Below are 72,089 nucleotides of genomic sequence, written 5' to 3' on the forward strand. Positions count from 1 at the left end.
ACAAGAGTTAGGCCCTGGTGGCCCAGGTTCAAATCCGGCCTGTGGCTTCTTTCCTGCATGTCATTTCTCACTCTTTCTCACAAATTTACACTGTCCTGTCTAAAATACATCTAAAAATAAATGTGTTTTGCTTAAGCAGCACTGAAGAGATGTAGTATGCAGTAGATGTAAGTATGTGTCGTCCTCTAAACATGAAACTGCTAAATTTTAACGTTTTGAAAAGAGTTATACAAAAAAAACATACAAGTGAAATGCATAAGTCCTCCATGTAAATAATATAAACACTAATAAAACAAACAAGTCCATACTATTAAAAGCAAAAAAATATTGTTGTATCTCCAGTGCTAGTGGTAGGAACTGATTTGGTATTCACTATGCAAATCTTGAGATCATATCAACTTATTAATGTAACTTTCTAGGCACACACTTAAAGGAGACAGAGAGAAGGAGTAAAGAGTGTGTGTAACAAAGAGTGATAGAATTAAAAAGAAATGAGAGAGCGTAGAGAGAGATAGAAAGAGAGAGCAGAGACAGCACTGCAGAGCTTATTGGGATTGACTACCCCACACTGCAGACACTTTAATAACTGTTCTTTATGTTATAATAACACAGGGCTGCCCTGCCGTGGACAGTTTCAATTTCTCCGCCAGTGTCCATCATATCTTAGGCAGACTAAGGGCTCTGTGTGGCCTAATCGCAGATAGAGTCAGATTGCCCTCAGTGTGGCTTCGTTGGCTGTTAATGAGGCCATTTTCCTGGAGTGAGCACCACTCAGGGGGAACTAATCTTTGAGTGGTGTGAAGTTCAGGGTGGAGAGGGGGCAGAGAAAGGCGTTGAGCTTGAAAATAGCTGCAAGACCACTTTTTTAAGCATTCTCATTGGTTGTTTTTAAGGAGATCTGAGAAAGGTAGATAACACAGAATCTTGAATGTGTCATTCATGCAGCTTGAAGACACAGGATGGTGTCATCATTTACTTGTCTGAGTAAGATGTTCTTAACAGCAAATGGCTAGTTAAGGACTTCATTTAAGTATACGGAAACCCAGGTTTTTAAAGTGAAAATTCCCTAATATGTTGTCCTCATGGTGCCTCATCCAGAAATGATATTGATCATCATCTATTCAGCCCCCCACTACCCCCATTGTTCCCTTTGCGTGTTGTATCTTTCCCTTTTTTTTTTTTGTCTCTCCCAGAGCCCTTTCATTGGAGAGCTGGTTACTTTATTCCATTAGACCCTTTTACAGCAATTTTGGAACATGAAGCCTCAACAACAACAATATTTAGCAGTAACTGCTAGTTACACTGTAGAATTATATTAGACATTATATACAATTCACTTTTACAGGTGTTTAAAGAAAAAGGCTTGATATAATCAGCACATAGTTCATTAAGGAAATAAACTATTAAAGATTATCCCCTACTCAATCAGTGAATATGCCCTTGCCCCCATGTGGGAGGTGTGTGGAGCAATGTCCAGACTTTACTTTAACTTTAACTTTCTTAAACATGAACGCCTACAAAAAAATGTCTTCTTAAACAAACAGTACATTTCTTAACATTGTACTGCAGAGCAAATGGCAACTAATCATTGACAGGTTTTATTACATTTTACTTAAATAATGTTTTTTTTTGGGTCCATTCAACTATTGTGTTTTTTGGCCATTGCAAAATAATTCCTTCTCTTTTCCTTTCTCGTTTAAGTAGTCTGACTGTCTACATGGATTATCTTTCCTAGCCTTAACTACATTGTAATGACATGCACACAGACAGACACAAATATTTTATTTGCATTCTTTAGCTTCTATTTCTAATGTCTACCTTCACGACTACACTACATGCCTATCACAGGCTTTTACCTTGACTCAGACTTTTACCCAATTCAAACCTTAACCCTGAAAAAAAAACTGAAAATAGTGCTTTGGAAATAGAGGACCAAGCAAAAAAGTCCTCATTGCCAAGGTCTAGATCTCATATTGGTCCCTAAAAAGAAAGTAACACACATTTAGTCAGCGTATAAATATGTGAGACTCTTAGCATTTTCCCTCTTCTCTCTGTCAATAGACATATTGGCAAAAGAGTCTAATTTATTGGTTTCACTAATGATCTGAAATAATTTGGCTGTCTGCTGATGATTAATAGGAGCTTTAATGCATTTAGATTCCCTTTATTAAATTTATTCCACATTCATCTCCAGCAGCCTGAGCCCAGAGTGGCTTTGTCAAATAATGTATTGACTGCAATATATAATGCAAAACACAAGTCTGAATATTAAAGAACTACAACTAGAAAAACAGCAATTCTGTGTTTGCACATTCGGACTCCACAGAAAACTCAGACATAAATGATTGTAATTTAAAATAATAAAAGACAGAAACAATAAAATACAATAAAATTAATAATGGAGCAATCATCAAAACCAGGAGACATCCTCAGCCTAAACTGAAATGCCAGTGAAAAAGGCAAGTCTCTAATTGGACTAAAAATGTGCGATGGTGGATCATGGCTAAATGTGGGACAGACGTGCATTCCAGAGCAGGGAGGCAGCAAGAGAAAGGGCCCTGTCACCTTTGGATTTAAGGTGTGATTAAAGGACTCTGAGAAGTTATTGTGAGGATGACCCTATGGGCCTGGGGGCAGAACAAGGAATAAGCAGATCTGTAATCAATCAATCAATCAATCAATCAATCAATCAATCTTTATTTGTATAGCGTCAACTCATAAAAAGTGCTATCTCGAGACAATTTACAAAAAGCAGGTAAAAGACCTTACTCTTTGTCTGTTAACATTAAAAAAGAGCAGGTAAAAAGACCATACTCATTGTTATGTTACAAAGAGCAGGTAAAAGACCTTACTTATTGCTATATTACAAAGACTCAGCTTAATCCTTTATGAGCACTTTAGCAAAGCAGCAAAAGTTACATTGGTAAGAAAAAAAACTGCCTTATCAACAGGCAGAAATCTTCGACCGGATCATCTCATGATGAAACAGCCTTCACAGGCCTAGACTGCGCCAGTAGTATTGAGGTGCTTATCCATTAAGAGCTTTGTAAAAAAAATAGAGACATCTTAAACTTGATTCTGTATTTAACAGGCAACCAATGCAGCTGATCCAAGGCAGGAGTGATGTGTTGTATTTTCTTTGTTCCAGTTAAAATTCTAGCAGCTGCAAGCTGAATCATCTGTAATTGCTTCAGATTGGCGTGGGTCAACCCCGAATACAGGGAATTAAAATAGCCGAAAGGTAAAAAAAAACTGCTTCCAAGTCCTTTTGGTCTAAAAATGGTTCTATTTGGCTATTGTTCTCAACTGATTTGTCTATTGAAATTCAGAGAAGAGTCTAAAAACACCCCAAGGTTTTTAACCACATTGTGTGTTTGTCGATAGGGGACCAAGTTAATTCTTCAGGCTGTTTACAGAGTTCAGGGAGCCACAAATGATGACTTCAGTTTTATCTTCGTATTTTATCTTTTTTTTTTAAATCTTTTTTCTTTTTATCTTTCTTTTCTTTTAATCTTTTTTTTTAATCTTCAGTTTTATCTTCATATGAGTAAGTTCCTTGCCATCTAACATTTCACCTCCTCTAAACAGGGAAAGAGGCTCTGTAATGGGCATGTGCTGCCAGGTGGAAATGGTAGAACAAATTGGATGTCATCCTCATAATAGTGATAAAAGATGTTATGTTTTCTGAAGGATGGTTTTATGGGCATTTTTATACATTCTCAGTTTCCTGTCATTTCCTGATGAACTGAGTATTTATGGATTTAATGCTGTTCATGGTGTATGTTGTTTCTATTGCCCGAGTGTGCCTACATTTCTATATGTTTATTGTTTTCATCTGGCTGAAAACCAAATTCAGTCAATAAAGTTGAAGTTGAAGAAGTTGAAGTTCTAAAGATCAAACAAGGGGGAGCATGTACAATGAAAACACTAGGGGTCCCAAAATTGAACCCTTGGGGGGAAGAATCAATCCCCTAATGACTGAGGTGGTTCTATTTTTAAGATAAGAGTTAAAACTATTTCAGGACTGGGCCCTTTAGGCCAACTTAATCCTTTAGACATATTAACAAAATGTAGTAGTCGACAGTGTCCTAAGCTGCTCTTGGGTTGAACAGGAAAACTAGTGTAACTGCAACATTCCACCAGATGTGTGTTTGGTCCGTCACTGCTCCGCCACAGCATCGGAGCTGAGAAGTTTTTACTTTAGTCAATGTGTGTTTTTCCACTGGATAAACTGCACTGCGTCTCAGCTCCGTCCCACCCCGGCAGTCCAGAGTCCTCTGCAGCTGATATGAAAGGCTTCTATTTTTGCTGGATGCCGGAGCATGGGGCATCAATTTATCAAAGAGCCGATCAAGTGGGACGAGAAGTCAGACATCGAAACAACATCAAAACATCTTGTGTATTTTCAGAATAAAACCCTTCGTTTTGAGGGCTGGTAACAATGACCTTAAGTGTGTTTGTTGTTGTGTTTATAACGGTTTTATACGATTTTCTACCACCCACATCGTATTATCTCGGCCTGTCGCCCATGATACTATAATTACCGCAGGAACTTCTTGGTCTCGGGACTCCAGCTGTCCGGCGGTGCTGCTCTGTGCTCTGCTCTGAGAACGCAGCCTGTGGGTGTTGATGGACGAAGGAGCAGAGAGCAGTGCCGGCGCTGAGCTGACATGCATGCGCACGTATCTGGAATGAGTTCTGGGTAAGAGAGTAGACAGAGAGTAAGATGTTATTGTAAAATGAGTAGGGTGGATTCTGTACTGATGAGTTCTAAATCCAGACTGAAATGTTTGTAGGATATTGAAAGTGTAAAGTTAGGCCGAGACCTGATATCAAACAACTTAATCCAGAGATGGGCCTGTAGTTGCTGTGGTCACTGGATTCAATGCATGTTTTCTTGACTAATGGATTGATAATTTCAAGTTTGAAAAAAGGGACAATGATATTAGGATAAAGTATGGCAAAAACTTCTACTACAAAGGTGAAGCTGTATGTTGTCTGAGGTGCAACATGTAGGGTTCATGACTGAAACCACCATGGACAGGATGATAGGTTGAAAACTGCTGGAAGGACTGAAAGTTATTGGGCTGATACTGGGATGTGAGATCTAATTTTCTAAGTTTTATTGATGAAAGAGTTTTAAAAAGTCCTCAAAAATGTCGGTAGATGGTGTAGGGAAAGGAGCAGCAAAGAGCAGATGATTAAACTAAACAACATTATGGGTCTAGAGAGTTGGTTTTTAAGTCTGCATGGTATTACATCTTAGCAGACTTCACAGCACATTGATATGACTTTAAGCGGTCTCTGAAAATGTTCATAGGATCATACCTGAAGCTTGTCTTGCTCCCATCTTCGACAGAAAGAAAGGAGAATTTTGATTGAGCCAAGAGAATATGTGATGTTATCCTCAATTTCAGCCTGCTAATAAAGCTGCTGATATAAGCAAAAGTTGAGTGTGCAAAAAAGGATATATATTTACTAAAAAAAAATAACCAAAAGTCAACATAGTTTGGTGGCATGAACACTCACGTGTACGGAACAGATGGGAAGAATTCAGTGGATGCTTTGTTTCGTCTCAAGGTGCATCATTTTTATCCAACCGTAATTTGGACAGGAACAATCCCTCTAACAGCAAGGAAAAGTGGTTCACAAGTTTCAATCACAATGTCCTTCAAGCACTTCAACTGAGACCCAGTCCTTCCCGTTGTAAGTTTAAATTGCTTCAAAAACACTGTCCTTGTGTGCTCTCTGTCCCTCAGTTTCTTTGCTGAGATCAGCTCCTCCTGCACACACATCCCTCCCCACCTGTTGCTGCATGGCATTTTGTACTGCTAATAGTTTAGTGGTGAGGTGAGTGGGGTTAGGGGGATGGTCTGCAACATAAATCCAAGCGCAATAAGCGTGCTCTTTTTTTTTTTTCATTATAGTTTAAGAAAACTCACACATCTACCCTAACTGCATTGTCCTGACACGTTGCCTGCCTGGTACACTAGAGTGCCAGTCCAGCCAAATTGCCAACTGATTTGTTGAATGTCATTGCATGCTGCCACCCCTCTAGTTATGAAACTAGCTAAACAAAATATGTAGTACATCTGATTCAAACATTTTAAAACATTCATTGATACAATGTATACCTTCTTAAGCCCTTAGTCAGTTACCCCTTCCCCTGAAAAAACTATCTCACAAACACACACACACAAACACACACATGTAAACACATAGTGACCCTAACATTACATCTTGACCTCTTACACTGAGGGGACATGGGAAAGTCTCATTACAGCCACAATATTCATGGGCACTACAAGGAAAGGAGGAGAAGGGAACACAAGACTAAAGAGGATTGAAGAGAATGAAAGCAGAAGCAGATAAGGGGGTAGAGAAGTGGGCACAGTATGACTGAGCTCACATATTCCTCAATATGTGCAAATTAAAAACGAAAGCTGGACACATCTGTAAATTTGAAGGCAATTTTTACTCAATCCCCTAACCGAAAAAAATTCTGACAAAGGTACACAGGTAGAAAGAAAGAGAAAAAGAGAGCGCACATACAGACTCTGCACAAAGAAAAAGAGAACATTAACAGTGAGGCAGGGTGATATACCGTCGACTTAGACCTTGGACAGGACAGGATGTGTCTTTGTGTGACGGATGACAGTTTGGACACTTAACAACTGGCCACTTGCTGCCACTGACCTGCTTCTGTGGGGTATTTTGGGAAATCTAATTTCCTGCTGCTTCCAAAAGGTTATCATCTACATTTAGAAAATGTGATTTTGATGAGGCCTTTATTAGTGACAGTAAAGACAGGCTGTGGGGAGGATAGAGGTTGAGAGCTGAGAGACGGCTGAAGAGCTTATGACTTGATGGCTTATCTCACTAGAGGCTGAATGAGGAGTGAAAGGCAGATAGACCTAAACTCAACTGATGTTGAAGTTTAAGGCAGTGGTTCTGAACTGGTTGAGCCTACTACAAAAATAGCGTCCCAAATTTCTTAGACTTTTCAATCATTCAGATTTATTTAAATAAGAATTGTGCAGTTTGGACCTCAGATGGTACAAAGCGTAATAGAACAAAGAAACTGAATGAAACAAACTTGTTTAAAACCCACCAGTTGAGAACCACTGGTTTAAGGCATCTTCATGTGTGTGCATCATAGTCTCCAACCCATGGGTGATCTCAAAATTAAGTTGAAAATATTGCAGTTTCGACTAATTATTCCCACTAAACCCATACTTAAAAAAAAAAAAAAAAACATCAGCTTTGTGGAAGTAGCAAGGAAAGTTGTTTATTCTGGTGTTCCGAGCTGACTTATCTCAACAATTAGGTGACGACTATATATAAAATATGACACAACCATGTGTGTGCCCTGGAGGATGATACCCGATTCTTAAAATGATCCATTGACTGTTCTTGGGAACAATGTTGTTGAGTGATATTAATTGGCGGCCATGAGATGTATTACCATTAGGTGTTTTAGATAGCCAAGGAGCTCAGAGAATGAATTGTCTGGACTTTTGTTGTGTCATGATATATCCTCTATGTCTCTCCTCACAGTGCTAACAGATCAAATCATATCCCATGATTTTCACAGGGCTTTGGTGACCAAATACCTGCTAAACTAATACTATCACAGTCAGCTGAATTTTGGATTTATTGTGATTAGCAAATGTTAGTATACTTATGTAATTATCTTCCGGCATTATTCCATCTGCAAACGTTCAAGGGAAATGAGTTGTACAAATATTTTACACTTTTGACGTAAATGTTAAGATGAGATGCATACACCTTCAGTTTTACCTTTCAACCTATAGTTTAAAATGCACCTCTCTGATACCACAAATGTTAATATAAACACAACTCATATATCAATGTATCACAAACTCTCTATGACACCTGTATGATTCTGAAACATTCTTTTTGGTTTTGTATGCACTCACAAACCCAATTCCGTTTCCCCGCCACACACTTAGCTCATTGTTTCACCCTGTAGGTGAGTGAAGGACAGTGTGCACCGGAGTGAACTCGCAGTTGATGAGAAAATCTGCTCTGGTGGTGGAGACCTGTCCCAAATGAGCCTGTGCAAGAGCAGGTGTGAACGAGTCAATTAAGAGTTTTTAATGAGAGGGAGTCCAAGTTGAAGGAAGGAGAGGAGAAGATGGAGTGGTGGGGGGGAGGGGGGGGGCTGTGGAGGGGAAGTGGGAGTGGATCTGCGTACCTTAGTGAAGGCAGGATTCTGATCTGACGAGGCTCTCATGTGGATCAGATCTCTGCCAAGCTTTTACTCTCAGTAGTCTGAATGTCTGTCTGTCGGCTTCTGCCTCTTTGTGTTCGCCCTGTCTGTCGAGTCTCCATTAAAACTCACTTGAAGAGAGGATGAAGATAGACAGACTACTCTGGTCTGAAACTTTGCTGATGCACGAGTTATCAAATGTTCTTTTCATCATCGTCTGAGACAAATCCCAAAAATGGGGTGCGCCGGCTACACTGCTTTTTCACACACTGAAGTAGTTGTTACTTTGAATGTGTTTATTTTCAAGACCATCGTTTGTTAGTCATTAAAATAATCTACTGTCTTTCTTAAGTTTTTAATGAACATCATCCAAGAAAGTAACTAATTTTCAATTATAGCCACCACCGAATTAACATATTAGTATGAGTCCAAGTCTTGTTTGTAGAACTGACAAGTGAAATTAATGATTTACAGCACTTTTATAAAGGCTCAAACTCTCCAGTTACCACTTTAGATCTATTATATTCACTTTCACCATTCATTATTTCAGTCTGAGACAGTAGTGTGGCAAGATCTGTACATCAAAAAACAACTCCTTTATCTTTGTCAGTAAAAACCCCAATTCTGCCTCTGCCTGAAACAGTCCATTACAGCTGCTGTCTCTTTCAGATCCCGCCTTTGCCCACACTCCTCTGATTGACCAGCTCTGAAGGCAAAATTTGAGTGAGCTTCCAGGTGGGCGTGTCCTACAACTTTCCTTCAGGTTTTGCTCTAAAACATCAACAGAACCTAATTCACATCCAGGTTTTAAGGAAACAACTGTGTAATTTGCATTTCAAAAATGTTGCCTAGGTTTATTACGGACATCCAAAATCAAACATTATATGTATATATTTAAACATGGATCAGCAAAATAGATCTCCTGTAAGCCAAACGTAGGTGCCTGTATGCCGTTATGCTACAGAGTCATTTACTCAGGTTTAGCACAAAAAAGTAGGTCTTTCAATTCCCACAAAATTGCATGGCAGTTGCAGTTGCCGTTTCCAAACCGTCTGGGTCAGTCGGTTTCAGAAGTAATTTTGTCACTCTCCCAAAAATGGAGGGAGCCATAGAAACAAGTGACCCAGTTCTAAAGAACTGTGTATTCATGATTTTTCATCCTTGTCGTCTTTCTCTGCAGATCTGCTGTTTTTTTGTCCGTCCCATTTTCGTCTGTGACCAGCTTCTTTCTCTTGCTCATTGAGTGGGCTCCATCCCCAGGCCAGTAGGGATAATTAGATTTGGGAATGCAGAGAGTAAGTCAATGCACATTGCAATACACATGCGCACACACACACACACACACACACGCGCGCACGCCTGCAGTACATTCTGGATTATGCAAATCAGTGGCTCATGCTTCCTTTGAAATGTACAGAATTAGGATGGAGGAGGGTTGCTGCAGAGATAAACACAGGGTTCAGATGGAGGACGCTGAGAACGTGTTGAACTTCATTTGGAAAGCTCCTTGAGTTCTTTTTTTTTTCTATCACACTTTCCTAGCAATATCTGCCAATAACAACTGATTACAATTACAATGAGATTAATAAAAAGGGAATTCTATTGGGATTGTAAGTGTGAGAAATGCTTACAGTTATTACAAAATGGGTTGGCTTTATGTATTTAACTGAATTCTAAATATTTAGACCAGAATAAAAGAAAAATAAAGATTAAAAAGGATGATGCCTTTCCCTTTTCTAATATAGATAATTACACATACACAACTAATACATATATATATACACACATTTATATAATTCATTGAATTCTGTGCTCATTACCTTAATTGTCTCTTGAAATGAGATCCATCTCTGAGTGCCAGTTTCTACTCTAAACCATGTTGTTTATCATACAGGCAGGGATAATATAATTCAAGTGTTGAATTCCAATTATAAAATGAATGCAACATGACAAAGTTATAGTTGAATTACTGGTGGCATAATACAAGCAGTCAACACTGCTTTCAAAAAATGTTGTGTCTATGCCATAGACTGTGAATATTAATGGACCAAGCTTGATTCACGTTAGCCATCTTTACAGCAGGGGGATCCGGAGGCTCATCGGCAGCATCCGCCATGCTGGAAATGCTGTCTCAGCCTTACGTTCAGTCAGCCTAACAACAAGATGAGAAATGGAGCTGAGGCGGGTTTTAAACCTCTTGACAAACCGTTACATCGTGCCTATGGATAACATGTATCCTCATGAATCAAAATCCACTCAGTGTGTGCCAGTGATGACAATAACTTATCAGGCATATTTTGTTTTTGTATCAGGCTGTAAAACTGGCTTTTTGGGTTGTGGTGTAAGGGACTTCTGGTGCTCCTGGGGGCCCTCAAGCAGACACTTGACATACTGGAGGATTTTGCACTTCCGCATTGGATTCATATTTCAAGACCGGAGGTTGCTGCTTGGTCTGTGCTAGATTTAATGATGTGGTTTCATTATTACCTGAATTAAAAATCACTTTGAACTCAATGATACTTTTTATGACACTTTTATCAAGAAAAAAAACTTGCTAACTTAAGATACTAATTCAAAAGTATCAACTAAGTGTTAAAACCTTTAGCATCATTCATTTAATTTTGTTTTGAGCAAGCCTTGATGTTTTGTTCTTTGTTAGAGCATTGACTTTACCCATATGCTTTTTCATTCTTTGGTTGGTGAAAAATGCATATATCTGCAAATGTGTGCGGATATGTTGCACTGAAATGAATCCACGGATCCTGCAGGCAATGAAACATCCAAGGCTACCAAAGAGGAACCAGGAACCTGGCAATGCAGAGCCTATTGTTGCCATGAAATGACCCATATCAGAATAATAGCAGTTTAAGTATGCATGAATTCCAAAGAATACTGGTAGAGAGAAACAATGAATTAGGACGGCGTGTAATTATTATTCATATGTTTGACAAATAGGAAAGGAAGCAGCTGAAATGCAGCCAAGCAAAAGAGAGAAGGAGAGAGCGTTATTAATCTGTGTGTCAGCACCTCTCTTCTTATACCTTCAGGGTGGAAATTCAGGGTTATCTAAGCTCCAGTTTCTCAGCCTCAAACAAGTTTAGCTGTCTACACTGGAGGATTAAGGAAGAAAAGGGAGAAATTGAAAGAAAGAGACAAAAGAAAGAGCAGACAACAAGACGACAACATGTAACCTGTCAATCACAAATTCTTTTTTATTTTTTTCAATTTGATGACAGCTTAGGTGGCTTAACCTGAATCAGACGTGTTCTAAGAATAAGCAATTGGAATATATGTTTTGTGCTAAGCTGCTACATCTTAACATGATAAAACTGATAGTCTTTTTGCTCACAACCAAAGCAGCCTGGAGGTTTTGTTAAAAAGAAGATTGCAATTTTGAATCCAAGGCCTTTGGGAAATGTCCTCAATGGGGACCACTCCTTCTTTCCTAAACAACCTGACAAGATAAATGGTAAACAGGAAATGGCTTTTCTAGTCTTCTGACTACTCAAAGCACTTTTACACCGCATGTCACCTCTACCCACTCACACACTGATGGCGGAGGTTGCTAAGTAAAGTGAACATCAGAAGTAACTTGTGCCATTCATACACATGTGCAATTTGGGGTCAATTTGGGGTCAATTTGGGACGACCAACTCTACCAACTGATCCGCCTCACAGATGTCATCTTGTGTTTGTGAGATTAAAGATTCAAAAAAACGTTGTTGTCTATCTCATAGTGACAGAAAATTACCTTTAGTTAGAGGCTTAATTAACACAAAGTATTTACACCCATTAGACTCACATAAAACCATACCAAGAGTTAAATCAATCAATCAACCAATCAACCAATCAACCAATCAACCAATCAATCAATCAACCAATCAACCAATCAACCAATCAATCAATCAACCAATCAATCAATCAATCAGTCAATCATTATTTGTATAGCACTTATTCATAACAAGTGTTATCTCCAGACACTTTACAAAAGTGCACATGGGATAATATGCAGGAAGGATTTCTCCTTTGTATTCCTCGCGTTCCTGTTGTCCACACTTCCTTGCAGGTGAGGTGGAGGCCGGAGCAGGCCGTGTATGAATAAGGATGGCGGTGGTTGTTGTGGGGATGACACAGTTCCACTGGGTGCCTGGGCATCGGGCGGTCATTAAATAGCTCAAGGCAATTTGCAAAGCACGTTAAAAAGTAGTGTTTATAGCCTTTTTTAAATGCGTATAGCAGTTGAGATTAAGGAGTTTCTGTAAGTTTTCTCAGTGATACAGGCTGTAGATTACATCTACATGCTGTGTGAAGGACAGGTGGTGGTCAAGCTCAGTGCCCAGGTACCAAAATACATGTTTTCCACCACCTGCCCCTCCAGCATCTGCCCACAGACAGGTTGTGGGATCTCAGATATCCGGCGCCCCCAGCAACACGGCTCCTTAGTCTAAGCAATGTTTAGCTCTAGTGAGCTGTTAATAAACCAGAATTCTTAAGTGTTCCAAAAAATGCTTAAAGTTTAAGCTTTAGTGGTATGATTTATTGCAAATATGTGGCAGAAAATGGCACCCAATTTCAAATGTTCTCAACTCTCTTTGAATAAATAAAGTTGGAACCCTGGAGATGAACCTTACCTCCTGCCCTTGGTCCTACAGGAGAGCAGCATTTTTGGCAAACTTTATGTTTTGATCCTTAATATCTTCTAATAACCTGGTCTCTGTCATCTATTAGGCAGTCCTATTAACCGAAACTCAAACATCATGCTTCATCATTAGGCCATTACAACTCCGATGTAATCTTGGCTTATGAATTAAATTACCTGTGTCCTACATGACTTTAATAGACTCTGAGCCGGGGTTTATGCCAGCAGTGGGGCTCACGTTGATGGGAAATGAGTAATTCCTCTGGGATTGCAAATGAAACAGCCTTAACGTTTAAAGTCATATAGCCAGCACGGCAGATCATTTTATCCTTTAATGAAAGGAAGGAATGATTTGATGACTAAGCAGGGCTGGCTTGATAGTAAGGTGTTTCTTTATTATGCCCCCCCCCCAAAAAAAAAAAAAAAAAACCTAATTGCCTTATGACTGAAGGTCAATCAGGACATTTAACACACCACATGGAAGTGTTTTAGAAAATAATAATAGCAAGTAGGAGTCAGGATTCATTTTTGTATTGTTTTCTTTTGGGAAAAGAAGATTTTTACCAAACATCAAAACATTTCACTGAGAGTCATGTGTCCCTTACGAGAATGGTGTTTGACACCGTTGACATTGAGCAACCATCCTACGTTGTACATGAAAAGAATCCGTCAACACACTGTGTTCTCCAGCTGACGTTACCAAGAGTTCACATGGAGGTCATGACAACACATCCAGGGGAATCAACATATCAAACTTTCAGAGAGCTGCAGCAGCGCTCAAGACATTTTGCTGCCAAACATAGAGAAGGTATAAACAGCCTAAGGCAGCAGATGAGCCTTTTTAGCTGGGTTAAATGAGGCTCTCTTCACAACATTTGTTTTTCACCTGCTGCTTTGTTCAGGAACCTGCAGACATCTGTCTTGGCAAGAATATTATGTTTTTAGGGTTTAAAAGATGCTAACAAGGGAAAAGACTCCGGAGCTTCTCTTTGATGAAAACGTTGGTCTCATAAAACATACTGTTGTTCACATATATGTAAAAAAGAAACAAGAGACAAAGAAAGGGACACATTTGATTGAAAAGCACATGATTTATTGACTTAATGTATGCACAATCAACCAAAAATATGGTATGCAGCTACGTTGTTAAAACAGACTGTACAGTAAGGAAAGTTGTATTTAAACATTTACAGACATCAGTGCTGAGTTATTTATCCCATCATGTTTTAGTTATGGGAAGTGTTATTTCGAAGAATACAATATAAGAAGCAAGAAATAAAAAAAAGAAAAACAGTGAAGCAGCATGGAATCTGTATTGCCAAAGACAGAGATGCATATTGTACTCAGTACCTATTTGCTTGTGTAGACAATTCACAGTTATTCGTATCTGCAGCTCTCTCTGCAAGGATATGAGTCTCAAACTCAAATGACAAGATATGTGTCTCACTGTTGACCTGAGGTTCATGAAACTGTGTTGGTTCACCAGTTGGTTCATCAGAAAAAGAGAAATGCATGAGGACAGATGGAGCGTGTAGCTCCTGGAGCTCCTCATCTAATCTTGGTTGTATTTAAAGTGTCAGAGTTTTATAGAAGCTACATTATCCCAAACAAATTTGTTACGCTCTTGTTTGTTCTGGTATAAAAACATGTATTTTTGGTTGAGGTTTCCTTTTTGCGAGCAGCTTGCTGTTGCCTCTTGATTTTCTAATGCACAGCAGAATAAAAGTGTAAGTAGCAAAAAGAACAGAGTGTGGAGTGCTTGGAGGGTTAAACAAAGGTGCTCTTTGGTGGGGAACAAAGAAATCAAAAAGGTGAAAAAACCAAGGGACTCTTCAGAAAAAAAGTAAAAACCCTGACCCATTTAACATTTCAATTGAAATAGCCAATTTAACAAATGCTTTTTACTCTTTTCAGAACAATGTTTTTAAAGGGGCAAGTACATCTGCCGCTACTAAACACAACTAAAAACAATAAGGAAATCTGAGTAGGGACTGTAGTCATAACTTTGGAGGTAATTTCCTCTTGAATTATGCTTCTGTGGGTGTACATGTAAACATGGATGATTCCAGACTTTATACTTTGCTTAAGTCAAAGCTACACAGAGTCTTTTTTTACCAATCGGAATCAATCAGAGATCATTGTTTTGCTCGAGGCCACTTGGCAGCCACATAAGAAGCTGGGAGATAAACTGCCAACTCCTCATTCAATAACCAACTCTCCCTGATTAGTCAAAGCTAGCAAATGTGACTAAATCCAATATTAATCAGAACTCAGATGCCTGAAGAGACCCAGCATCAGCTCCTCTCTAATCTTACCAATGTGTCATACAGACTTGAGCTTCAAGTATGGTGATATAGCCAGATCCAACTTCTGCTGGGAGGCACAGAAAAATGTTTTGTTGCATGGACATGTATTGAAGAAACAGCCATACTAACAACACTGTAGTGGTGTCTGGAGAAACGGGTATATTTAACATTTTTGCCCCAATTGTATTTTCTTTAAAGTGTTACGTCCAGCAAATGTGAAACACCCTGCGTTATAAACAGTGACACATAGGACTACTTTACTGATTTAGTTTACCTAAAAAATGTCTTAGTATTAACACATTGCCACATAACTTCTGCTGATTGACTTTAAAAGGTAGAGATCATGATCAAATGAAAATAAGCCACAGACGAGAAGCAGATTTTGCAATCTGGTATACAGACAACAGGGTGAGACAGTTACAAAATAATGTGTTAAGAGTGAAATATTCCTTATTCCTTAGCAGTAATAAGGTTAGTGCAGATGTGTTGTTTTGGCTGAGCAAACATGCAGAGTTATTGTGGTAATTGAAGACAGTGTTAATATTTATGACAGTGTTAGTGGTATTTTTTTATACTGCAATGTGTATACAAGCTCAACAGCTACATAGCAGGCAATGTATTTGCTGCCTCTGTGTCTCTGTTATGATTGTCAGACAGACATCTAGTTTCTTTGTTAACTGGGTGTTGAGTCCTTCTCCATCAAGTGTTTGGCTGCTTGCAGCGGTGTCACCAGCTCTCTTCCGAACTTTACAGGCTGAGGTGTTTTTCAGGAGTACACAAACACTCGGTCTGTGCTAAGTAAGTGCTCATTAAAAATCGCTGCAACGGTTTGTCACTTCATATCCACATGATGCTGACTACACTCTATTCCCATTTAGAAGAGCTTTGCAAAAAGCTAAACGGGAATACGTATGAAGCATGCCAGCTAACCCCGGCTAATGCCAGTGAGCTAACGTTGATCCATTCACCACCTAGCTAGAAGAACATTTACTTACCTGAAACAAACACCTCAGGATCACTGGTTGAGGATGCTGTTGATTTACTATTGGATGGAAGCTGATGTTTTACTGTCTTCACTTTAAAAATGTAATGTTCATTACATTAGTAGGCCACCACCACTGGACTGTGTCTTCCCCACAACCACCGCCTGATACCCAGTCACCACCATCAGACTGTCGTCCCAACCACCATCATTGGACTGTGTCGTCCCCACAATACCGCCATCCTCATTCATGCACGGCCTGCCCTGACCACTACCTCAGTGGCAAGAAAGTGTACCAACAGGAATGCGAGGAATACAGTACAAAGGAGAAATCCTTCCTGCATGTTATCCCATATTCTCTTTTGTAAAGCATCTCGAAATAATACTCATTAAGAATTGGCGGTATACAAATAATGATTGATTGATTGATTAGTCTATACGCTAATTAGCTAGATAGCCATTTGAGAATTTTGCCACATGAGAATGTTGGATGAAACTCATTCACTCACAAACAAGACTTCTTCTTATCCTCTGGTGGTTAGGACAGAACATCGGTTGACGACATTTCCCTATCTATAAAACGTCCTCCATGATTATCTGGTTCAGTCAGGAGGAGACTGATGGGGTATGGCATGAAGTTATTGTTGTAAATCAGAGGGGATTTAGACGTGTACATACGCAATGGATGCTTAAAGTAAGTGTTTATCCTGCACTTCACCACTAAATACAAACTCCCCAGAATCTCCAAAAATTAAATAAAAAAAGCAACCTGACAGGAACTTTTTCTTATTTTCCTTTTTTTCATTGGGTTCGTTCCACAGATCCTGTATGAGCATCAATAAGGTGACTTCCCAGACACTTGGCCAATACAGGACCAATTGTCAGGAAAGACATACATTGTCTTTTGGAGAGGCTATTTGTTAATCTATGGTTTTCAAACGGTGATAAAAAAAAAATGGAAATGCTTTGATGTGGCCTTGTGGGGGGGTTGCAGTTTAAAGTGCATTATATGTGCATATATCAGAGACAAAGGTGTACAGAGGGGGAGGTAGATTTTTCCACCCAAGTGATTTCAGAGGTGGAGATGGCGATGTGAAGGCCCATTGGCTGGTGCGTCTAACGGACTGGAAACAAGGCTTTATATTCAGCAATTTATGATCTCGACTCGGAGAAAGGAGTGTAAAGGGGAGGAGAGGAGGAGAGGGGAGGGAGTACCAGCAGAGACCTTGGGAGGTGAAATGAAGGACATTGTCCAAGACAAACTCTCATCAGCAGATGTCGATGAGAGACGCCCAGCTAACAGGGACAAATGGGATTGCTTCGATCTCAATTTGACATGTTGTTTTAGAAAGCGTTCCTCCGTTTTGCATTCACTCTTTCTTTCCCTCTCCCTGACATCCATTCCCCATGTACAATATTGAGCAAGCCCAGCAGCCTGTCTCAATGACAGGTAACAAGACAGATGGTAGATATATTGGGCTATAAAAAAACAATACCTTCACTGATACTTTTGGACTTTCTCATAATAAGATCAAAAACACATTTCCTGTAGACGTTGAAGTCTCAAAACTGTGACAAAGTTTTTTTTTTTTTAAAGTAATAGAAAAAAAATCTTCAATACATTTGATTAATAAAACACTATTTCTGCTTCTTGAAACCAGTAAAACATTATCCAAAAATGTTCTCTTCAATAGGTTAATGTGCAAAATAAAAGCCAAATAGCCTTTACTGGGACAAAAACCAAAAAAAAGAGTCATTAACATAGACATTGACAAACATTCAGAAAATGTATTGTTGTCATTAGAATAAATGTATGGAGCTAAATTTCCTCTCCAACACTCACTTTACACCTTCCCTTGCTGTTGGCACAGCCTCCCTATCTCTCTGAGATGATGATGTTGGCAGGTACTGTAGTTATGAGACCTGGTGATTAATCCCCCAGGGAGGGAGACAACATTAACCTGCCTCTCAGCATTTGCCAACACATCACCTTAGGAAAAACAGACCAGTCCAAGAGCCCACAGTTCATTATCCTATTAAGGTTACATCACAAGCACTGTTTCACTTTTCATGGTATATCCTTTATCAAAACTTTAACCCTCTACTTTGACCCAGCTGTGATGATAAATTTGTTAAACATCTTCCTTTACACTGTGGTAGTTTAATTTGAAATTAGTAGGTGACCGCAGTCTGTAAATATCAATGGACGAAGCCTGAGTGACGTCACTCGTCTGTTTCTACAGGAAGCTCCGGAGGCTAATTGGGGCCAGCTGCTATGCTGGAAATCTCAGCCTAACTTTCAGTCAACCTAACGACAGGCTGAAAGCTGAAGTTGAGCCGGGTTTTAAGCTTCTTGACAAACAGTTACATCATGCCAGCCTGTCAATGAGGTCAGCGCCAAACTATGGATAACTCGTATTATTCATAAAATCAAAACGGATGAGTTATGAACAAATTTCAACCCCACGTACAGTGTGTTTATGAGGACAATAACTTACCAGACCAATTTTGTATTTTGTACCAGGCTGTAAATATGCTAATATCTGAAGTTAAAATTGGCTTTTTATAGCCGGCCTCAAGTGGACCCTCGACGAACTGCAGGACCTTGCACTTCTGCATTGGCGTCATTTTTCAACACCGGGGATTGCCGCTAGGTTTGAATTAAATAAGCCTTCTGACTATGAAGAATCTCTCTTACCCGTGTAAAGTACAGTACTAATCCCCTCCTTTGAGTGCCCTTTGCAATGGCCTTATCTTGTGGTTAAAGTAAGGAGAAGGAAAAGGATTGTAAGAAGAATGTTTCAGATTCCTAAGCTGTAATGGGAGATCACTGACCTGTGAAAGGCTTCCATCACTAGCTCACTAGCCAAATCCAATGGATATTGTGTAACGTTTCTCTTCAAGCATATATAGCATTTTAGGAAGAAGTGGTCACTTTATATTTACTTTGAGAAATAAATGACACTAAACAAATCATTCACAGAGAACCAACTTGAACAAATAAGAAAAACAACCCTCCTAAAAAATGAAGAAGTAATTTTTTTGAAAAAAAACAACTTCTTTCAATATCTTCAATAATCTTGCAGCCTTTGTAAAACCTACGGCTGGGACAGTAGACATAATTTCATCCCACCAATAAAAAGTGTTACATTGAAGGTTTTTGATTTGAATGTGTGAGAGCACATGCTCTCAGATTTAACACTTCCAGCTGTATGAAATGAAATGAAAATCTAGTATGACTGGGTCATCTACACAACATGTGACCTAACAAACCATTAACTGGAACAGAGCATTTTCTGTTTCGGCTCTTCTGAATGAACTGCTTAAGGAACTATGCTTAACTTCATCAGCATCTTATTTCATATCACTTCAAATAAAAATATTTTTTTTTTATCAAAAGGGTTTCATGTAATCTGTACATTTTATTCTTGATGGGCTTTTAAAAAATATATATATATATTTTGTAGTCATAACCATGGTTACAGTTTGTTCATTTTTTCCCCTTATGATCGCTACTTTGATTCATACATGCGTTGTGTGTTCACATAAATCTCTACCTAATGGTGGCTTTATTTTGACTACAGAAATAAACTAAGTTATCTTAATTTCTAACTCTTATCAATAGCAGAGAATTAAGAACATTTTCATTTTCCTTAAATTGGAAGTTCATGTCTGTCTGTCTCTTCATGTCTGTCTTCACTATAGCCTTCTGCCATGGAATCCATCTGTCTTCCTCTCTGTTTGGTGCAGATGGAGCTACATGACAAGGGCACAGGAGCCAATCCATTCCCACCTTGTCATCTGCAGGCATTTCGATCTGCCACAGCGCTCTTCCATCTCGATTAGAGGTGGCCTGCTGGCAGGAGACGTGTCTGCATGTGTGTGTGTTACATGCATGTATTTGTGTGTTTGGGGCTCGTGGTCAGAAGCTGAACTGGCTTTTGCTGGAACATCCCCCTCACCTTCTTCCCTGTCATCCACCTGTCAAAGCCAAAGCCATTGTCATGGTGAGGATCGAAAGAGCATCACCACTTTACCACAATGACAATTACTGTCCCCTAGAGATGGGAAATGGCAGCTAACAACAGCCAATCTCAAATCTGACATTTCTGATCTAATTGATGAAACGGTGTGACACATTATTATTATTTTTTTAACAATTGTTAGAGATTGTGAAAATGAATGCCATATAGGTGCACACTTGCACTAAGATATGATGGATAGGAGGCTGTTAGTAGACTTAATTGATACATGCTTGCACAGACTTTTTCAACCTCTGAGATAAACAGACTAATTCTGTGGCTTTTTAAAAAAAACTGTTTTAATCCTTTTCCAGTATTGATATATTCATCATATTAAATTAAGGCTAAATCAAATCTTTAGGTAAGACTTTATTTTTAAGGTATGGTTACTTTAGGCATTTTTAGCATATTTGGTCAGTAATTGTCTTTGACTTCCTTCAATTTCCTGCTTCTTCGTTTTAAAATGGAAGCTTAACTAAAGATTCCATAATGGAAAGTATCTCTTTATTGATGTTCTTTCTTGGAGACATTGGAAAAATACTTTCCTCTTAACCACAACATTGAGGTGTGTTGGCTTTGACATTGAATTACTATTAGTTCTGTATTCTGTAATACAACAAAGACTAAGGTCCATACATGTTATTTTCCTAAAGTGTCTTGAGATAACAATTTGTTATGTATACCTTATACAAATAAAGACTGATTGAGTTCCATGTTTGGAAAATGATTCTTGATGACGACATTTTAACTACAGTAGCTAATAAATCCTATCAATGTGAAAGAGAAATCAAAAAAAAAAAAAAATCCTAATTATTGAAAATTAAATTGAAGTCTTACAAAATAATTGTTTATTGAACAAAATATATTATAATTAGAGTATACTAGGGGGTCGACAAATTGTAACACAAAGCATTCTCATTTGGTGGAACTCAAATATTCTCCACAGTAAGCTTTATAGGGTTAAACTTGAAATATTACTGATCTACTTCACTTATGTATTAACTTTGCAAACATTTTAGCATACAAATGCACATTCTCTTAAATGACGCTATTACCCTCTATCCTCAGAATAGAAATTGTTCATCACCTTCCACGTACCTTCACCTTAACTGTGTGTTATCAGGGCTTAGGTCTACCATAGCCTGCTGGAATACTGTTTATTTACAGAAATGGGCCTGCTTCTGTAGCTGATGTTTGCCTAATTCATTCTGTTTAATCCCTGTTGGAGCAAACACAGAGAAACTGATTATTATAGGCGACCGCATACACTCTACTGTCTGTTTGTCCTGACTAAATGTGTTTGCTCTTCGCTTCAGGTGGACACAAAGCTCACCAGTCCATCCAGGATCTATCAAAACCTAATTTACTGTCATACTTGTGTCCTTCAGAAATCACTGGCCGCGCTGCGCTTGTCATTCTGGCTCTAGTGTGGAAAGGCAGACGTGCAGAATATGGCAGAAAAACACCTTTTCAACCGCTATCACCTTGCATGTATCACAATATGTATTTGCAATAGATTAAAGATAATACACATATATTGTATTGAAAATAAAAAGTAAACTGTTTAGTAAACTCATTAAAGAAACATTTAGGGTCACAATGTTGTTTTTTTTTCAGTTTAGTAATGTTTCATATTGAAGGCAGTCCATCACAGAAAGTACAAATTGTCTTCATTTGGATTTAAATAAAAGTAAACATGACAAATAATAGAAAAAAAATGCTCTTGGAAGAGCTTTACACAAGTAAATCCTGGTCCCTACATTTGGTCATCACTAAAAAGACCACTGCAACAATCCATGGGTTTCGGCCCACTATGGATCTAAAGTGTGTTTACTTTCTAAAGGAGTGTAGAAAAAGTAAGCAAACTAAGTTTTAGGTCATGCTGTCCGTTTTGCTGTACACATGATAACTGTGCTTATCACACTGCAGTTTGGCTTCCAGCAGTGTTTCCTCCCTTTTGGCTACACAGGCCAAAGGTTGATATAACAGACTCATGACACTAGGGGGTGAAATGACCCATGTTTGAAGTGCCCGCTTAAAAGGAGTGAGAGAGTCCAAAGCTGCACACTGTTCACTGTATGGGGTAGTGGATCTCTGTCCTGGATCTCAGTGGAGGATATAAGGCTGCTGGTTTTCAGTCCAGATTTATAAAATGTAGACAGCGATTTAATTGTGGGATACAACGGGAGTACCTTTTTTCTGCTGCTGGGGTTTGAAAATAAAAGTTGTAAGGGCACCAAAGGCTTAAATCCACAGCGATAATAATAAAACTATCATGGGTAACAATTTTAGACAAATTGTTGTCTTTCTTATTCTGAGAGGGGACAATTTGTGCTAGAACATCTGAGGGCAACAGTTGAAAGTGTTTGGTGGTGACCTGCAGGGCGATGTGGCTTCTGCTCAGAGGCCAGGCACAGCCACACATATCCCATCATTCACTGCTTTCAGCGTTCTTGTGTTGGTGGTTAAACAAAAGCCTTTTTCTTTGAAGAACGTTATGTTGATCTATATTTAACAATCTCATTTGTGCTTGATTGTTCTGGCACATGTCCAGTTTGCACTCGTGTTAACCATAATTAGACTGTGTTGACTATAGCATGGTTGAAATTGCTTGTGCAGAATCTGATTCAAGTTTCCTGCCAAGAAAGGTTTACACATATACAAGGAAAATGTCTTAGCATTTTAATGCATGACAAGAAAGTTAATATTATAAAAGAAACCGGGCAGGAATAAAATAAACAAAAATAAGAAAGAATATTACATAAATTACAATTTAACACTTTAAAGTGTACTGAGAGTCAAGAGTTGCTTGAAGTCTTTCATAAAGGGACGGCCCTTATTTTGTAATTCTTTGCTTGACCATGGTTTACAAATTTCTCTTCCCACCATATACATTCCTCTCTATATGTCCGGGCCTGTTAGATTAAGTAGATACACTGTAGGTACAAAGGTGACTGCCTGAGACTTGTAATTCTTTACATGGGGTATTTTTGCAGGGTTTGCAATTAAAATCCACTCTGCTCAGCTGTAAATTAGAGCCCAAATGACCCTAGGCACAATCTCATACAGTGCCCAAGAGGAGCATTTAATATCGAGATCTTTGATTGCCTCATCTTACCGGGCAAGGCCACCGACCTCAGCATCAATCTTTCTGATTGGCTTAATGACGATGGTTTTGACCTCATTATCCTTGGCCCTCTGACTCTACCCCCCCCCCCCCCCCCCTCCTCATTTATCTCATTTGTTTCCTCTGCTTCTTTCTCCCAGTTTAAGAACTGCATATGAGCCTCATACTGGGCTTTCTTTCAAACTTGAATATTGCCCTGTCATGTCAACCTCATATGATATAATGGAGGATGATATAATGGCAGCAGTGATTCCTCCTCTTCTGGATTTGCAAAGATCTATTATATTGTCATTTATGTGCTATCAGGGGTTTAATATTTCAAATATTGTTTTTTAAACCGTCTGCTCAGGATTGTAATAGTAATGAAATCTGCCTTTCATCCTTTACACTGCCTGTCAGTGGAGACCTTAAAGCTCAAATTAAGAATTTAATGATGGTTATGAATCAAACTAAAATTGATGGTGATCATTTTTATAACTTATGAAAGCAAACAAGACTGTCAGGGATTGGACTGACTAATTATGTATGCTAATTATGATATTAGTACAAAGCTATATATTGTAAATATAGCTGGTTTTAACGTCTGTTTCTGCTGTGTCAGTGTCAGACAGAGATTTACTTCACACCACGTGTCACTGCAAAGATCTAATGTGAGTTAAAAACAGGGCAGGTGTAGGGTTTTTTAAAATCAAAAATCATTTACTCATGTAGAGGTAGAAGAAGAAAGGTATCACAGCAGCATCTTATGGTAATAAAACTACTATTTCAGAGGCTTTACAAACTGAAAATGTTTTACTTCAAATATACTGATCAGACTATTCAGGCATATATATCACTTTATCAGTATTAGCAATGGCTTCCAAAGCTCTATCAGTTTCATCTAATCCTTTCTGTTTTAGCCCCTTCGGAGAGAAAACACTGCATATTTTCTCTGGCAATGTTTAAACATCACTCTCAAGGTTGTGTCTGAGAGGCAGTTTGGGAGTTGTTGTCTTACCTCCCTTTCTCTCTTTCATGCTGACTCCTTCTCTCTCTGGACTCTACTGTGAATAATATCAAAGCACCGCTTCTGACATCCCTTCTATTACAGTAATACCCTGAGAGCACTCCAACAGCTATATAGTGAAACAAACTCCACTTGATACAGTGACCAAAACAGCCTGACATGTTTTTTTATATTGTGTATTTCAGGTGAAACACCACATCACTTTTTTTTAATACTTACTTTCTAAAACTTCTCTGTATTTATGTTGAAGGACTGTCGTTTTTTTTGGTACTCCCTGCAGTTTTTCATACTACAGTGCTTTTGTGTTTACCAACTCCTGAAGGAAATATTTGGCTGCTTATGATCTACCCTGCACTCACTGGCATATATTTGTCTGCCATCCGGTGTTGGGCAGGTAGCATGCAGTCAATTTTTAACAGCGTCGTTGGAAACAAGGTTGATGGGAGAGGCAAAAGGAAACCATAAAGTTGCTGGTTTATAGAGCAAAACAATGAGTTGACAGATGCTAAAAGAGTCCACTGAGCTGAGTGGAAACACAGATACAGTACAGATCATTTTGGGGCTTGTCACAACAGGCAACCCCTACTATTACTCATTCTATGCATTTTTATAAAATTAATACTAATTAGTTGTCGCTTTCATTTTCTTGACATGGTAAAGGTATAAACATTTCTCCAACACATTAATGGCCAATGAAACTTTGATACCTGAGTAAAACTTTTTAAGATAATCTTTCTCCTAAGCTTCTTATAAATAAAAAATTCAGTGATATTTGTAAAAAAGAAAACACAACAAGTCTGTGACTGTGGAACAAATTGTACAGTTAGAAGATTGTTAATATAATTGAGGTGTAATTCAAACTTCAACAAGTTGACCTAGACGACAGAGGGATTGGTGCTGTGGAAAGCAGTGTTGCCTCTCAGCAAGAAGGTTCTTGGTTTAAACCTGTCGGTTAGTGGGTCTTATTGTTTGGTGTTTGCATATTGTCCCCATGAAGTCATTGGTTTTCTCTGAGTACGCTGACTTCCTCCCACAGTCCAAAGACTTTCTCATTAAGTAAATTGGTAATTCTTAATTGCCTGTAACTGTGAAGGTGAGTGTGATTGTCTGTCCTGTTGTGCTAGAGCTATGACTGGCTGGTGACCTGTCCAGAATATGTTTTCTTCTTGTGAATCACAGAAGACATACAGGTTGAAAAATGGAAGTGGGATCAGTTGTGTTAATATGTAACCAAAATAAATAATTCAAAATTATGACATTAAAAGATTCCAAAGTTAAATTATTATATTCAGTGCTGTAATTTGTTCCATTATGTTTTATTTTAAGTTTGATAATACTATATGTACCCAATGACCGTTAACAATGACATCGAAACCCTAATAATCAGCAACTTTACCTAACGTAAGCTTCATTAAAAAAGTTGTTTTTACATTCCCATCTGAAGGATTTTAAAGTCAATGCCGCCCAAACCTCTCCATCCACAATTTCTGTGGATTTTATTTAGCTGCAACAACAATGGCTTCCTTGCATGTTTTGCATTCATAGGATTAAGAGTTACTTATCAATTGTTTAGCGTGTTGCCTTGTGTCTACTCAGTGTTAAGGTGTATGGTTCTACTGATTTTGCAACACTAAACATACATGAGAAAGATGGTAGAGAAAAAAATGATGGGCAATTGTTCCAGTCTTTCATGCTTTTTCTCATCCTCAGTTTTGTTCCAAGCTTTTGAAATGAAACCCACCTGAGAGATTCCAACCTTTGCAAAGAATCACTTCCCCTGCTTAGTTTATGATAGTCCGAGTTGGCTGTGTCCATTAGCCTACATCTAAATTCTACAAATAGAGTAAAAATTACAATATGTTGGGATGAGATCCACTTTAACTCTTAAGGTCTTAAGAGGTCGTGGTTATTAGAAAGTCGGGTTGTGTGCAGAGAGAGCAAACTCATTCCCTTAAATCAGTCATGCATAGTAAAAAAAATCAATGAACAAAGATGGATGACTGTTGGGACACAGGAAACAGGTCTACACTCTGTACAGCTTGCTTGTTCCCGTGATGCTGATGAAGGTGAATTCTGACACTCACAAAACCGGTTTTGCTTTGTTGTCATAATATCTTGCCATTAGGGACAGATGACTCACAGTTAACACATCACTGCGGCATTATTACAGACATAGAGTAGCATCTGGTACAGCAGATAAAACTTTACCAGCAGCATTCTGCATAGTCATCACATGGTTAATGTGCTTTTTAGTCGTTTTACTAAAGCGACACACCACCACCCACTGGTAGTTATGTGTTGCCAGTTCAGCTCAAAATACGGAAAACTATAGAGAGACTGAAAATTAACATTGCTCTAAGGTCAATAGTTAATTCATAAAGTCTGATCCCTAATATGCCCTCCAATCTCTTTGGCCGCTGCATGAAAACATGGTTTCTGAATTCATGTTCTTGGTTTTCACCCCTCGTGAGGTGGAGAAATGACGATTATTCTTTAACCATCCTCCAAAGATCCTAGTGAGAAAGACTGAACTCTTGTCCCCACTGAACTCATCTCATCCCCAAACCTTGTCTCCCCCCCTCTCCCTACTCACACTGTACTTCAAACAGCTTTGCACAGCATGTTATGCTGCATAGCAAAGAGTGACTGCGTCCCTTCCCATGTTGAAAAGGCGCCTGCGTTTCAGGGGGCTTGTCAGTAGGAATCTGTCAAAAGTACTCAGCCGAGTTACTGGGGCCTGAGGACTACAATGCCCCCAGACTAAGAGGGCTTACCCCGCTCACCCCAGCACTTCACAAAGATATCAACTTTGCAGGAAAAGAAACCCAGTACTCTTAGCTGACACCCTTTCTGTATTGTGTGACCTTAGCAATGTCCACATTACACTTCTACACGGCTCTTTTTTCCTGTTCAGGATTATGCCTAAGGGAAGGATTTATGAGCTCTGTGTGCTCTCCCTGCCGCCTCTCCCTCCTCCTTCACTTAATCACGTCACCTTTCATTTCTTTAGGTAAGCAAACAGGCCTAGGGTTTGCTTCTTTCCCATTGGCTACATCCAGATGTGTCTTCAAAAGGAGGGGAGGAGCTTGAAACGGAGTGAATGAGACCTCTCTGAAACTTTCCCTGCCTCTGAGTGTAAACTTCCTGATGAACAGTTGATGGCTGAACTGTTACAGAGTAGTCAGACTCTTACAGATTCTTAAGGAGATCTGAAGATGACATGATCATGTAAGGGAACGTGTGAGCTCGTCTTGGATTACATTTACTGTCAACTCAGAATGGGAGTACTCAGCAGATGATCTGTGATGTTTCAATAACAACATTAAGGTAAAATCCTCATTTAAGACTGAATGTTTGCACCAGCCCTGAATATTTGAGTATGCTAAGATTTAAGATTACAGGGCAAGTATATGGAATCAAATCCTTCATTTATATAGCGTTAATCTAGGTAGTTTTCTATAGTATACAAGAAGGACAACTTTCTTAGCGGTTCACAACTTATGGAATAATAAGATATGGGATAAAGAGTTCATTTGGTGGAGTGATAGGGCCAGGGAGGGCCACTACTATACCACCTGCATGGAGATAAGGGAATGTCAACAATATAACATTCCCATCAGAAACACAGATGAAGGTGCAGGTGCAGGAAAAATATTTTCTTTTTAGAGAAGAAACTGTTCAATCCCAGAGAGTATGAGCAAGACTCCTTCATGAACCCTGCTCTACTTCTTGAGAGTTTTTAAGGCAAAACAGAAGAATGTGCTCCCAAATCCTTTAAGCAACTTTTTTTAATCAGCTCGTCTGGTTTGAGCTAGTCGGGAGCAAGGGGGAGAACACAAGGAGGGGGAGAAAGTTCACTCAAGAAAACAAAAGGATCCTTTTTTTTCCATTTGTTGAGCTTTCAGAAGTTTGTAATAGTGTCTCTCTGTCACACCCAGACACACAAGAGAAGCCGTTCTTGTTTGATTCCTAACAAGAAATGGGATAGTCTGTGATTTGAAATGCTCCATTTCTCTGCCGCCAAACACCTTGTTTCCCCCCCCTCCCACCACAATCATGTGCTTTCAGAAGATTATGTTTAGGGCCTCTAAAATCTAAATCCTTGTGTTGCTTCGGCAGTTTCAAAATGTTGCTACGCCCATGTGAATGTATTTGTAGTTGAATGCAATTTACTTGGAAAGGCATTCAGGAAATCAGATTTTAATCGTAAGCAACTCACTTGTTTACTTCAGCTTCGGCAGAAATCAGCATCCTGGAGTCAGCAACAGAAAAGTTAAACGTGATAAATATTCAGAAGCTGCCTGCATACAATAATTCAAAACAGTTTATTACACTTAGGGAAACAGAGCTGTGATATATTGTGTGTTTATGTTTTCAGTAGTTTTAGTTAATGTGTCATTCAGAGTTTCTTTCCCTATACTTGTCACATGTTTAATAGATGAAAAAAAACCTTGCCTTGTTTTCTTCTTTTTTCCCTGAATGATGTTGGGCACAAACAACCCACTCAGTTCTCAAAAGAAAAACAACTTGAATCAGTTCGACTGATGTCAGAGATTAACTTTCCGCTCATTTGTCTCATATTGTTTTTCATACAGTTAAAAATACATCTCAGTGCTCAGAGGAGAGCAGATATGGCTCATCAGTTACACTCATACCAGGACGGATGAACTTCAGATGATGTAAACAAACACAGATCAGGCTTTGAATTACATTGGACACACCAGGGTAAACTGTGTGTACTTTTGTTGAACTACAAGAGCTGTATCCTCAGGGCGTATAGGGCCTGTTTATTGACGGTGCCTTGAATAAAGAGTTAGACACACCAGCTTTATGTTCTTCAGAAGAAGGCTAAATACCAACCCTGTAACCACAAGTATTCATTACTTAAAGTTCATTTTCAGTTTAGCTAGAAGTCAGTGTAAATATTGTGATAACACATGAATCGTGTTCATCTAACCTCAACTAACATTAAACTACCAACTTACAAAAATGGTCCGATTGAAATTGCCAATGAGTCAAAAATGATATACCTCATAAGATCATGCAAGTATAGCTATACTGAATTATGTAGTAGAATGAGCAGGGGTTACTTACTACTCTCAACCAGAAGGTACAGGGTTCAAATCCTGCTTCAGTCAAAAATGAAAAGTATTGTGTTGACAAAATTCCTTAATTGAAAATAAAAGGTGAGTTAACTGAAATCAGAAGTCGGACTGATTTTTTTATTAATGCAAAAAAAAAATGTATTTCAACTCATGGTCTCAAATTCAGTCACCTTAAATGATTATGGTTGCCTGGATACCAACTTCTAACATTAAGAATGACCAAACCCAGCAAGTGAACTGATTTTAGATACATGACTGAATTTACTTAGTTTTCTTTCCTATACTAACAGTTAATAAGAAAACGTTATATTGGTCAAAATGACACTTTCCCAATAAAATTAACTTGAACTAAAAGAAACGGTGTATACTTTCATTAACAGGGAAAACGTCTGAATTAACTCCATTGTAAATGTAGTGTATACTGAACACTGAGTTGCTACTCTACATCTTCACCATCTAACCTAACTTTAAGTAACAGTCACACTGGGCTAGAACACCATGTAACATTAGAACTTTTTTTGTTGTTGTCAATTTCAGCTTAAAGCCAGAGGTCATTTTTTTTACATTTGTTATTATTCATTTATTTTTCTTTGCTAACATTATTGTAAAAACCGGATCTACCACACAGCAAAATCATCTATGTTGGACCCAATTTGACTTTTGATGTGACAAACACAGAATGTTTTTGTGTTTTCTACAGCTTGTTGGCATGGTGTACAGGGCCCACAACACTTTAAATAGTAGAACAGTCTTTAAAAACATGGTGATTCAGAGTTAAAAACACAAATCCAGAAACATAAAACGTCAAAACACTGTATATCCTCTGTATCAGAAACATGGGCAGTTCTAGGCAGGGGCCAACAGGGGCCAGTGCCCCTGTAACACTGAGCTTTGTCCTCCCTGTGGCCACCCCTCCAAAAGGAAGAACCCCCCTAATAACACATATACAGTATTTGACTGAACAAGCGGACTCACAATCTAATATTAAATACTGTTACTGAAACAAATATAAATCATGGTGTTTAATGATGTGTGCTATTATTTGGCATAATATAATATAATTTTTTTAAAGCGACCATCTTTGTCTATTCTTCACCTGGGTTTAATGTTCCCCTCTGACAAAACAACTGGCACCAGTTTGGCCCCCCTCAGTAAAAGTGGTCTAGAACCGCCTCTGTCAGAATCAAAGTACTCCAGGAGGGAGTGAGAGGTGGTTTAGGATCCATTTCAATTTCCTAAAGAGAGAGAAGGTGAGAGAGAGAGGAGAGACCAGCACCAGTTTATTGGATATCAGATAAAAAATGATAGACACTGCTGGAGTGTTATTGAGAGCCTGGCCTCACTAACTTCTTTGAGAAAACTCTATTACGTGTACTAAAACCCTCACAAAACAAAAGTCTCTGATATTTGTAAAGCTGGATCATATTTTATGTGGACATGGTTAATGATGTAAAGATAACTTTGCATTAAAATCTGGTTCTGCTAAGCCTAGCTGTGCAGACAGAAGCTGTGTCTGCCCAGTGTGGGAGCTCTGAACCACTGGACATGGGAATGCTGTTGTTTACAGATTCAGCATAAAAATGCAGAATCTGTAGAGGCCGGACCAGATTTAGATAACAGAAGTATTGTGGTTTCTGTTTGTAGTATAAATAGTATGATTTGCTAGCGTGTCAGAGAACATTGACTGTACACAGCAAATCAGTCTCTGTGGCGAGGAGAAGTCACAAAAAAAGTATTAGCTGTAATGCAATCCATGAACCCATTGTCACAAATCAAACAACTATTTCCTTTGATTCATGTTTTTGAATCTAAGGTTTCCCTCCTACGTTTAAAACATTATTCTGTCCACACACACTCAGTTTTCAAAAACATCTTTTTCCACATGGACACATGAAAACTCCTTGTCATGAGCATGCCAAGTCAACAATGATGTCCTTGAAATTGTCTCCCCATACCTATGCAATGACCATTTCATTATCAAGTTGTCCCACCACCCGAAGTCTGACCAGGTCTCGCCCAAAACCACAGATGTTGGCTGCAGGGTTTGTGTCATCGGAGTGTTGCATGAAGAAGCAGTGACCTCCGTAGTCCATTCAGGCATCTCTTTACATCAACATAGTGGTAGAGCAACTGTGTATGTACGTAAAAAGTCCAGTTAGCATTGTTAGCTAGCACTAGTTTGGTTATGTCTGCTATTACGCTAATCTCATGCAAGTGACAGCGTTGCACAATGATGTCAAACGGAGGAGAAACTAGTGAACAGTGTGATGTCACAAGCCCAAAACTCTGTTGTCCCCGACAACACAAACATCTTAAACTGAGTTTATGAAGTTTTTTGCAGGAATGAGTTTTCCAAAAGATGCATTTTTATCAATCTAAACTGCAGCTTGCGTGTGTACGAAAGGCCAAAACGCAGAGAAAAATCAATGTTTTAAAACAATACCAGCCTACATTTGGACTAGGCCTGAACCGGAAGTCATTTATCACAAAATGCTGGCTACACCAGAAGCCCGAAAAGCTTTCTATTTCCCCACAGAGGAATACAGTAGTTCTTTTAGCTATGGATACCCACACTGGTGTGTTTTTGACTTTGCATTGTCAATGTATTCGCTGGGAGTTTCCTTTTAAAGCAATACAATACTGCTGCAGGTATTTCTTTTATCTGTCGCATGTTTATTTTCTGTATTATTTTTAAAATTATTATTATTTCTGTCAAAACAGGTACATAAGTCCAACTTTGACTGAATTATTTTACAGTAGTATGCACATTTCTCTTCCTGCCAATAATCCAGCTCCTTTTGCCCCTAAAGTCCTGCTGAGGAGAGAAATGTTTAATGTTGGTTTCCCATCCTTAAACAGACAAGAAGAAGAAATGCCACCCCCATTCTCTACTTTTACAGGTAGAACCAGTCAGTCTATGAGACGTACACATTCAGAATGATGCAGATGAAGATCATTGACATAAGGTCTGGCAAAACAAGTTATTCCGTAAAGCTTAACCCACCCCACACAATAAACTGTAAATAAGAAGAGGATGTGGACACCAGGATATAACCCACTGCATAGTGCACTGCCGTTTTAAAGCGTCCTGTTTCAACATGACATCTCTCTCTGCTGCTGTTTGCTCTTCATTCAATTGAATAAAACTGTGTTAGGGATTGACAAGCTGCACGTTACTTCTATTTAAAGAATAAAATGCTTTGTAAGACTCAATGTTATAAGCTGATACCATGTCTGCTTACAGGTAAATGATAGTGTTAATACTGTCAGTCACACTTTATCTTGCCTCCGGTAACATAAGGTTTAGAATGTTCCCTTATGCTTCTTTTACTTTAGTATCTCTATTCTCTGGTATTCCTATTTTTTCACTATTGTCCTTAAAAACCCAGTACTGTCACAAGCTGTAGGCGAACAGGGAAACTGGATCTGAATGCAGGTAGGAAAAATATGAACAGGCAGGTTTATGAAGCACACAAAAATAAATTGAATTACAAACGAAGAGTATCTTACAAAAATTCTGGAAAGGCTGGCAGGTGAACAAACGTTCCAGGTACAAAACAGGCAGAACGTATGAGGAACCAACAGCAAAAACTCACATAATGAACTGGGAAAACTTAAAGTAGAATCTGGCTGGTTAAATGTCAGGGAGCTGAAAATGTGAAACAGGTGTGTGTGAAAAGAAGACAACAGGCTGGTAAACAGGTGAAACAGGCAGGCAATCAAACACACAAAAGGGAAACACACAAAGGCAGGAAACAATGGACGGCAAGACAGACAAGTGACAAGAACTACAAAGTAAAACAGGAAACACTAAACTGAGTCAGGACTTAGACATTATTCACAGGCCTCTACCCTCATGTTTTTAATGAAACATGCGGGTATAATGACCATCTAGAGAATGTAATCTGAGCATTGCAATGCAATAAATCAAACATGAACAACTCCTGAAACTCATGAATCATTTCATGTTATTTATTTTACAGCACCCTTTTGTCAGTGTTGACATGTACTACAGATAGAACAACATCCAGTCTTGAAGACTGTTTTCCACCATGAGAGACCGCTTAGAGGAACTCCTGCAGAGGGCTCAGGAGTTTTCAGAGGAAGCAAGTGAGAACACCAGCCCATTTTCAGCAGAAGGTGATAATGATGACTCTGTGGCGACCGGGGTCATAACGCCACAGGCCGTGGTGTTCGAGGAGGAACCAATCATTGAGAATTTCCTGTCCGAGGCTCAGCAAATCCGAGATGATATCACAGTGCTGGAAACAGAGGTGAATGCATCTATTTTTTATGCTCTTACCGTTTAAAGTGGGAAGCACTTTTTTATGAGCAATACTTCCACAAACCTCGACTGTTTCTGTTTTTCTCTTGTTTATTTCATTATTTTTTACTTCAAAACTGAATTAATGAAAAATAAATTTTGACTGTAGTCTGCGTTCATTTGCTATATCTTGCTAAATGCTCAGTTGCCAATGTCAATTTCCCATGAAATTAAGGTCCTTAAGTTTGGCCAGCAGCAAAAGTCCCTGGTTGCAACCATGCGTCGTTTCAGTGTGATGAAGAAAGAGAGCAGTATAACCCGGGACATTAAGCTCCAGGCTGAAAGCCTCCATCGACGCTTAGAAGCCCTTTCAAAACAAGTCCAAAGGACTGAGGAGCAGCAGGGACCTACTGCTGCTACAACACGGATACAACGCTCCCAGCATGCAGCGCTATACCGCAAATTTCAACAGGTGGGGAAAAAGATTCTACCACTCTCGTCTGGCGTTTTCATATATAGCCTACAGTATGTTTTTTTTTTCCTTTAGCACAAGCCTTTCAGAACAAACCTCTCCAGCCTGTGATGTGTGTTTTATGTTTATTGGTGGTTTGACGCAGGATAAAAACATTAGCAATGTTTAGCTTGAGATGTTTCCAAAGTGTCTCAACATAATTTATGAATTTCTAACTGTAGAAATGTGTTTTGAGAGAATAACTATTATTACACATTTATAATTTAGAATATTGTCATGGTATTTGTAGTTGGCAGAAAAGAGAAAGAACAAACATATTAACATACTAATATAAATACACATATACAATTAAAACATTCAAATATGAATGGAATTATTTCCCCAGGACCAGCAGAGTAAATGCATTTCTCTATTTGATCAGTTTGCTTCATGTCTCTTTGTCCATGCTATACTGTACAGTTAATTCTTTAAGTTGCATAATATCTGTTTAACTGCTTTAACTGGCTAAAGTCCCAAACCTAAATTTTGCTTATGACAATAAAAAATAAATGAATCAGATATTGTCTCATCGTTCGTTTCCCCTCCCCCTCTTGATTTCCATTCTCTCTTTTTTTTCTGTACTAATGTCCAGGTAATGCTGCAGTACAATGAAGGTCTGCTGAGCAAGCAGGAACGCTGTAAGCACTTCATTATTCGGCAGATGGAGGTATCGGGGAGGGATGTGACGGAGGAGGAGGTGAATGAGATGGTGGACACAGGAAAATGGGACGTCTTCAATGAGAACCTACTGAATGATGCCAAAATCACACGATCACAACTGTCTGAGATTGAACAGCGACACAAGGTAAAGCCAGCGCTACAACAAAGTTAGCACCTTACTTTATTAAACAGCCTATAGAGTGATGTGTCAAGCCTGATCATTGACACATCACATAAAATGTCCCCAAGATACAACTTTCTTCTAGGGCCTCAGCTAAATGTTACAACGCCCACTGCAGGCACTTACAAAGTATATTTTTTTGCATGCTATATGTAAGCAATTGGAAAATATTACTTTGTCACAAGACTGAATATCATGCTATGATATCTGTCATTTGATTTGTAATTTTTTTAAGGGTCTGGATACCTTTAAGATACAAAACACATTTCATCAAGCTCGCCATTCAATGTGATGCATGGTCCAAATTCTCAGAAAAAAAACATGCTGGCCAGCAGCCTAAGGGTGAAATATGCAATGTGAAATTAACTTCCTGACAGGTCATTGCACTAAAATGTTAATAAGCATTCCATTAGTAAATTGCACTCATTACATGGGACATTGTCTGGAGTTGCATTTATTTTATTTATTCATTTATTAGCACACATATACGAATACATCAAATAGGATTAACTAAAATATAAAAGGTGTGTCAGGAGAGGTCAAGAAGCCAACAGGCTTATACAAGGGACCTCACCTCTTAAGAGACAAATAAAACAACTAAGCAAATCGAATTACACAATTTCAAAACAGAATTGAATATACACACATATATACATGTATGCATACACACACACTTACACACATACATACAATAAAAAGACTGAATATTGAACCCGCCATCAGCTAAATGAAACAGGCATTAATCTGTTGAAAAGGTAGAGTGAATGAGTGAATTGATGGGAAAAAAATAAAAAGAATATATAGTCTGGAGTTGTATGATGCCATGATGCTCATAAGTTAGCATGGTAATCTTTACTATAACTATTGTCAACAACACATCTAAAATGAGTAAAGCAAAGGAAGGGAAATGGGAAAAATGAAAAGAAATTCATGTAAATTTAAAATGAGTGATGAAGACCAAATGTACTTTCATTTGCTGATGTATACAAAGATGTTTGTGTGTATTTTCACTAAATAAAGATGTGGATTTGTCTTGAGGTTTTCTATCTTCACCTCCAGCCTCTGATTTGTATTTTTGTATCCAGTAGTACTTATCCCATTCTTCCTCTTTTCCAACAGGAGTTGTTAAGCCTGGAGAACAACATAAAGGAGCTGAGAGACCTGTTCATGGACATATTCATGCTGGTGGAGGAGCAGGGGGCCCACATTGATCATATTCAGACCAATGTGGAGAGGACACAGGATTATGTGGCTGCCTCTAATGAGAAGTTCAAGTTGGCTGCCAGGTACAAGAAGAAGAACCCACTACGACAGCTGTGCTGCTGCTGCTGTCCTCCATGGAAATGTTGCTTGTAAAGAGTATGCTTTTTTTTTTTTTTTTTTTTTACCTCAATGGTCAACCCAAATATGGTTTTATTTCAAAAGTCTACCTGCAGACTTACCTGATGGGGGCTTGAAAGTACCATTAAAGTGAAGGTTATGGAACTGCAGGATCTGCAGTGGTGGAGACAGACTCACCAGAGCATGGAAAACAATTAGGAGGAAAGGCCAGAATTGGTATTTGAAGCACTTGTTTCTTTCAAGTGGATGTGGGGGGACTGCTATTGGAAGAGACAGTTCACTGAGTGCTGCTCACCACCACTGCTGCTTATTGGAGACCTTCACTGTCATCTGACGGAGGTCACAGACAAGGCCGGACCACTGCCTCTGCTAGATCAGCAGATATTTCAACATGTTTTTGTTTTTTTCCCAAAAGAGCCTTTCCATGTTTTTTCCTCCCTACCATGAAAGCTCAAGTTGATGACTATTTGTTATTTATACAGCACTTTAAGACTTTTTTTCTCTTCTCTTTTCAGCTCAAAGATATATTTCACAAAGTGAAGAAAGATTGTCTTTCCTTGAGTCTTTCCTTTGTACTTCATTTTTTGATCCACTTGAAAAATAGAATGTTTTAACAATTACTCATTAGTTTCATTTGCGTTTCAAAGTATGATCATGTTCTCTGAGAAAAATATTATCCCTTTTATTCCATTTCAAAGAGGCAGGGAGTCAAGTAAAACTCTGAATAACGAGCCTTGATCACAATATACTGTCAAGACACTAGACTGAACTGCAAAACTATAAAAAAAAGAAAAGATGGGAGATTTGTAGTCATGCATTTTAGGAACTATTTGATTGCTCAACAAGCCTTGTGGAAGTATATTGGAAAGGTTAGAGATGTTATGATGGCATAATGTATAATTACTATGTCGCTCAAAATGGTATCAGTCAATTAATCAATCAATCAATCAATCATTATTTGTTTAACCCCAATAACAAGTGTTGTTGATGAAACTGTCAAAACAAAGTGGTGGCTGGGCGTCAGGCGGTGGTTGTTGGATGAAACAGTTTGATGGTGGTGGCTGGGCGTCAGGCGGTGGTTGTTGGATGAAACAGTCAAAAAGTGGTGGCTGGGCGTCAGGCGGTGGTTGTTGGATGAAACAGTCAAAAAGTGGTGGCTGGGCGTCAGGCGGTGGTTGTTGGATGAAACAGTCAAAAAGTAGTGGCTGGGCGTCAGGCGGTGGTTGTTGGATGAAACAGTCAAAAAGTGGTGGCTGGGCGTCAGGCGGTGGTTGTTGGATGAAACAGTCAAAAAGTAGTGGCTGGGCGTCAGGCGGTGGTTGTTGGATGAAACAGTCAAAAAGTAGTGGCTGGGCGTCAGGCGGTGGTTGTTGGATGAAACAGTTCGATGGTGGTGGCTGGGCGTCAGGCGGTGGTTGTTGGATGAAACAGTTCGATGGTGGTGGCTGGGCGTCAGGCGGTGGTTGTTGGATGAAACAGTTCGATGGTGGTGGCTGGGCGTCAGGCGGTGGTTGTTGGATGAAACAGTTCGATGGTGGTGGCTGGGCGTCAGGCGGTGGTTGTGGCTTCAAACCAGCTGAAAATCTCTTACTTGAGCAGGAATCAGCACCATGAACTTATATCCTGCTAATATGCTGTATAACTGATCAATAGTAAACCTGTTGACATTTTTCACCTTCACTTTGAGTTGACCTGAAAACACTAACTCATTCCCCTCTGTGGATAAGGACTAATAAAACCAGTAAAATGAGGCAGTAAATTAATTTCAGGAGAGAAAACCATTTCATATTTGATCTGACTTACTGGCAGAGCGGCTCTTTACCAGCCTCTCGTTGACAGTGATGTTCTCTGGTGAGTCAGTGACCTGTGGTGTCTGGTGTCCAGGCCAAAATACAGGTGACCTGGGTGTTCACGAGAGAGACTGGAAAATCCTGTTTGTCTGCTACTCCCAAGTTTGCTTCATGACAGCTATATTTGTTCTTACAGAGAGCAGTGTGTGAACAGAACTGTTAACATCTTCACAGATTGTTAAAAGGACCTATTTTTGAGAAACATTTAAAATGTAAGTATTCCTTTTAAAAATATTTTTTTGCTTTTGGATTGAGTAGAATGGCTGACAGACACACTACAGCTAAAAACATTTGTGTAGGCATTTTGGTTATATCTCCAGGGATTGACATGTTATACCTGAAATCACTGCCTGTCAATGTAGTGCTTTATTTAGGTCAATGTATTTACACCGTTCCCCTGGGTCTAGTTACAAAACAAGGTGACATGTGTTAGATGAGATATTATCTGACTGGAAAAGTCTTCCCCTGAATCTTCTGTTTGGTACAGACAAGCCTCACTCTGATTAGAATGACATTTTGAAACCAAGACATACATGAATCAAATATGCAAATGTGAATATGTAAATCAAATAACAATACATTGTAATGCAGCAGGGCAGCAGCGTTTCTGTCAGACGTAGTTAGGACAAATGAGCTACTGCTGCAAATTGAAGGGTTCTTGAACAGCAACAATGCCATCCAGTGTTCACTGAGATAATTGCCAGTTAAAAAAAAGGCACTTAGTGTTTGAACACTTAAGGGGGATATTACCATGCAGAATAGTGTTTTGTGAATTGTTGCAAGTGTTGTATGCGAACACAAAAATAACACAGCATGATTTTATGCCAAAAAAATCTTTGAACAGAAAAATGTGTGGCTGTTGTCAGTTTTGTGAAGCTCTTAAAAAAGCACATAGAGGTCATGTTTCTCAAAAATGGAAAAGAACTTCACAACTTAACATATACGAATGTGTTGTCAAATTGCCTAAGAAAAGTCATTTTAACATTGATCCACAGCTATACTTGCTCCTTAGAATAAAAAGTATTATGTATTTATATTATCTCTATATATATGTTCCACAAAATAACCCATTTTCCATTTTTACTTTAATGAAAACATAAAATCAATCACATTCCGCCTTAGAAATCTTGCCAACCCTTTGTGTCAGTTTTAAATTTTTAATATGTATATTATGAAGGTCTTGTCAATTTAAATCTAAAAATGTAGAACAGATAAAATCTCTTTCAGACAAAAGCAAATGTATTACAGTCTGAGTGGCCATAATAAATTAATATGCAGCTTGTTAATATCCGCCATCATCATGAAAAAATATTCAAGATGATTTGTGATGGGCTTCTTCTTGATATTCTGCAGGGATGCAGGAGTCTGCTGTCCTGAGAGGAAACCTCCTGGGATAGATATCAGCCGTCCTTGAGATCACCGGGCCATGGGAGACTGCACAGTGCTCAGTTCAGAAACCTTTTTACATCTGACCCAGAGGCAGGTCATCCAGAGTCACCCACATTTCACCCACAACCTTCTCTCTCTCCGTCTCTGTCTCTCTCTCTGTCCTCGCTCTCTTTTCCCAGCACCACCGCACGTAGCATTCAAGCAGCTACACACTTAGGGGGTAGCTGCAAACAAAAGTTGTGTGATATGTATACGTTCCACGGTGGATTCATCTTATTTACCTCCTGCTCCAATGTTGTTATCTGTAATTTCATCTGAAACCACCTTGCCTTGAAGCCATTCAGCAGCTTGTTCCTTGATGGATCAGATTTGACCTTTGACTTTAGGGATCATCATTGTGTTTTGACCAGCAGCACTACCAACTCTTCAACTTCAATATCAAAATGGTGAATGGACTTGAGCGTGCACTTTTCTAGTCTTCTGAACACTCAAATCACTTTTTACACCTCAGATCACACATGTCCATTCACACAGCCTTTAAGAGATTATTTTCTATGACTGATGATCTGGTTATTTGATGAGATCTAGACAATATTTTGCATTATGATGCAGTACAAATGTTTAAGCTTCATTGTAATTCATTGACAGTTTACATTATCCTTATTTATGGGCCTAATACATAGAAACAACATTTCCTAAAAAAATAATATTTGTAGTGGCTGTGTATTGAACATCTAAAAAAGTTTTTTTTTAAAAGGTAATGACTAAAGGCAATACAACAAATTGTGTTTTTACTTTCCTCTTTTCTTTAGTTTTTATTTACTTAGGAACTCATGTAATCTATTTTTATATATCCTCTTACTCCACATTCAGCAACACATCCACATGTTTATTGTGGACCTCTGGCCTCTTTCCACACGAAAGATCAATCAATGATTTAACAATAATGTGAACATCAGAGACACACCAGAGTTTGCGACGCTAATCGTGGCTCGCAGAGATGCAGTGACGTCTGTGTGTGACTATGTATTCTTCGTTGTTCTTTTATCCGGCCTGTCACTCCCAAATGTGATCCCAGAGACACCCTCCAAATGTCTGAGCAACATCAAAGCCACCCTCCTGTGAGTAACAGCAGCTGTGCTTATAGAGAGCTGACATTACTTTACTGCCTGGTTTTATCACTCCCATCAAATCCTGAACAGAGATATCAGGGCCTTCACAAAGTGATAAATCAAAAACAAAGTGTACAGTGAGTCTGGCGGCAGCCTTGGGAGCAGGTACACAAGCAGTGGTACAGTGGCTGCTCTCATGTAGAGTATTTGCACAATGTGAACAGTAATTCAAAAATGTTTTTAAAGGTTAAAATCTGAATTCTTTATGCTGTTCTAACAACACATCCGTTTATTCAAAGAGAGCACTATAAGAGTTTCACTGCACACTTTTTGTTGCAGATGATGTTGGATTTATGTGACAGAATTCTTGGCCGCTCTGCAAAATCAATTACAGTTTCCAGGAAGGGACCTTTGCTGCACATCATATCTCCTTTATCTTCCGCTGTCTTTTCACATTATTATTCTCACTGTCAAATGTCACAAAAATGTCACAAACTGAAGCTTGATTTGGACCAGTATAATGGTGAATAAGGCTCAGTTTGTTTTTTCAAACTGAACAGACTTTTTTTAAAGGGAAGAAAACAATCAAGTGCATTAAATGTCAAATGGATAATGGCTCTGCATGAACTTACAAACACGATGACTGTTCAGAGAACAATGTTCAGCTCAACAAGAACAGCAAGGCTCAATTAAAACATCAATATAACTTATTATTAAGCTGTGCATACATGTAGATGTAGAGATATACGGAGCCCCTGAAGTCCCCAAAAAGTACAAAAAAAAAAAAATGGCACAATATAATTATCTTTTGCACACAGGATATTAACTTGTTCCCACAAAACATTATGCAGTGCGCACAAGATATTATGGTGGTTCCAACAAGTTATTGTGTTGTCCATACAACATAATAACTTTTGCCTACAAGTTAGATAATACCTTGTGTGCACAAGATATTATGTTGGTTCAAATAAGTTATTATCTAACTTGTTCCCACAAGATTTTTTTTTTTTTAACTTTTTCGGACCTCAGGGGCTCTGTAGAAATAGACCCGTATTGTTAATGATTTTACTTTGAAGCATCATTATTAATTCATGGTGTGCAGAAACTATGTCAATGTTTCTGTGAAGTAGGAAAACAAACAGTGAAAGCTTTCCAAAATAAATATTCAAATAGCAAATGTTTTGAAATATGTTATAAGAAGTTATTTTATGGACTTACAGAGGGGGGTTATGTTCCAAAAGAGCATGTCCCTAAAAAGTATTTACGATGGTTGACAGTGTGATGGATGATGTGTGTGTTATTATCGAAACAGTACAATTAATATAATTGTATGCATTTCATAAGGCTTCTATTATGTTTCCCTAAGATTGTTAACTTTATGAGTCCTGCTTTGGACTGTTTCTTTTACTCTGCAACCTTTTCACAAAGCAATGTTCTCCAGAGTAATCACAGGAACTAAAGGTAGACAAAAGAAAAAGCTTACGTTATTGCTACAGGTATGTTAAAGCCTGCAGACCCTTGACCTTCTTGCTATTTGTAATTTCTTGTAAACAACTCTTACAGCTATGTAATTAATTTCACAAAACTCTTAATAACAGCCTGCTAGAGATTTAAAGGTAAACCGGTGTCTGACGTCCCTCTTCTGTATACCAGTTAATGACGAAAGTTGACTGTTATTTATGAACCTATCGAAGGACGAATGTTCAAACTTAAATATTCTGTCAGAGTGATGTATGAGCTGAAGTAATAAGAGCTCTGGGAAGGTCCCTGCATGCCATCTGTGGAGATCCCATGCAGATAGACTGAGTGGTTATATAGACACATATGTGTGTAGCTGCTACACTGACTTTAAATATGTTTTCATCTTTTTTTTTGACAGGGGGGATGGATGAATAGGCGCTGTGTTTAATTCTCAGCACATGTGAAACTGGTGTAAAACAGAAGGGGGGCATTTTAAGTTTAGCGTGTGAATGTCAGCTCACTGTCACATATATCAACACTGTTCTGTTTCATGCAGTGATGTAAGGAAAAAACAAAATTAATTACCTACCCTACTGTTCCCTAGAATAACCCTAATTACATTTTAATTTTATACAGAAAACTCAAGATATTTCATAAAAAGGCAACTCGTTTGATTTTGAACTACTCTAGCTCTTCAACTCTTCCCTTGGCTTTCTTTCAAACAAGCAGTTTCTTTTGAGCAGTTTCTTTTTTCTTTCCAGCCAAATGATGTTGTGATACTGACAGAAATACAACATGACGTGAGAAGATGTGTGTGCTCACTCTCAGCAGAAATGATGCATTCTGCTGCAGCTGCAGCTGTGGAGGCAAACCTGCAATCATCCTGCCAATCACATCCAATGAACGCATTCAATACTCAGCATGCATTGTGCTACGCTTGTACTGAAAATTAAACACAGAGAGTGTAATATGTCAAATGATCCTATGAGATTCTGACAAGGATAAGCCTAAATAAAAGAAACTGCTGACGTCTTTGCATCATTTTGCCTTTCTGCAGGAGAGTGCAGTGGCTTTGAAGTTTGACTTTAATTTGAGGAATAACAGCCTTAAAACATCAATCTTTCAGATAAATAGAGTCATTTCCAACTTACTTGTAATTGCTTGTCACTTCCAGATGGTTATGGATTCAATAATCTTTGCCAGTAACTTGTCTCATGCAGAGTTCCTCTGAATGAAAGTACAGTTTAATGACAACACACTTAAACAGTTTCCTTTTTGACACTCAGAGAAGCGGGAAAAGGCCAGCAGAGGGCGCTGATATCCAAGAATAAAAAAAAACCTAAATTTCAGTTCACATTGGTGCACTCTCCTGCTCACAATACTTCTTCCATAAAAAGTAACAAAAAAGTTCTTCTCAGGCTGTGCTCCCCAATTTTGATTTTTTTGTAGTTGTAAGAGGTCTTACATAGGTCAAACAGTGCCTATACGTAGCCCCATTGATGTGCTTTTACCTCAGATTTAACAGCAGCTCTCTCTGCTCCTCAGTGTTCAGTATTGATTAGTGTTCCCAACAATAGAAGCTGAACAGTAGGAGGGCCGTCGAGGGCGCAGCTGACGCATGTGTCAGGACGGAGGAGAGGTGAAAATGAAGTGAGACGTGGGTGAATAAAACATGTCTTCCAGGACGTTGCCTTGTTTCACCGTGAGCCTCCCTGGTGGTTAATCCTGTATGTGAAGAGAGGGCAACCGCATTCAGCCTCGCAGGCACACACACATTTAGGCATGTACAAACAATATAGTCATAAGAAAACATACATGCACACAAGAACAGAGCAGCTTTAAACTCTAGGCTTACTCATGTGTTCATTGGGACTGGATAACTATTTCGAAGGATCTATCCAAGAGCAGAAAAAAAAAAACAGGACATAACTATTTTCTTTTCTTTACAGGTCATCCCTTTGACCTTGTGAAGTAGCATCTGAGCTATTAAGACCAATTGAGCTGATGTTGTCTCCGTGCGGTCCAGTCTGTGTAACAAGTAATGTGATCCTGACTCCTCGCTCCACTCTACCTTGTCATCAAACTCCACAGAAAAATTGATTAGATGGCTCCCTAAGCTTCATAATGTTATTTACTCTATTGGATAACTGTGTGGGGGGAAACAGTTGTGCAGTCCAGTGCAGAAGCTGTAAGTGAATTAAGCACAATTTGTGTGATCATAATCAAAAGTGGAAAGCTGTGTCTTGTCTATACAGGCCAGACTGAAGTGCATCGCTGACATAAAGATATACGGTAAAGTGGGATGATGTAAATACGTGTAAGGAGACAGTGGAGACAGAAGCAACTAGACACTCCCAATAACCTTTTTTTTTAAAAAACACGTGATCATAGATTAGCATTTCCTGTAATATGGCAAACAGGAAAATTGATTTTGATGTTTCAATACACAATATACATGAAGTAAATGTTTTGGATAGCAAGGTATTCTGTCTTTCTATCATGTACAGTCCAAGAACTCAATCGATTACTCAGCCAACAGGATTTGGATAACTTTCTCTCTCATATGTTTCAAGTAAAAAAAAAAAAATGTCTCCAGGAAAAGTGATGTAGCATATTTTTATATATAAAAAAAAATAACATGGGATTTAACATAAAGGGATCAACAATAACTGTCACAAAACGTCACTGTCTCTGCGTTCAGGTTCACATTCGGCTGTTGAAGTGGGAAAAGAAAACATCTGTGTTTTCAGTGATTTCTGCATCTGTCATATCTGCTCGTTTCATCAATCCCCTGCACAGTCAGGATGTATTGTCTATCTGTCAAGACTTCAATGTGTTTCCTTTAAGACCAAGTACAAAGTGGGGAAAAGAAATGAATGAGCAAACACCGTCAGTGGATCTTCATTATATATATATTTTTTTAAATCCTCACGTGTATTTCATACATGCTAAAAATAGCATTGTAATATGTAAGAAATTGCATTATGTCACATTATGTGTGCTGAAGAAAAGCCTGGTTGGGCTCAATTTTATTTTGGCGCTTTCTATGCCTTTATTTAGAGATAGGACAGTAGAGTCAGAAATCAGAGAGAGAGAGTGTGGTCTGACATGTCAGATTTGAAACTGGGCCTCCATGCATGGGGCACGTGCACTAACCACAAGGCTAACGGCGCCATGAAACGTTATGTTTTTAAATGCATTAAGTGATTAAACAATAGTGAGTATTTTTACTTTAGATCCAAGGACTTTTGTTTATGACTCAGCACCTGAGCAAGTGATGTGTGTGTGTTTGCTGACTCTTTACATTGTGTGCTGACTTTGTAGCAGAACGTCGAAGGGTTGATCTTATTAAAAAATAATGTATCAAAGATATATTCACGAGAAGCTAAACTTTAACGATTTTCTCCATTTCAGTCATTTCTAAACTCTATCACTCACCGAATAACCCCTATACATCGCTTTCTGTGTTCCTAATGTTTTCACGTCTGTTTGTTTGCATGTACACAGTTTATTATACAGTCAAATAATGTTTGCACTGATGCTCATCCTCCATCTGTCTCTTCATCCATCTATCCAATAATTAGTCTTTCTCACTGATTTCAGCCCAGTTCTCCATCAAAACAATCTGTCTCTGCACTCATGCACCTGAGGGACAGCACAGACGTTTTCCTATTGGCTGATGAAGGATAATGAGGCAACGCTTAAACTCATCCGCGAAATCATGCTGCAAATTAAAAGCGATGAATTGGCAACAGCTTGAAGACAAAACCATGAAGCACTCTCTAAACAAACATTGATTGATATGATTATAATCTCCTCCATGTTTTTTTTGTTTTTTTTGCTCCCTCTGATGAAATATGCGCCAAGCTCCAGTGAGAGAGTTGAGCGGCCAACAATCTTAAGTGTCACAGGGTTATGGATTACAGTGATCTCGCCCCAGTCCAGGACTCACCTCAGGGACCTCATAAAGCTCCTGACTCCTGGCCAGACACTCATTAGGCCCACACATCCCTCTGCCCTCTGTCTGACAACTCTTGGCAAGTGGTGTCTTAAATGTGTGTGTGTGTGTGTGTGTGTGTGTGTGTTGAATGTCTAGAAGTGTGTGTGTCAAGGCTCAGTGATGAAACTCAAACACACACATTTATACAGAGTTTTGTGCTCAGGAAGATTTACAGCAGTGAGGATGTGTGAAGTGTGTGATGTGTGTCACGTCAGAAACAAACACTTCCCAAATTCTAACAAATTCATTATTATTTCCACTCCTCATGAGGGTAACGAGGCTACAGGGGGCACAGTGTATATATATGTACAGTGACAGGAAACAATGACATCAGAGACAGAGAGTGCGGGGGGAAGAAGGCGTTTTGCCGCTTTATGACCATTTTTCCAGACACATAAATTGACGTTTCTTCCACAGAACAAGTTGATTATTATAGTTTTAACAGTTATTCTTCTCAGTTGTTTTTAATGTGAATGCCTTATCCACACTGTCAGAAGTCCATTCTTTATTTATTTATTTATGTCAATTATCTAACATCAAAATAACAATGAAAAAAATGTAAATTTATCCTTTTAATTGTTTAAGAAGTGATACAAAATCTGAACATGTCAGCCTATAAATCAACAAGTGTGACAAAATAATTTTGCTTCATCTTTACACCACAAAAGTTATTATAAATCAGTCAGTTAATGCTGCTTCTATTGAGACTGCCAATGGAGCTCAGGGTAAGTTCAAGCAGGAAGACTGGTAATATTCTCTCACACATTCATTCAATGTTCTTCCTTCAACTTAACCACTCCCTCTGTACCACTTCCTCCATCTCCCTGCTCTGGTGATCACCTGATTCTGGCCATTTACTCTTTAAGTAATAATTTAACCCGATTCTGCCACAACCTCTCTCAACCAATCATCCTGCAGCGGTCAAAATTAAAAAACCTGTTCTCTCTCTTCCACAGTCAGTTTGTCATTTCAGTCACCTCCATTCCAGCTCAGCAGAGTTCAGATACAGCCTCAGAAACCCACTCCTCATCACATCCTGCATTATCACCACCACCACCACCACCACCACCACCAGTGTCTAGACTCCATTGAGGGGGTATCCTACCCTGCTCTTGGTCTTGCTGCCCATCTGAGTGCATGAAGTCATCATGACGCAGTCTAATCGTCAATTACATGCACATTTATTTTTTTTAAACCGGTAAATAAATAATAACTCTTACTTAAGTCTCTCCTGAGTAAACTACAATGACAATACACTTTCTAATGTTCTTATGTTCTTATGTTATATCAATTTAGAATAAAAATGTGTGATCTTAGAAGACAATTTGGTGTATTAAAATACATTCACTTAAAGCTGCAAACAAAGCACTGTACTCCAGAGTCTTTTAGAATCATAGTTCCTGAATGTACAGGACTGAAAAATATGAAATATAAAGATTGCCATGAGAAGCTGCCATTTCTCAGTACCCTATTATTAAGTTTTACAATTTTAGCTTTTACTTTTTTGACCAGTTAATGCCAATTCATACCCACGTATTTCTCCTCAATGCTTGTCAAAGTGCATGCCATTGGAGAAGAAATGTCATTCACTTTCCCTTTTCTCTAATGCCTTCCATTTAGCTCTGTCAGTGAGCAGCCTCTTGTGTCACTTTAGATAGAGTGTAGAAAGAGGAGATACCGGACTTTACTCTGAAAATGACTGCTGACACTTTGCAGATATTCACTAAACCCCGGCGCTGGGAATGAAAGTAGAAAGAGAAAAAAAAAGAGAAGAGTAATCATGAATACATTTTCCATCATCCACATGGCCAAGATATTCTATTTACAACCGTTTCTTTGGCTCTTTATACCCAGTTAATGAGATTTCAAATACATGTGAAGTGAACGGCATTTAAATTGCTATTCAGTCTGGGGGCATGGCACTGGAAAAGGGAGGGATTCCACCGGATGACAGAAGAGCTATTACCAGACCGCCTCTATTCAGTGAACAGAGCAGGCCTGGGAAGCCTGGTGAGGAGTGTATGAGGGTTTGAGACTTTTAATCCAGTGGAGGTGTTGTTTTGAAAATGAAAATAGGGGACGTGTAAAAGGATGCCAATAAAGAGGAGAAGAAGAAGAGGTGTGTTGAGGAGTGAGTACCCTAGTGTTTTTAACCACATAAACCTACAAGCAAATATAATCCTTCAAACTTCCTCCTGATAATACATGTAAAGTAACCTGAAGCACATTAATGTACCAGCCAGACAAAATAGCCATCCAAACAAGTCACATTCAAACTCAAATGTGTTAATGGGGGAGCAGCTGTATTATCCTCCAAATCAAGATGTTCATTTAAAAAAGGAATAACTACATCAGTTATAGATCCAAAGATAATGTCATGTATTTTGTACAAATATAAAGTGAAACAGTTCTTAAAGAGGACTCAGTCTTGTAGTCATGTATGATCTTGCTCTTCCTGTTTTACTTTGTTTCATTGTATGACAGTTTGAATCCTGTACTGCTCTGTTTGTTTATTGTTGTGCTTGTTTAGTATTGTTTTATATCTGTTGTGTATCTATTGTTGAGTTTTATGTATCTTAAAGGGCTATCTAAGGACGGGCATCTGAAACTAGCTTAGGCTATAAATGTTGTAGAGTGTGGCAACGGTTTACTTGCTACATACTTGTCCCTATACAAATAAACAGTAAATAATACAATATTGAACATGAGAACACCACACAATTATACATTTTAAGGTGACCCCTGTTCTAAAATAACTAAAATAATAATTCTATATAACTGATTGTCAGTTTTACGCTAATCCCAAACCTGAAGCCTGGATTACCACTTTGCAGCAAGAATCAGCAACATTGGTTTCTTTGTCCTCATTTCCCTGTCCATCACAAGACATTTAGTCTCCATGAATGTGTCGAGTACAAGAAGATAAGCACATGCAATCCTTTTTTTGACCTCTGTCTCAGCTGGGTGACAGAGACCACCAGAGGAATGAATAGTGATGAGCTGGAGATCACATCAAGGTTTCCGTAGGCTCCAAAAACTCCTATAGAGTACAAGATGAGTGAGATATAGAGACAGACAGAGAGAGAGAGAGAGAGAGAGAGAGAGAGAGAGTATAAGACATTCAAACCTATGTGAGATCTGAAGGACTGGGGGCTTCAGAGTCTACCCACAGGGGACCTTCCAAACGCTGACAGCACCCTCCATGACACCCCTTTAGATTTCAACAAGGACTGCAAGATCGAAAGTAAGAGATTTCTGGATCAAGTGTCACAGGCAACAATTTTATTCAGAATAATATTACATTTTAGAAGGATTCATTTTGATAATGCTTTCTACTTTGTACTAAACTAAGCTGCCCAGTGGAGGGATCAATGTCCCTGTAATTTAAAAAACAGTTACTAAACCTAATGTTTACAAGGGCTGAAACCCGATTCAATATTTAATCACAACTAATTGGTGTATTTCAATAGTTAATCACATTTAATCGCATTTTTAATGGAATGTTAAGTTTTTCATTATTTTGCATTTCAAAACCATTTTCACATCCATATTACCAAAGTGAAGAAATTCCTCCCAGCGTCTTGATTTGTTAATCAATGAATGCAGAGGAATGTATTTTATGATCATGACTACAGCAGTGTAGTCTGAATCCATGGTGTAGGATACAGCATCAGATTGCTAATTCTTTGAGATAAAGTGTTTATTTTTACACAGTTGGACACTAATAAACATGCTGGAGTGCAGGTCCAACATTATTAATTGACATCCAATTCTCCCTGGTTAAGGCAACAACATTTGCACTTTTCAGGAGCTCAACTTTAGTAGCTTTAATACAGGCCATGTAGCGTGAAAATATTTATTTTCTGACGCTGAGGCATTTACCCTTTTATAGGGTAGGTGTCCATATATGGTAACTTCAGTGGGCATCCAAACTGGTGCCCATGCTCTCAATCAGTATGGCATTAGACCTGCAGGAATTTTCCCAGTCAATCAGCAGAGATCAGGCTACATCACCATTAGTGATTTTACGGCACCAGTACAAGCATTGGCCCAGCGCGTTTCAAACTTCTTTCATTTCCAGAGCTGGTGAATTACCTTTGTGTCCCTCTTCCCAGTCCCAGCAGCCAATGGCTGACTAACCATAGTAAATTTACAAATCTCACACATTATCCAGATGAAGAGTTGTGCTAGAAGTCAAGATAGATAGGATTTGTAGAAATTAGTTAAATTGTTAGCTTGAAAAATGGTAGCACCATATTTGATCAGACACCCTATTCAGGTAGAATGTACCGCCACCCAGAATGCACTATTTTCTGATAAACGATTGATATGTTTCGTAAGCCATACTAAGGGTATTCTTTGAAAAAAAAAAAAAAATCTTTAAATCATAAAACAACAGTACTCAATAGTGCATTAAATGTTTCACAGGTTTAAATATCATTATACAGTAATGCAGAGGTAAATCTAACCAAAGTAGAAATAGTGAAACGTGTGACAGTTGTAGAGCCTTATAACAGTTTTTATTTTAATAATAGGGCAAATATTGGCTTTTTTTTTTCCTTAGAGCCTTACCACTGCTAACATTGATTTAGTAATTCAATATTTGTGATTAATTTAGATTTTCTGATTCAAGTAACAAAATAAGTGGTTACACCATTACTTATAATGCTTTTTCACTTCTTATAATATATTCACAATCTATGTGTCTATGTGAACCATTTTAGATATTCACAATTTTGATAGATTTTGAGACACAATATTTCTTTTTTTCTAAAAGGTGCATGTTGATACCGCTTTCACATTACAATATTTATCTTTTATCTAAACTCCTTTTTAAAAAAATCATTTTTTTCATTTTAAGTGCAAATAAATGCTCATTCTATGTGTTTATTTATCCATAATTAACATTTTCATCAAAACGCTTTTTGGAATAAAACAATCATCGTGCTAGATGGGCAAGGAACCATTTATAATCACTTTCTTCACCATGATTTGAAACATGGTAATGAAAAGTAATTAATATGTCTGCAAATAAACGCTCAAGGGTTGAATTGTTGAATTTAGACACATTTCAGTGAGCACCCTGCCAACAAGTGGACGTCCATTACATTACTTGCATATCTCTAAGTAAGTGAATAATTAATTAATTAGAGCTATCAAACGTTTACGCTTTTTTTATAATGATTAAACGCTGAATTCGAGCAGTTACTCGCAATTAATCCTATTTTATGTTGCATGTTTCAGATTCCATTATTTTTCGTTTGAAACAGTTTCTGTTGGACTTTTATTTTGAATTGTTGTACTCTCTTAAGCTGAGGGCAATTTACTTCCTGTTTGAATACAAACCAGCTTTTGTCACTGTGACTACAGGAAGACGCTTCAAGGCTTACAGTGCGCTAAAAGGGACAAAATAGCATGCCATTAATGCGATTGAAAAAAAAGAAGAATTAATTTCTAAAATTAATCGCATTGGCTTAACTCGTTACAGCTGACAGCTCTATTTTTACGCCAAGTATAACTATTTTAAATAGGTGTACCTTTTATTTATTTATTTATTTATTTTAAGCTATTGGATTTCGCTTTACTATAGTGCATTTTAGGCTTTATCTTATACACCTGATTTTATCTCAATTTAACTGATCACTAAATTGATCTCAGTTATCTCTCAAGTATAAAGAAAGGTTCATTGATGGGTTTATTATTGGAAAATATTGTGTCATTTTTCATGAAGTGATTTATAGAGCATCTATGTATGTCCCATACTAAACTGTACTTATTGCTTCTACACTTCCTCTTCCTTTGGATGTCTCAGCTATCACTCTGTCCGGTCCCTCCTCACTGATGTTGTCAAGCACCGATCCAGGTTCCACTAAAGCCGGATGAAACCAATACCTATGGATTCCTTTTAAGAAATTGTACGCAGACCATTAGCCCATGACATCAAAATGGCACAGCTGCCATAGTTGTGCTTCTAAAATTTCCTATCTGAATAGCACTCATAAATACTGACTGGACATTTTGACTTCTGGACAGCTGGTTTCCTATACTGCAGAAACATTCTTCCATAATGGCTTTTAGGGCTTTTGGAGTGCTTTTCCTCACAGTGGATGTCAGGAACCAGGTAGTGGTCTCATTCATTTTGTCAGGAGTCCCACAGTGAAGGGGAAAACTTACTCAAAAAGAACATTAATCGTAATCTTGACCAAAAATGTGTGCTCCCTGTGATTGTGGGTCAACAGTACAGGCCTACTGTTTATTATTAGACAGGTTAGCGAGTCCATAAAGAGTTGTACAAAAACGTTATTGAGCCAGAGAAAAACTGTCATAATTCACTTTCAATTTATTCATATGTTTCCTTGTCCAACTTTTACATAGAACTTGAGTGATATTGAACACAGTTGGATACATTTTACTTATTTAGCAACGGCCATTTGAAACAATTTTAAAGAGGCACTAAAAATACAAATAACAACTGATACATTCACAGTGTTATCACATTATCTGCAAAACAAGTTTCTTCTTAAATGTTTATGTGTTCCATCGTTTATAAAAGTACTCTCCTGCAACCATAAAAGCCACCCTGTAGGCAAAGAGGTGCTCATAGAAGTACATGTAGTGGCTATGGCCACCAGTTTAGCAGAAAGCTGAATGAAATATCAGCAATTTTGTAGGAAATTGTTTAAAACTCAAGTAAATTCACTTACAAAAAGAAACCTGTTGATTGATATTCACAACTTACATGTCATATCTATCACGTCCTGCAGAGGCAATCTTCAACTCTACCCCTGCCTCCTGGTCCCAGCTCTCACAAGTCAATGGTAACCCAGTCTACTGACACAAACTTAATTTGTCTCTGAGAGTAAATAAAAGTCATGTTGATAACGCTGCATGTTTAAACAAACAAATTGTATGGAAGTGAGTATAAAAAGAAGACAAGAAAAGACTCAGAAAAAAGATAAATAATTTTTCAAAATGCATTGATCCCAAGAGTTTTCCAAAGAAAACTTATCAAACCAAGGTGCTGATGGCACAAAGCCTACTGTTCAACACAATGACTTAAGAGATGCTGATTGGCAATAACTTTGTGCGGAGCTGGGTGCTTTGAGTAGACATGTAGCATGTAACATACTGTAACAGCGTAACAAGTGCCTCTCACCCCCTCTGGTTCATCCACTTCATTGGAAAGTGGTTTCTAGAAGCATACAGCAAACTCAGTAGTAGGCTACAATACAATAAGAGAAACATAATGTAAACTCTCTGAGAGCATGAACAGGCAAAGAAAATTTAAAACAGAAATAGAAAAGTAAGGAAAGAGATTTTCTGCAATGAAAGCCAAGCTTGAAGTTATTATGAATACCTGTTAATGTATATGCATTCTTTGTATATAGAGCTACAATATGTCTGAAGGTTTACTCCTGCATTCTCTGATAATGCTGACAATAAAAGCGTGTTTGCTTTTTTGTGCTTGGTTTTTTGCATATTGTTGCTTGATGTGTTGTTTCTTGTATGATACATTGCTACAGAGGTGAAGCATCCGTGCTTGCACCCATCCCGATTGTATAACTTTCACTCCTACTGTTCTGTCTAAGATGAGCTCTAACTGTTCATTATATTCTCTGTGGGTGTAACAAATGACCATCCCATTTCCAAACTGCTGAACAACTTACTGTACTCCAGGTAGGAAGACTGTCACAGAGAGAGGATACATTTTTTTTATTATTGGAGCTTCTGGTAGAACTATTAGTACAGTACGTGTGTGGTGGAGGGGGAAAGGCCAACTAAAGATGCATTAACTTCAGCTCCTCTTTTTCATTTTCTAGCACTTGTCAGGAGAAAGACTGGTAAGATGTATGAATATATTTTCTTAATGTACTCCTCCATCATCAGTATTTTCTAGGGACACCTGTTAACCAATTTCTTAAAAGTGCAAAAAATCATCATGTGGTGGATTCAAATAACACAAGGCGTATGTTTGGTTTTCTGTAGGAAGCAAAACCAGGAGCTCTTATAGTTCTGTGCTGTTTATCCTAACCATCTTCAGTACACTTTTCTTGTTTGTTTTTTACAAAGGAGTGGTAAACTTAATGAAAGACAATCTAAGAAAATGTATTCTCCTTACCTTCTGCCCCCTCTATTTCTTTCTCATTTTGTATTTTGCACATTTCATCTGTCCCCTTTGCTCTCCTTCTTCCCTCTCCTCTCTCCTCAGGCCTCTTGGGTCTTCCTGACAGCTGGTTTCACTGACATGTGTTTGCCAACAACAAGCCAGTGAACAGTGATCACTCAATTCTCGGCTGTCCAAATATTTCAGACTGTTTCCATATCAGACCCGAATCATTGGAAACTCCACAGCATCTCTTATTCATGGTAGCCATAAATTATTCTCCCTGATATGAGCTCCAGTCACGTAAGGCAAAGCTGGAGACTATGGCACACTTTGACACAGAGTAGATGGATAGCAACAGACTGAAAGGAAAAGAGAGAGGGATGAACAGACTGACAGAGGCGGTCAACGGAAGAGATAAGCACAGGGTCAAAAGACTTGACGTAGAAACAGAGAGGGAAGCTAAAACTAATGGAACAAGTCCCCATGCATGCTTCACACACCAGAGAGACAAAGGGTTAAATGATGGTGTGTGCCTGACAGAAAATAGTATCACATTGTTCAATGTATTTCGCAGGACACTTGTTAGACATGAACCTTAAACCAGTAACATTTCAGCTATTCATCAATCTCTAAAAAAAACAGTATCCTGCAGTTTGGTTTTGATTGTTTATTATTGACTATATGTCAATCTGTACATGTAAGTGGAACACAGATAAGGTATTTGTAAGTGTTACCCCCAAAAAAAATTAAATAAATAAAAAACACTCAAAGTAAGTTTACATTTTTCATTAATGCCGGCCTGTGTGCACTTTTTTGTTCAATTTCCACCTTTATTTCTCAAGTATAAAATAATATGAGAAATTAAACAAATTAAAGAGATAACACAACATCATGTTTTATTTTACATTTAAAAAAACAGTACTGTTTGATTGTGTTACACAAGTTTAACCAAACTGAAAACCAGAACTTGTAAAAGAAAGTGTGTTTTCATCAAATGTGTTCAGAAAAGCTGACTGCATACAAGTACCTGGCTTAAACATGTAACACTGAGCTGATATAGTAAAAAATAGTTAACAAACAAACAACATTTAAGATGGTTATGGTGCAGTTGTTGACTCACTTGTCATTATGAAGAGAATAGAGTTTCTATTAAATTAAGCAGAATGTATATCCCAAACCAGCTGAACAAGAAAAACCCTTAGTCCAACATGTTGAAGAAATCAGAAAACTTAAGCCTTTTCAATACACTGCACAAGGATTCTTAAATAGACTCATTCTGTATATCTTATTATTATTTATTTATTTATTTATTATCAAGTTATTTCTGTTTTTTTAGCTGAGCAGCATGAACTCCAAAGTTCACTTCTTTATGACACCCATTTTTCAAAGTGTGGACCATGTCTGCCTGATAGTTTATGTGGATTAATTTAGAATATAAATAAAAAACGTCCTTTTACTTTTTTTTATAATAAACAGAAATGTATTCCTAATAAGTCACTAAAAACCATTCTGTAACCTTGCGTCATTTTTCTTTTCATGTAGCAGAGAGAGAGAGAGAAACTTATTTTTTTCATTTTGATTATTTACTATTAAAAATATATAAACAAGGTGAAATTTAGAATAGCACATGTGTATATTGTCCGTTTTTTTAAAGTTATTAACAGCAGATGTGATGCCATTACATTTCATAACCACTATTTCAAAGAAGGTCAGTCACACATACTGTAAATACATTCAAGGTTATATTCTTACAAGCAGTGTTTGGACTATAGGGCTCAGTAATAAATCAGCTCCCTGGTTGGTATTGTGTTGTGTATTATTGTTGAGCCCCTGTAGCTCTGCACTTAAAGCCTCTGATCCATGAAGAGTGTGCGTGTGTGTGTGTGTGTGTGTGTGTGTGTGTGTGTGTGTGTGTGTGTGTGTGTGTGTGTGTGTGTGTGTGTGTGTGTGTGTGTGTGTGTGTCACCGTGATGGATATCGTCATTACCATGTCCTCCTTGTCTCTGTATCTGTCTTTCTGTCCTCTTGTTCTACGGCTTGGTTTTCTGCACTTTACATCTTTCTTATAACTTTCTCAGATGGTGTAAATCTACAGTATGTATTATTTTCTTTTTATACATGAATAACTTAGGAATGTATTTTGTGTGTGTGAGCTGCTCTAAACTATACATGTACTATATGAGTAGATTAATAAAGGCATATATTCTTTGAAAAAAAAACATTTTTTGATTTAACTTAAAAAAAAAACTTCATTGATTATTTGATAGAGACAGATACAATATACATAGACAAACTAAAAACAACAATCTAATGCAAGTATCACAGTGTTTACAATTCACAACACGTCCTTAGAAGGGCTTTTGTGTAAATAAAATAATAAAATGGTTAAAAATGAAAAAGAAGGAATAAATTGTTTCATAACTGCACTGTTTTCATTTTCTTCTCCTTTTGATTTGTCTTTAGTTCTCTGTTATTTTTCTAAAAGCCTCCCGTGGAGAGGTGTTGCAAATTAGCATTTTGCTAAAAACACTAAAGGCAGTGCAACCGGAGACCTGTGCATGGTTCAATGTTACAGCACCAGTGTTACTGTAAGTCCATATCAAATAAACAAATAAATAAATAAATGATTAAACTGTGTACAGCAAGATACAATCAGACACACATTGAGCTGTGATACAAACAATTAAACACGAGTACAAACCTGCTGCTGAACTAACCAGGATTTGGTGTCTCTCTTGAAATTGGTGATGTTTGCAGTTAGTATAGATTGCATCATTTAATATTTTGCATAGTCTTTTCCAATTGTGAATGTTTAACATCATATTATCATGTTTCTGTTTTACAAATGATAAGGTTGGCAGTTTTTTCTCACTGTAAAAAAAAGAACAAAACATTTTTTCTTCAACTTCTCCAATAGTCTTAAATAGTTGCAGTACAGTACTGCAGACCTCCTGCAGGGTTCTCAATTTCTTTCAGATCATTACAAAATCAAGAGAAAAACATGTTTAAGCAAACAACCAGTCACTGCTGGTTTCTCACTGATTTGAGGGATAAAATAAAACATTTAAAAGAAAGTAAACTAAATCTAAGAACCAAAAACTGAACTAAAACTGACACTGTGTATGTCTGTTGTGTGACATGTGTTCAAACACTATTTTGCATGCTGTAAAAGTAAAAATAAAAGGACTCATTCTCATTTTCAGTAATGGTATCAGCTCACACATTTCATCACCAGCCTCTAACCCTCCAACAGACTGCAGTTTGAATTTTACCACATGAGAAGGTGTAAAACCACCTCACTTCATCCCCTGAAGACCCTTCAGGTGATCTCACAGTTTCCTGAGTGTTGTTGTGGTACATTTATAGTCTGACACGTTTGGGAGTCCTGTGAATTAGTTTCTCTCTATAACACAAAGAGAGAGAGAGAGAGAGAGAGCAAAAGAGGGGGCCAAGGAAGGCGGTACATTGAGGAGAAATATTGACTGAGTCACTCCACTGCTAATGATCTCTTTGGGGAGACAGAGGCCACACACACACACACACACACACACACACACACACACACACACACACACACACACACACACACACACACACACACACACACACACACACACACACACACACACACAGACGTCAACACTGGGAGCCAACGAATAGCCAAAGATTAGGATTGATCTAAAAAAACTCTTCAATCATATATCAGGACAAGGAGATCTGATCTCTTGTCTACTGTCTCCAGAACTATCTTTGCTTCACGCATGCTTCTGCAAAAAAAGAAAAAATCCATGTGACACATCGTATTTAGGAGAGAGGTTAAAGTAGCTCACAGAGGTTCTCAGTGGAGCTGCTGAGTGCCAACAAAAATCTCTAACACATGTATCAAACGAAAACTGAGAAGTTAAACAGGGAAGATGTGATGGTGCTGGAGTTGGGCCAGTGATAAATATGAAACTAAAACCAAGAACCAAAAGTGAAAAGTGTAGAGACAATTTGATTTATTTCTTTTTGGGGGATATATTTCTGAATTAAATGTTGTATCTCAGGATAATAAATGTTTTATTTTGTCAGACATAAATCTCCTGCGAGGAACTTCTGGCAGTACAGTACCTTTTATCTATTTGCAGATTTTGTCTTGTGCATGTATAGTATTTAAAAAGACTCTCCCTGCTTTTTATAAAAAGTTTTGTGTATCACTCAATGAAAATCTTTGATGTGGAATTAGTTATAAAAAGCTCCATTAATTATTCTGACACCTAACCCCAGTATCAGTGGTTTTAGGCATTCATAATTACTATATATACGTAATTAAACTCTTTAATTGTTGTCTCACTTGCTTCTTTAGGACATGAAGAGGCATCTATAATAATATCAGTGTGTAAAAAAAAACAACCTGTTAAAACACCTCACAGGAGCTTTAACAGTAAAAATGTGATAAAAACTGTTCTTGACATTCCCAAAAAAAATGCAATTACTTGGTTATTAAATGGTTTGAAGACAGAGAGTGATAAAATACAACTCTAGGAAATTATAAAGTTAATAGTTGAGTTTAAATAGTAAAAAAAACAGAACTGCACTGGGAGAAATAGGTTTCCACCATTGCTTCCTTTTATTCCAGTAATTCTGAATTCAGAATAAAAAGAGCCCATGTGATTGATTGTACACAGATGATTGCAAAGTGTAAGACTTCTGGAAAATTAAAACGAAAAGTATAAAGGACAATGTAAATTGTTGAAAAAAATAAGCATGTTTTCAGCAATTCAGCCACAGGACGTGCACTTAAGGTTGGAATCCCATTTTGAATTTCAGTACTTTTTTTTTATCACAGTGTTAATAATAAATCTCATTAAGTCAGATTTAATGCTTCTTCTCACAAGGATTTCACTACTGCTGTTTTTGACATTTGAGATTCAGTGGAAGAAAAAAAAAAACAGAAGTGAGGGAGTAATATCTTTGATACCATTTCATAAAAAGGTGGGCCTCATTCCCATGCGTATTCAGGGGAGGTTTTAATTGAAAATGGAAATTTCTCTCTTTAAGTGGTGATTATCATAGCAGGTGGAGAGCAATTAAAATAAATGAATGGTGATGTTCCTTTGTCCGCGTGTTACAAAACGCTGGGGGCGTCTTAACACACATTTCTACACACCTACATCTTCCACTCTCTTATCACAGATTCCATTTAACATTTGGCCTATATTCAAAGGAGGATGTTGGACTTGTGTGTGTGCGGTTTGTCGGTGTGCATGTGTGCGGGCGTGCGGGCGTGCGTGTGTGTGTGTTTGTGCGGGGTTTGTAGGTGTGTGTGCGTGTGTGTGTGTGTGTGTGCGCGTGTGTGTGTGTGTGTGTGTGTGTGTGTGTGTGTGTGTGCACATCTGTGTCGGGAGTGTTCTGGGTAAGAAAAGATGGTTTACATTCAGCTTTTGTCTTACTGAACAGCTGAGAATGCAGGAAACTCAGAGCAAGTGCTGTGCAGAGCATCTGTCATCTGCCACACAGAAAACTGAAACACACACATCATACATCATCATCATCAACATCATCATATCACACACGCACAATGCACACACCCACGGACACACACAGAAGATGACAGGATGTAGGAGAGTCCCAGCAGGGAGGAAACTTCTGAGAGGTTTTTTTTTGTACAAAGCTAATGTTGTTTAAGTTGTGGGGCCAGAATAGTCTAAAAAGGCTTTAAGATTATTCTTTATACTTGTGTTGTATTAAAACAGATATGATGTAAAGTCAGATGGAGTGACTTTTAGTCTACTCACTACTCAAAGTGCTTTTACACTGCAGGTCACACCTTCACCTTCAAACCCATTTACACCCTGTTGACAGGAGGCTGATAAAGTAAAGCGTCCATCAGAAGTAACTAATCCCATTCACACACCACCGACAAAGCAGTGGGAGCAACTTGAGGTTAAGTGTTGGACATGTGGCTGCTGGAGCTGGGGATCGAACCCTTGACCTTTAGGTTGAGACAGGACTGACTCTACCAACTGAGCCAAAGCCGCCTCCGATTTAGTATCCCTTTTGCTTTAAACAAATCAGACGTTTTGGCCGTTCTTTTTTACTTTTTAACCAGTATACAGTCCTCAAATATGTGGTAACCTCTAACTTCTGAATGGACATCATGAGAATGTGTATTGTCAGCTTGGTTAAATCTACCCTACAACACTGATTACACATGGAAATGTCCAAATTGGGAATCCAAACTGTCTGTGGTGTGTGCTATGTAGGTGTATAGAAAATCTGGCCCCGGTTTGCCACAGAATCCCGTGTTAAGTATCGCTTAACCACAAAAAGGACAGCATGGGAGGCCTGTTTCATGCAGACCATGGAGTCAGTAACATAGGGGTTGGGTTTTCTTCTGATTGAAACATGTCTTGTTGATATCATTATACCCCTCACAGTAGATGCCAGCTGCTGAGGTTCAACTTAAGATGGTTTTCTAAAAATAGCCACAAAGTATAACTGCTTCATGTTTTAAAAAAATGTCGACTAAGATAAAATCGGTTTAGATTAAAACAATGAAAAAATTTATATGTGTAGTGTTTTATCATGAAGATCAGACTTGTTGGGATTAGGAGATTTAAATGACGCATGGAGGTGGATAGTGAAAAAAAGATAGAGGAAAGAGCTTAAGAAAAACAAAAAGGGGCCAAATGACAATGAGGCACAAGAGATTGTGACTAAAAGCAAAGCTATGATGCACACAAACGCAGTAAAAAGAGATCTCAGAGGTGAGTTTGACAGGAAACACAGCCTCGGTGTCATGCTATGCCCCAGTTGGGTGTCGTCTTCAACTTCAGCCCCCGGTGATGGATGATGAGACACCAGTGGGAGCCGGGAACGGGGAATTGGAACCAATGTCTGGAGCAGCCTCCTTCGCCATAAATTAAAACGGGACGTCAAGGATTGAATAGCACAAGTTTGTGTAAGTGTGTGTGTGTGTGTGTGTGTGTGTGTGTGTGTGTGTGTGCGCGTGTGTGCTTTCTTTACCTCTATCTTTGTGAGAACCAAAGATTAAGATTGAGACGTTAGGAGGAGAGACATTCTTGTGATGCGAGATCACTGCTGCAAGAGTTCAGAGTTTACTGAAGGAAAAATAATAAATATAGAATTATTTTAACTTGTGAAATTAAAATAAAATCTATTTTTTATTTCAAAGTTATTTTGGTCAAATGGCTAAATTCTGCCTTTTTTTGCATACTATTAAAACCGGTTAGTGTAGTCATTGTTGTGACATTTAATCCTCTGGATATTGTATCTGAATTTTCTGGATTTCTTTTATTCTATAAAATCTCACTATTGTGAAAATAACCATTGAGGCGTTTTAGTGTGTGTGTGTATGTGAGCTACTTATTTTAATACATATTTGATTGAAGTGACAGAATAATTAGTTTAACTGTGTGAATAAAAGACATTTTATTGTGTGTGTGTGTGTGTGTGTGTGTGTGTGTGTGTGTGTGTCTGCTTGTGTGTGTGTGTGTGTGTGTGTGTGTGTGTGTGTGTGTGTGTGTGTGTGTGTGTGTGTGTCTGCTTGTGTGTGTGTGTGTGTGTGTGTGTGTGTGTGTGTGTGTGTGTGTGTGTGTGTGTGTGTGTTTGTGTAAGATGGAGCTACAGCTTAACCGTGTGAACGATAACAGTCCGTGTGTATGCCTGCGTGTGTGCTTGTCCATGCATGACTATCCGAGTGCATTGACTAGCATGTGTTTGAAATCTCATATTGCATCCAGATGTCACGGCAAATCAATTCAAGTCAAAGACAGCCGAACGTGTTTCATAAGGCTCACATACCCGCGGCAGGTGCTGCCCCTTCCACAGCTCTCAACAAAGCGCTGGTGCTCAGTAAGATGGGCGGAAAAAAAATGAATGGACACAATTATGAATAAAGTGCAAAACCAGCTCTTTATTATTAAGACTTGACATCTCCACCTCATCTGACATATTGAAAACTATGTTTTGTTCCAATATCTCTCACTATAAATGTTTTATTCCTTTCTGTCTTAACGTTAATTCAAGACAAAATATTATTGTCATATTTTCCATATTTCTGTTTAACAAACATAAGGCTCTCCTTATTATAACCACTGTAAAATCATTATGCTGATTTAACTTTCAAAAGGTTTCTGCGGTGGACTTCAAATGTCACTAATGCATTATGCATATAAAAAATACAAAATGTGTTTTCCAAATACAGTAACATTTGTAACCTGTCTTGAGAAAACATTGGTTTTGAACTGTTCTTTACAAATAAAGAGTGAATGATTGAAAATGTAAATCATGTTTCATTTGATCAAGAATTGGTCTACATTTTTCAGAGACTGAAGGTCGCGTTTGATTCTAAATTTGTAGTTAAAAAAAGCCAAATACCGGTACTAATCCAAGCGGCCCTGTTGGTGTAGATTTCATTATTTGAAATGATGAAATAATCAGAAAAGTATTAAACAGAGTCTAAAGAGTTATGAAAACAAGTGAATGCTTTCAGATGCTAATGTGAAGCAAATCTCATAATGCACTGATTTAATTTGACAATTAAAATACACAATTGATTTGTCAAAAATAGATTACCTTTAAAAAATATATATGATTATGATATATATATTATATATATAAAAAAGTCAGCTAAAGTGTACAGTATATGTACTCTGTTTACATTTTTTGTATTAAATGCAGAGAAAAATACACAGTATACTGTGATTAGTTATTACCATAATTATGATGACATAATATGCAATTGGTTAACTGTGACCTTTAACTTGGAGTAACATATTTACAAATTTATTCTGTAAAAGCAAAAGGTTATTATTAGTCTGTTGTCTGTTTGGTTGTCAAATCTGCAGTTTATAACATCCACTGTTGCAAACTGAAAAGTTCTGTTCTGTATTTAAGTTCCTGCTTTTTCAATCACTTGTTTCTTGTGGGGCGGATCACTCAGACCGAGACATCGCTCTAAAATAAGGACACAGTTGTTTCCTTCACAGAGGTTCATGGGAAAGTCTCGTAAAAAAAGTAATATATGATAGAAGAAGTTTGATGTATCAGTGATTTATGTTCCATGTTCCAGTCTACCTCTCAATCAAACTCATGTGTAACGATTGCATTCCCAATGGTCCTCGTTACCAGCACGATCCCATGACCCACACATGCGCTGGACACACACAACACACACATTCGCCCATGGAGGTATTCTGTACAATCCATGTCTGACAAACGTCTGAAAAATATCTGCAACTGTAATAATTTTGACACGCCAACTATATCCTATACCTCCAGTGTAGAATCACCTGTCATACCGGCACAGCAGGATCCATTATACCAAAATTTATAATGACAAATAGATTTTAGCAAGGGGAATAGAGTGAGAATTAAGAGGATAGAAGAAAAGAATCTCTGCTGGAGAGAGGAAGAGAGTCAGCGAGGGACACTCGGTCATCTGTCTGCTTTTGGATCGTGCTGCAGAGGAAAAATTTACTTGGAGTGCACAAAGAAAACACAATAAATTACTGGCTGTGCTCCTCATTCATAACCCAGGATTATCATCCCAAATCCATACATCATATAGAGAGGGTCGTTTGCATTTTGCACACATGCACAGACATATGGACACGACCATGAATAAGGAAACACACACTTTCAAGTAGACACAGGAAGCCAAACACCATTAATCCACTCTGTGACTTGGAGCTGGTCCAAAATGGGGCTTGTGTTTGTGGGTGTCTAGGTGTCTGATGTTTGGGCACGAGCCATGGAACAATCAATCCCTCATGTATACTAATATGAGTATTACCCTATTTTCTGTAAATGCTCCTCTGAGGGCTATGACTGTAGCAGAGATCTGACATTAAGATAAATGCGTCACAGGTTTTTTAGGTTTATAACATTTTGATGTTAGACATCTACAAATGTGCAGTTTCCACCCGAATATTGTCCTACTTATTATTGTCCTGTGATCAAGGTACTGTACACTAAGAAGCGGACAGTGAGAAATAATAATTTGAGTAACCAGATATAGAAGAAGCTGACTTGCCTGGTAACTATTGTGACAGGGCAAGCTGCAGACTGTACATGAGGATTGGGGGAAAAGTAGTCAAGAGTTGAAACTGATACCAAATTGCAATGAATCCAAATTAAGTCCTGCACTTTACCTTTTAACAAGCATTTTCAATTCTTCAGTAAAACCAATATTGTGATGTATCTTTTCATAATAGGCTTGCAATGTATCAATTATAGTAGAGCTGCTGTATTGTGATATTATCTTTTTCGTGGGCCAAATAATGAGTATCCTATTGGGTATGGTATGGTTTTGCATGGTATCATTTCGTATTGTACCAAATCGTATCATACTGTATTTTGTTGTACCGTATTGTGTCGTATTCTGTTGTATCGTATCGTGTTGTACTGTATTGTACTATGTTGAATTGTATCGTGTTGTATATTATCGTATCCATAGTAACCCTGCAACCCCCCCTGAAACTTACTGGGAACTTACTGAATATTTTTGTATTTTCTCTCTTAGTCTTTGTCCTTGTAAGGACATTGGCAATTCTTTAGATTATCATGAGAAAACAACCAACCATTCTTATGAATGGGCAATATTCATGTACAAATCTACAGCTATTTCAAATGCTGTATGTATGTCTGCTATGTCTTTCAATAAACAGCATCCAGGAAAGGGCTCACAAATGATGAAGTGATTCCAAATTGCCTGATTTCCAATCTAAGGCCTAAGCAGTATCTTCATGTGTGACCAAATCCTGTTCAACTGCTCTTCAAATCGTCAAAGTATAAATTTGACAGAACTGAACAAAGCATGAGAAATGAGGTAAGTATGAATATAAAGGGAGAAGATAAACATGATGCAATTCCAAGTAGCAAGGCCAGGTTCTTTAAAGTGGAGTGAAAAAAAACACTTCAGTCCACCTGTAGATAATTCCCTCACATCCTATGTTTTCCTCACTCTTTGTTACCGCTGGGATACAAAGTGTAATTCCCTTTTTCACACTTCATTTCTGACCCTTCCCATGGCCCCTCTCGTGGATGCAGGGTGTGACACTGGACAGGCGGTGCCATATCTTCTCATAAAAGCAATGATGATGCTGTCACACACCAGCAACACATCATTCTCAGCTTGCCATCCGACCACCTGCTCCCACACTCATTTACTCCACCTGCCCTCCTCCCAGTACCACCTCCCACCATTCACACATAGATCAACTCATTCAAACCTGTGTCTGTGATGGAGTTAAGGTGTGAGGAGACGGATACATGTGGCCTTGAGGAAAATTGGAAAACGGAGTCGGGCATGGTCTGGATACTGGTCTGGATAGCTCTCACACATGAAATCAGTTTAGAACACAATTAAAAAAAGAGGCAAACAAAGATATGGTGGTGTGCGACATGAGGCTGGATCAATAATGACATGTGAGTTTGTTGAAGAGCACTCTAAAAGCAAAAGTGTTTGATCAATGTCAGTCCACTTTTTCTCTCACATGAGCTCATACTCCACTTGCCCTCTCTGGATTTTTTTTCTTTCTTTCTACGCAATAGACTCATCTTTTCATGTGTACTCTATATCTGAACTGTAGCTCCAAGAGAAGCTCTACAGATATATCTGTAGTTTCTGTATGTGTGTTTTGATTGACGCGTCAGTGTCTTTTTTAGTATAGCCACTTTGCCATCTCTCTATATGTCCATGAGTGCACATTTGATGTTGAACTTTATCCCTCTCCATCTTATCCTACTATATCCTGTAGCACAACCCCATCTTTATGTTTGTGTTATGATGTGGACACAGACTCATGTGGGAATAATATGTGGGTTTTTTTCCACACTTAAATGTAGCAGAAATCAAATATATACTCTGGAAATAAATTCCGAGCTTTCCGAGCGGTATCTTCTGTTTGTTTACATCGCTTGGGACGTCCGGCCAGCTCATCACCTAACGTATAAAAGTTTTTTAATAGAGGGACTAGAGAAAAGAAGAATAACATACTGTACTCACTGCTTATTTGAATGTGACATTCAAGCTTTTTTAGAGTCTAGATTTAGTCTAGTTTAGATCACGGTCATTTCATATAAATTTACATGCAGTGTGAAGATACCAGCAAACTAAAGATGCATTAGCATGCTAACACAACAATGTAGCGCAAGTTGTTTTGGTTTCATGGTTTCATGCTGGTGCTCAAGGGCGACATCTACTGGATCAAAAAGTTGCATATTCTTCCTTTAATTGTTTTTTCTGTCTCTAATATATTGTCAAAATGTATATCATTAAGGGACATTCAATAAATACTTGTGAAAGTCATCATATATTTTTATTCTCCAAAGCAGTGGTTCTCGACTGGTCTATCCTCAGGACCCAACCAATCAGGATTATGTAATGAAGAATAGTACAGTTTTGACCTCAAAGGGTACAAAACACTGTCACTATTCACAGGTTGAACAATGTTTATTTTGTTCTGTTCTTCCGTCAACCCAGTGATTGATTAGCGACCCCGCCTCTGGGCCAGTGATCGCTGGAATGGGCTCCAGCCCCCGCGACCCCAATCAGGATATGCAGTATATAGATAATAGATGGATGGATGGACACAGCGAGGTTAACCAGTCAACCCACTTACTAACTTTCCCTTTGTAAGTAGAAGCAGGTTAGCTTAGCATAATCTGACCAAAGGCTGAATTAAAGTGAATTGCTAACTTTACAAAGAAAAACTGATGATAGGAGAAAAAAATGTCTAACAGTAGATTTTGACTTACAATAAAAAATATTAGTATTTTTTTTTCAAGCTATCGACTTCTTCTCTTTCTTCGTTCTGCCTTGCCGCTCTTCTGTTCTCTTCTTCTCTACAATGAAAAGACAAGTTAGTCATCAGCGGATGAGATGAATAGACTGGTAGAGTAATATTGATGGTGCCTTTGACCTGCGCAGGGTTCCTGAAACTCGTTCCAAATCAATCTAGCGTTCCATCAGGGTGACCCAGATGTCCATCCTTCTTCCCTGTCTCTATCTCTCCCTCTCTATCTCTTGCCAATCTCCATTCATCAGGCTTTCCATCTCCATTCTCTCCTCTCAACTTTCTTTTAAAATTACTGAGTTACACTTTGGTGACTGTGAGAAGATTTTTTTTTTTTTTAATCTGTGTTCAGTACTTCAGAGAAGAAAGAAATACATAAGTTTGTATTGGACTTTTAAAAGAAGTTTGCCCTGAAACATTTTGTCCTGTGGCTCTTATGCAGTATTCATTATCTCAATGAACTTTTCTTGGCTTTGGTCTCGGTTTTCTTTTTCTCCATTACTAATCAGGTACTGAGTTAACGACCTTAAGGGATAAGCAAAGTGGTGTGACTCACACCTGACACCTCCTTTATGTGTGTGTGTGTGTGTGTGTGTGTGTGGGTGCGTGCGTGTGTGTGTGTGTGTGTGTGCGCGTGTGTGTGTGTGTGTTTATTGAGAGAAACATCCCTTCCTTTTTCCTTTAATCTTATACAATCAATTACTGTATGCAACTGTACTGTAAAAGCTACAATTGCATGGGTTCACATCACATACTTAACAATGGATTCTGTGAATTACATGGTCATTACATCCATTTATGTGTTATAAGATGAGGACATTTTTATAATAATATCACACAATAAAACATTCCCTAACTTACATTTGCTCTATTGTCCAGCTGTTACAGGAACTCATTTTGTGACCCCTTATACATATTTACATCTTCAGTATGATAATGCCAGCCTTACCCTTTGACAACAAAATGTCTTAACTGAAACTAAATAAATCTCCACTGCACAGTGAAGGCAGGGTTTGTCATTTTTGCAATGGGTTGGTAAAAAACTAGCATGATTTTGAAAGTACCATTCCTCCAGTGCTCCGTGCTCCAGTGCTCAGTACATCCCCTCTGTGCTCCCTCAAAAGCCACGCCCCTAACTTACATGCACGAGTGCTGTTGCTCCAGAAGCGGACCTCAGCTCATCGCTTGTATTGTGTAGAAACTACGTCGTCTCATGTCTCATTCAGCGGTAAGTAAACTCTAAACTTCATCATCCCACATGTAAAAAAAAAAAAAACGTGACTATTTGAATACTCACAACAGCCTACAACAAACTCACAGTATAAACACGCTTTGAGTGTGGGCTAGTGCACACAAGGGGTAGAGAACGAGCAGGCATGATTGGTTCTTAAAATTCGTGGCAGCCATTGGTCCAAGGTTTTACATGCTAACAACTGCTACGGATGACAGATTTTATTTGTTCCTTTTTCAGAGCACATGAATTTAAAATCTTAAAATATGTATCTGGAGAAAGTTACTAACCCTGCCTTTATGTTATGTTTCTCTAAAGAGAGGAATGATAGACGAAGAACAAATGTTGAGAAATGTACCTTTAAGTTACATTTTAAAGATTTTTCTCCATATGTGCAAAAAGAACACAAGATGAATTTAAAGGGCAATACAACTGGATACAAAATCAATGACAAGACTTGATTAGGTGATAGTTCTCCAGCGGCGGCACAATTAGTAGTAGAAGCTACTTTCACTTGATGGGGGAAAATACACTCATCCTGTTGTTTAATGAATCTACTCTCATTAACTTCAGACATGGGAACAAAGAAAGGGAAAAAGGGAGACTGGATGGAGAGAAATTGAACAGAACGCAACGTTTTCTGGTGAGTTCAGAGTTCATTCAGAGACTGATCTGAACAGAAATACATACTTGTTTTTTCAACCCACACATTCCAAATGTGTACTACATATGAAGCAGGTTACTCAACGGGTCAAAAGGCTTCCACTTCAGCTGGAGACATAAAAAGATCTAGCTGATAAAATAGAGAACAGATTTTTGTGGACACCAAAGAGGGAGCCAACTACCCAAAAATTAGTCGAAAAAAAAAACCTTAATGCCATTTTTCCAAAAGTTTGATATTATTTTGAATTATTTCAGCTGTGGTTGGTTTTTCAGCATCTGACTGGAAATGTAGAGCCATAAACTCTCAATGCAACAAATTTGTGCATGCGGCACAGATTTTGCATGTTGTAATGACAGACCTCAAGAATACCTAGCAATCAAACACTGCATTTAAAAATAAGCCAGGTTTTCTTTCTCAAGATGCATTTTTTCTTATACTTTATTTTTCCAAATGTGAAACTCCAATGTAACAAAATAGCAAGGTAATCTTGCTTACTTACTTGTAAAAGCACGTTTACAAAGCAGACTGTCCAAATAAAAAAAATAAAAAACATTAAAAAAAGCCAATAATATCACCAATCAAAATTCATACATCATATGTATGTCAACTCCCCTCCCTTCCAAGAATAATATTGATTAAAGAAAAAAAACCTGCTGCCCATAGGTCATCAGCAGGAGGCCCAACTGGGACCAATAGCATGAGATAAGTTCAAGTAGATAGGAACCAAGGCTACATGTCTGATAAACAGTAAAAAATAAATACAATGACATAATGCATGATTCATCGAGGCTGTGGCTGTTAGTTGCCTCACAGCGAGGAGGTTCCTGGTTCCAATCCCCGTCAGACAGGAGCCTCTCTGTGTAAAGTTTGCATGTTCTCCCCATGCATGCGTGGGTTTTCTCTGGGTACTCTGACTTCCTCCCACGTTCCAAAGACATTCTCGTTAGGTCAGTTGGTGACTCTAAATCGCCTGAAGGTGTGCATGTGGGTGTTGCTGGTCGTCTGTCTGTCAGCCCTGTGATTGACTGACTAACAGTCCAGGGTGTATATAAATACATTATTTTGATAAGTTATTAAAAAGTGTGTTTGGTTGTTGACTGCTATCAATATCTATGAGTAAACAATCTATTAACTGTACACACATTAAAGATGAATCACAGGATAAATTCAGAATACATCTAAAAGATAGAAACTACATCCTGATAAGAGAGCAGGATACTTGAATGTTTCTTTGATTTATTCTATTTAAGGTGACTTTCGGTTTCGTCCTATAGGTATTGAACGTGAATCCAGCCTTCTTTAGAAACCTAGACAAGAGTAACAAGCTGGTACATGATTTTAAAAAGACCTTCAGTGATCATATTCATTCCTTTGTAATCATTAAAACCATCTCCCCAGTCCTGCTGTAGCCTAGACATGTCATTGTGATATTTGTCAGGAGCAGAATGAGATCGGGATAAATCCCTTCTTGTACCATTCGTAATCCTGTGTCTGCTTTCCGGCAGGGTATTGGAGTCTTAGCAGAGATGTGAATCGCTCATGGTATTTGCACAGTTCTTATCATACTGCCTATCTACTGTCACGGGAAACCCAGGGATTACATTCACCTCCAGCTTACTGCTGACAGCAAGCCTTCCTTTCTTTCTTTCTTTCTTTCTTTCTTTCTTTCTTTCTTTCTTTCTTTCTTTCTTTCCATGATAATTTGATAGTCTTTTTCTCCCCTTAAATGTATTCCAACAGAAAAATTATTGATAAAGCTTTTTCGGTTCACTCAGCTGATCACATAAGAGCAAGAACGGGAATGTGAACATTCTGGGACACTAGGCAAGATCAGAGCCGCAGGATTTTACAAAGGGAAGGCAGGGAAGGATGCAAACTGAGCAGTGAGTAGAGAAGGAAACTAGCTAAAGATCTCGATATAAAAAAGACATTTCTATGGAAAAAAATATCATTTTTTACAGGTTGATGGGTACAAACTTATTTTCTTCAAAGTTGTTTCTTCATTCCCCGTGTAGGGTTAGTAGTGCATACAAGAACAAAGAGCTGCAACACACATCTGTCCCTGCTACTCTGCATGCAGGAGACCACCTCCAGCTGTCTGCATAATAAACACTCTCTAACACACACACACACTCTCACTCACACACACACACACAAAACAAGCAAATATGCAAGCCTGCATGTGCACACTCACTTGCCGCCTCAGCTCCAATTGAACATTGCTGTGAGAGCCAACATTAAGATGTTGTAATTTTGGGGATAATTAGTTGGCCTGTCAGTTTTATGGCTGTACCTTGCGAGCTCTGAGATTAGGCCTCAGAGACCTCCTGCTCTGCTGCACACACACGCTGCACCGTGCCATTGTGTGTGAGTTTGAGAAATGGAGAGACAGGCGGGGGGGGGGGGGGGGGGGGGAGAGCGAGGGAGGCAGAGCGAAGGCCGCAGAGAGGGAATTATAATGCTGCTATTTAATTAGCAAAACCTCATTCAACTTCATCTCTTCCATCAGTGATTCTGAACCATTAAAAAGATAGACATTTCCCCCAGTAATATATTCTAATGTGTCTTTGCACATACAATAATTGTGAATTCATAGCTGTAATTTATATTCAAATACCCTTTGTAATCACTGTATTCATAACTTTCCTGAGAGAAATACCAATTATATCAGGGTGATTGGGAAAGTTTGAAACCCTTATTATAGAATGATCCAGAAGTTTAAATGAAAGGGGGAAATGTCCAAAAAGTTGTCTGAAAACTCCTGAAAATGTCTAGATCATTTCAGAAGGACTGTTCCGGATATTCTCCTGACCTGGATGTTCACATTATGCTCCTCACAGCTGGAGACTATCCCTGTCAGACGGGCGTGGGGGGGCGGGGTCTACTGTGGTAAGAGATGACGTAAAAAAAAGACGCGGAAGTAGCGGAAAAATCAACAGTGTCTGCTATACGATGCTATAATGAGAATATGTGCTTTTATATCAACGCTACTTGTGGTTCGGTGGAATCACAATATCAACAAAAGAGCGGAGAACAACACACTGATGAACAGAAAACAAAATGCAGCCGTTTAATTATGTGCACAGAGATCGTAG

At 38.3% G+C, this 72,089-nt stretch overlaps 1 protein-coding gene across 1 annotated transcript; it reads left to right on the forward strand.

Annotated features, from left to right (window-relative positions):
* Window positions 1-27,475: 27,475 nt before the first annotated feature.
* On the forward strand, window positions 27,476-36,424 carry stx19 (syntaxin 19). The gene is made up of 5 exons (XM_020641065.3): window positions 27,476-27,642; window positions 33,404-33,694; window positions 33,920-34,156; window positions 34,788-35,000; window positions 36,156-36,424. Exons 2-5 carry the CDS (start codon window positions 33,473-33,475, stop codon window positions 36,390-36,392), a joined length of 909 nt encoding a protein of 302 aa, XP_020496721.1. The 5' UTR covers window positions 27,476-27,642; window positions 33,404-33,472; the 3' UTR covers window positions 36,393-36,424.
* Window positions 36,425-72,089: the final 35,665 nt, after the last annotated feature.

This window comes from Labrus bergylta, chromosome 13 (genome assembly GCF_963930695.1).
Source record: "Labrus bergylta chromosome 13, fLabBer1.1, whole genome shotgun sequence".
Classification (NCBI taxonomy): domain Eukaryota; kingdom Metazoa; phylum Chordata; class Actinopteri; order Labriformes; family Labridae; genus Labrus; species Labrus bergylta.

Bases quoted from the DNA above. Each gene is read 5' to 3' on its own strand.
- stx19 (XM_020641065.3), top strand. From the start codon at position 33,473: ATGAGAGACCGCTTAGAGGAACTCCTGCAGAGGGCTCAGGAGTTTTCA. The intron at 33,695-33,919 runs GTGAATGCATCT...CATGAAATTAAG, and splicing joins TCACAGTGCTGGAAACAGAG to GTCCTTAAGTTTGGCCAGCA. The intron at 34,157-34,787 runs GTGGGGAAAAAG...ACTAATGTCCAG, and splicing joins TATACCGCAAATTTCAACAG to GTAATGCTGCAGTACAATGA.